The 72,089-nt window shown below is 39.9% G+C and overlaps 1 protein-coding gene across 1 annotated transcript; it reads right to left on the bottom strand.

Annotated features, from left to right (window-relative positions):
- Positions 1-16,820: 16,820 nt before the first annotated feature.
- Positions 16,821-38,629, bottom strand: LOC149298351 (CTTNBP2 N-terminal-like protein). Its single transcript, XM_089487565.1, has 4 exons — positions 38,531-38,629; positions 20,876-21,106; positions 19,360-19,467; positions 16,821-18,281 (listed from the first exon to the last, which is right to left on the bottom strand). The coding sequence occupies exons 1-4, from the start codon at positions 38,627-38,629 to the stop codon at positions 16,821-16,823; spliced, it is 1,899 nt and encodes a 632-aa protein (XP_089343691.1).
- Positions 38,630-72,089: the final 33,460 nt, after the last annotated feature.

Genomic DNA, 72,089 nt, shown 5'->3' with positions numbered 1-72,089 from the left:
GCTATCTGCATAATATGAGTGGGGTGTACATTATACACATAATACATTAAAAACATATGGGTATAGGTTTAGCCATTTTTGACATCATGTAACTTTACATTAACCTTCGAAAAAAAGTCTTTAGCAAATATATAGCCCACACATGGGTATATTATTCACTAATGACCAAATTGAGACAAGAATAGACTGAATATGTACCAGTATTTATTTTCTCATATGTACTCAATAAACATTTTCATTTCACAATTTAGGCTTGCTATTGAGACTCTCTTGCTACTTGGATCCGCTGACATTAACCCCAAGCATAGAGCAGTCTAAACCCTGGGGTTGCAAACTAACTGTGCAACATAGAACATAGGAACCAACGGAATTGAATTGATTGCTCCACATCTTACACTAACCGCCTTCCCTCAAACCTCAGCTAATGCAAACACAGCCAGCTATAGTAATGGGACTCCTAACATAAGCTTGTGGCACAGCATGTGTGAACAGTTATTATAGTTGTATAAAGAAAATATCTTATCTAGAGTTTGGTGTCAATTGTCAACACTGTACATTACCATTCAGCAAGTTCCTCGCTATGAATTCAGTGCAGTATGTCATTCTGCACCGAGGCATTTTTCTGCGGTGAAACTGTATAAGTTGGCAGGCACCTACCTAATCTCCCATTTATATTATTGGAAGCACATGCTATATTGTAATTAACCTTCAACTCAACTCTGGAATGAAAAAGCACAGAAAATAAAATGCTGTAATACATATTTTTAACAGAAAATCTTGGAATAGAAAGTTTGCCAACCAACATAAAACTTGTGGTATCAAGGTGACACAATTCTGCAGCTCCAAAGTACATGATATATTTAATGAAGTATATTCAGAAAGTCTACCAGAAGGACACATCTTTTCTAAGAGCCCATTGGATACGAGGATATATTCAGTGGACAGCGAGAAACTACAGAAGAAATAAGGCAGAATTATGAATTTTATATGAATGATTTGAGGGGGATGTTGCTATATGGGTTTATTAAATTTGGAGGAATTCTTGGCAATTGAGCTGGCAGCCCAAACACCATATGCCCCATAGGCCAAACTGTCTATTCCTTTAAGAACTAATTGTCCACACAAATGCCAGAATACACAGCACTGGGAATTTGGGGCAATAAGTAATCAGTGTTTATTTAAATTTCTGCATCAGATTGTGTTTGGCAGCTCTGCAAACTGACAGGTAAACATAAACGGTAACGGTACACCTTGCAAGACCTGTATGTTTACAGACCTATGGTTTCCTCCTCATGGAAGTATCTGCTGAATGGTCCTTGGCTGATCAGTAGGGCCATCTTTAATTCTAATGGGGCAAACCTGGGTTGGTTGATGCATTTGGAAATTTGTGACCACATAAAACCTTGTTGTTTTATAGAGCAACTCAGTCGTAGTAGACACTATGATGAAATTTTACTAAATGTTGCTGTTACAAACATACATGTATATAAGCAATAGAAATATATGTATGTAAAACAAGGGTTGCAAGTAAGTTGCAAGACACGGTACAGCCATGGGTTGCCAGAAAGCACTTTGGTTGGTTTCACTGTATGTTGAAAATAGGCAGAGCAAATGGTGCCTGTCTGTCATCAGTCTATTTGCCTCTGCACTGTCCCATGGGAGGGTTATCTGGCCTGACACCAGTCAAGCACCCTGAGGCAGGAAGAGATGGAAATACGTGTGTGTTTTCTCATGCTAAGCCCATCGCATGAAGACTTTTCACAACAACACTCTGGGTTTACGTACGTCACGGGCCAAAAGTGTTTACTGCGAAAGTAAGACATTCGATCCAGCGTGTCATCAGCACACTGTTTAAACAAACATCGCATTTTGGCACTGACAGTGGCCTTTGTGGGAAATTGCTGTTACTTTTTAAAGACAATTTAAAAATATTTTCACTCTTCTCAAAAAAATGATTCGGGTGATGTTGATGTGAATCATTTGGTATGTGAGTCTTATGCGTGTTCGTGCGTTCTATGTACATTTCACAAAACTGCGGTCCATTATTCAGAGGTTAAGCTGTTTAAAACTAAAGGTTGTGCTTCATGTGGAATAACTATAAGAAATACAGAACATTGAATTCTTTTTTATGTCATTGGAATTGTTGGAAATCATTGCACAATGCATTTGTAAAACTTTATTTTAATTTAATATTTTGCTTATACCCTCTACCTTTCTGAATTCAAACTAAGTTAAAAAATGAATCAGCAAATGAATGAATTAACCTAACGACTAAAAATATTAACTTTTTTTTTCATTTGTATGGCCATTATATTTTAAGTGCAGCACAATTAGTATACCCCCCCAAGCCTGAAGTGTCATGCTTCCAACCGTGGGTGATGAAAAGGGTGCCAAGTGCCTTAGTAGGCCCACGATGGATCACCAGGTATGCTGAAGGGGACATAGCAAGATACTTTGGACAAAGCTATGCTTCCGACTTTGTGTTAACAGTTTGAGGAAGGCCCTTTTCTATTCCAGCATGACTGTACCCAAGTATACAAAGCAAGGCCCATAAAGACATGGTTGGATGAGTTTGGTGTGAAAAAACTTGACTGGCCCACACAAAACCCTGACCTCAACCCCATTGGGCACCTTTGTTGTGAACTGGAATAGAGATCGCAACGCAGGCCTTCTCGTCCAACACTAGTGCCTGACCTCACAAATGCTCTACTGGATGAATGGGCACGAATTGCCTACATATTATTGCCTATGTATTTAGAATGGTGTCCCTGTTGTCCCAATACTTTTGTCCATATAGTGTGTATACATACACAAGTGATACCAACAAAAAGAAATTACAGTAACGTTAGAAGAATGGGTTACACTCTAGAACTGTCAATTATATTTCTTTCATAGAACTAAAATTGGCATTGCCACGCATTTTAACGCGACAACACACAAGGCAGTTGTGTATATTAAGTGAGTTTTCAAGCTGTTCAGAACTTAAAACACACTTTTGACTTTAATTTCCTTCTCAAGCATCCACTTGAGTGATATTGCAAACACCAAAGTCAGTCTTTATCTCTTGTCCAGCTCAGCCACCTTGCTTGCTCAGAGGTTAGGGGCACTTATCTGTATCCTTGTGTAACACTCCATCATTCATCCCTCTCCCCCTGAAAAGTGACACATATAAGCCCTTCTGGTATCCTGCCTTCCCATAAATGTTACCTTCCTCTGAAATCATTACTTCCCATAGCTGCCCTGGTAATCCTCAGACTAAACAACCTAATGAGGATAGTTTACACTCAGACCTGAACGATAGATGCAGGATGGAGCGATGGCATTGACAGATTTACTGTTAACGATGTCAGCATACCTTTGGGACAGGCTAATAACAAAGTGTTATATCCTTTTATTAATGAAATGATAACAGATTGCAAAGCAATGCAACACGCTTTATTCAGCACTAAAATAAAGCATTTTGGGTAATTTGAACCTTGGGATTCAGGAACTCGTGAAGATGCCCAGGGTGCAGCAGAGCGGTTGGGTGCAGCAGAACAGTTGGGTGCTGAAAATTAAGAATTCATGGTACCATGGTAAAAAAGTATCATGATATTATATTAACCCCTCAACCCATAGGACCTCCCAGATGCCTTCATGCAATTAGATGCCGAGAATTGCACAATATTTGAGGCTTGCGAATGTATATGTGTTACATGCACCAGCCATTTGACATATTTCACCAGTGATTCATTTTAAAAATGCCTTTTCACCTACACAAAATCTAAATTAGTACTTTACTTTGTATGCAAAGACAAACAAGCAGTTTGGTATTTTTTATCATCTCAAAAAGCATCCAAAAATGTAGCCTGTTAGTGCCCTTCTTTGGTATCACATGACTTGAGCCTAAAATTAAGTACTCTTTATGTTGGAAAAAAAAATGCTCTCCCCTTGCCGGCCCAGCAAGCTGTGCCAGCTTTTGCAGCCGAGACCTCAATTACACATTTCAAGTGGCCCCCTTGTGGGCATTTCAAGATGGCTGCATGGATAAGTTAGGTGGTTGGTACCACCCGTGCCCCCACCTGAATCCCTCCCCAAATCAGATCAGGTTTTCTGATTTGGACAACTGAATATTGGCAAGGATATGTTATTGTTATTTGCATTGGGACTTCTGTTTGCAGAGTTTAGGTTTAGCTCAACCCTCACCTTGGCTGGTTTCTCCACTTCTAGACTTGATGGCTTGCAGGGAGTCTGGTATTCAGTTCTTCATCTGGAGTCCACCTGTATTCAAGTGATCGCTCCAAGGATGTGCAATACGCTGTCTGGTTCAAAGAACCTCTTATCCCTTTGTTCTAGAAAAAAAGAAAACTTTATTAGCTTTTTATGTGCGGTCTCCATCATTTAACTGAAGCAGCTTTGCCAACATACACACACACCTATCATTTTAATGGAACAGAAATAACTTGAATGTCTGGAACACTGTTTTACCATTTGCGCTATGGTGGTTAATGGAAAATATAGTTTAACAGCCATAAACGTAACATCTAACGGAACTTTAAATCTGTTTTACAAAAAAATAAATGTATAAATGTTATTTTCTTTCAAAAATATTATAGATATTTCTACTAACTTCCACCAGGGCTGTCACTGTACCAACAAAACCGTTCAGTGAATATGCTGTTAAAAATCTTTTTTCATCACCCCTTGAGGGGTATTGGATAATCATTAAGAAAGCAAAAGGAATATACCACATGTAGTACTTGTAGTATTCTATAACTGCTGAAACACTGCCCCCCAGTGGTTATGTTATAGTATTAAAGTTAATCTGTCCCTTTCCCAGAAAAAACACATTTAACGTACAAATTAAAATAAGCAATAAATATTTATATAAAAGGAGCAGGCATATTAACCTTCTATTACTGTAGATGATTATTACTTCCCTTTAACCTTCCTCTCCCTTTTTGTCAAATTGCTCATTTTTGTAAGCTAAAGGCAAAACAAAAATCACAAGTTCTAAATAATCTTAATAAGTTGATTAAATTATGCTTAAGGTGCTGTTCAACTTAGTCTGCTGAATGTAAAACCTTTTTAAACTTAATCTTTTACGTGCATTATAATCATTATTTCTAATAGTATTATTTCTAATACGACTATAGAAACAGCCTTAGATAGCTCTTACTATTTTTTTCTGATGACACTTCTTCTATTATCAATATATTATAATTACCATTGATTGATTCATATAGCAGCATTGTACCATGGGTAAAAAACATAAAAAAATATTTAATCACATAATAGTTCGGATTTAAATGAACAAAAGATAGGCAGGACTGACGACACGGTGGCCCTGGCACTTTAAGGCTATAACGACCACCTGATGATGTTAGTGCGGCCTACGATGGTATATACACGGCTGTGCGCTTCATATTTATGCTCATGCAGTATGCGGTCGGGCATATCCTTGGCCAGTGGCCCACTTATGGCTAGTCTGGGCCTGAACAAAAATTAAGGGGTTCCTGATGAAATGGGTTTACAACTTTACTTCTCGTTCCTTTGTTCAGAACTTGTTGCTGCCTAATAAAAAAACTATTAAAAGGGTCCATGTATTTCATTCAAAAACACTTAACTCACTTTTTAGTGGACCTGCCCATGATCTACAACTGGATTCCAGTCTTGTTTTTGGTAATCCCATCGTGAAAGAAGGTACATCCCTACTCACCCAAGACCTTATGAGTATGGCCAGAAAACCAGACAGGAACATCCAAAGAAGGGATCCAATGCCTTCAATCTACCAATGTAACTATAATTAATGGTTTTAATAAAACAAAACAATGAAAAAACAAAAAATGCAATGAATGGACACAGCAAAGTGCAAATATTATGGAAATTAAAAATAAAAGTACAGTGTTTGGCCTCTACCATATGATCTGGAGTTGTACAAAATCTTCCCTGTCAACCAAAAGGCCAGGGCTGTTAAAAATGCATTTGAAGACTTCTGTTTATTTCTTGAAGTCTTTTCTAGACTATTATCTCACATATGAGGTAAGATCATTTCTGTTGTGTTTCCTAAACAAACATATGCAATGAATAAACCAGTATATGGCTAGGTTTCCACTTGGGTTTTTGTCCTGCGTTATTTTCTTGATGAAAAACGCCAAGAAAACTGCCACTGCATTTACCTGCGTTTTGGCATTTTTTCTGGAGTTTTTTCTGGCGTTTTAGCCTTTCTGTGGAAATTGCTTTTTTGACCTTAGGCAGTTTTTCCAGCCTTTACACGTTAGAAGTTTCACCCAGCTAAAAGGGATTAGGATAAATGGCAAGTATCTGCCCCCTCCGTATGTCATTTCCTTGGTAGAGTTCTACTTAAACGCCCCGGCGGACCCTTTTGTCTCTTTTCTGTGATTGTGTGGTTATTCCGAATGTCTGCTCCTCTAGGAAGATTAGCCCCAAATGATGGTGCAAATTGTTTGCTGTTGCTTTTGGCACGCAGGATCCAGTCGGGTATGTTTGTTTGTAATGGCATGTTTGTTCCAAATGGTGTAAAATTCAATATGAACTTTGTTTTGTGTGAAACTGTTTGTTTCCAGCCTATTTCTCGTAGGACACACAGATACTGGGTCCATCCTCTGCATTGTAACTGTGGAAAAAAACGCCATAAAAAACGCCAAGGCAAAACCCACATGGCTTTTTCATGGCGTTTTTTCTCTCCCATAGACTTCTATTGGAGAAAAACGCCAAGATTTCCTTGCAAAAAACGCCAGAGTGTCAACATGCTGCGATTTTGAAAAACTGCCACAGAGCCCAAACAAGCAGAAAAACACCACAGAGGACTGAAAAAACGCCAAACAGAAAAACGTCAAGTGGATATGGCATTGTGCGATTTCCTATTGAAGAACAGCTAAAAAAATGCTGTGTGGCTGAATTGGTGTTTTTAGAAAAAAAAACCCAAGTGGAAACCTAGCCTAATGGTGTTCACATATCAAAATAAGCAATATATACCAATATATTAAAACACCACCATACAGTATGTATAAACTAAAGGGAAAAGCATGTTTGCTCAGAATCCACATTTTCCGACTACATGAGCGACTGTTTTGACCCGTTTCCAAGTGTTCTTTGTCTTTGTTAAAAAATTACTTTCTGCTATCCTTCTGGTTGAAATGTGTGATGAATTTCATTGGAACATTTTTAGTATTTATTTTTTTAACATTTTGAACATTAATACTGCATACAAAATTGAATGCACTTTTTTTAATCACATCAAAAACTTTTTTTCACTTTTATTTGAAAAAATATTTTACTCTAAAACAGCTAATGAAATGAGATTCGACTATCTGTCCTCATTTTAGAAATACCCAGTGTTTTTATGTTGTGCTTTTTCTGCAAGTTATTGGGCAAAAAGTACAAGTAGCGTTTTGCTTTTTCAAAACCATTTTTTCCCCAAATCTGGTCAATCCGCCCCATGTGCTATGTTGGGTATCTTTGAAGTCAGGCAATACAAGTTACCCCATTAAACCATATATTGTTGAAAACTAGATACCCCAAGGTATTTCAAATTCTTATATTTTAACCCTTTCCATGCACTAATTCTACTATCATCCTTTGTGTTTGTGTAGTAATTTATTTTGTGTTTTTTGTCTCACAAATTGTACTTCATGTATGGATGTACAACTCCTGGTATATGTCACTGTGAAACAACACCCCAATATATGTTCAGCAACATCTCCCGTGTACAGTGATACTAACCATGCATGGGTTTGTTGGGTTGTTTGGGAGGTAAAATGCCAGATTTTTTAACTTGGTGCTTTGACAAATAGTCCTACTGCCACCATGTCCTATTTGGGACATCTTTGAAGCCGGTTAGTTCAATTTGCCCTATCGAACCATATATTTTTGAAAACTAGATACCCCAGGGTATTTCAAATGCCGGTATTTAAAACCAGCCGTTGTCAAAATTTGTGATGGTATTTTTGTGTTCAGCAACATCTCTTAAGTACAGTGATCCCACCCATGCACGGGTTTGTCTTGGTTTTTGGGAAGTGTGCGTTTAATGCCATGCAGGCACGTCATTGGTCGTTAAGGGGTTAAAGCTGTTGCTGGCCAACCATTATACATCTATGGTTTTTGATGCCACCTTTGTCACAAGTGCTTTTTTGAAATTTCTGCCCTGGTAGATCTGGCCCGCTCCAGTGTAGGTACTATTGTTGTAGCGAAGGCATCTAAGAGTAACAACGGCCATGAAGAGGTAGAACATGCACACTCACACAGCGAGGCAGCCAGTGGCATAACTACCCCTGTGACCCCTTATTCTTGTCTCCTTGTACCGGTTCAAAATTGTTTAGAAAGGGCCCTTCCGACCTGGACCACACTGGGTTGGTTCCAGTTGCAGAACCCCTCTCCAGAGCAAAATTATGTCTTCACTGTTACTTTCTTGGGTCCCGGAGAGCCATGCTCTGTATTATAATAAAGTTACTTCGACAAATACATAATTTAATACAAAAGGAGAACACCAGTGATTTTGTAGGTTTTTGCTGTTTCAATATAAAATGAAAATTATTTAGACAAAATGGAATAAAGAATATTTATTGAATAATGATGGACATATTGCAGAGAACACATGGTATTTTTTAATAGTCTTGTAAATATATATTTACATCTTGGCCATTAAAAAGGCACTTTACATATTTCATCCTATTGAAAACCTTACAAAACCACATTAGAACCAATGCAACACTATTACAGTTTTTTTTACTTTTATTTAAACCATTACCCTAACCTCATGAGTAATATAGAATACCATTTCAAAACTACAGACACATCAGGTCACTGTAGCAAATTCATATACAATAGCCTTTTTTTCTTAATTAAAAGTAGTTATACCAGGGGTGTCCAAGTTTTTTCTGCAGTGGGCCACTTCATCAGAATTGTATATGTCATTTTTCACTGAGAGAAAATATGGCCTTTAATAAAATATGCAGATTAAAATAAAGTAAATGACACAAAACCTTTACCTTAACTAGATCAGTGTTCCTGTTTGAAGGAAGATATTATGGCAGTGAATAGTATACTTTACTGGTTTGGTTATCAGAATTTAAACCGTTTGTCAGTTATACACATGAGTGTTTCCATACTGATAGGGATGTGCAATATATGTTCATTTACAGTTCTATAAAATTCTAGATAATTCAGTTTTAGTAGATGCTTCATAAGAGTGTTCTAGAATGTACTTGCATTATTTTTTTTATAATGGAGTGCAATTCTGCCACACTAGCAGTTCCTATAATTGAGTCATTCACTCAACATAGCCTGGGGATTGGGGGCTTTTACTAATATATATATATATGTAGTAAAAGCATTATTTAAAACTCTCATCTACAGACACCAGACAAGCCAGAAGGCTTGTTTTTCCCCTCAGAAATCTCATGGTGCTGCCACAACCACAAGGGATTCTGGGTAGGCACATGCGAATAAGGTTAACAATTATCACCTTTTGCCTCTATATCCACTTATATATCCTGCCAGATTTTCAGATAAAAGGTGTTGTATCTGGGTTGAGGGCTCAGTTTACCTACTGTTGGACCAAAAAGATTAACCTATAAGCAATGTAAGAAACTGCCTTGACCCTGCAGGACAAAGCACAGCACTGAGCTACACTAAGTAATTATAGCCCTCCTAACATATTATTTGAGTGAGTATATTCAAATATTGTAATTTTCTAATGAGGGACATATAGCTGAGCAAGCCATGTTGATGTCCAACAATGCCCTTTCTCCCCAAAGCAGACTGTAAACCTCACTCTTGTCCACAGGCATCAACACTGCAAGTACCTAGGCTCCATCAAATTAATAAGATGCAAACATGCTTACATTCAGATGTTAAAAGGAACATAACACATGGAAAAAACATTTGTCTCTTCTCGGAACGCTCCTGGGTGGTTCTATAATGTTTCAAGTATGGTATAAGCGTTTCCAATTCCTCTAGTAACTATTAATGTTTCATTCTAGAAATTACGTACTATTTTTTCCCCACTTTGAGGCCAAACCTAAAAAGGTCTCTTGTACTTTCAGATTTAACAACGCATATCAACAACTTATTAATTACGTAATGTCCTTTTGCAATACAGATAGTATTTATTTCCTATAGGTTATTACAGGTATTTAGACAACTCAAGGCAGAGGCAATTGCGGGGATAGAAAAAATATAAAACGAGTTAGAAACTCAAGAACTGATCAATAAAATTGCTTCATTACATTAAATGCAAATAATGATAATTATATAAAACAAATCAAAAGCTTTTTTTATCCAATATATTCAAATCACTCAATAAAACGTTTTCTATACTGCATCAGAGAAATACATGAGTTTTCTGAGACCTTCTAAGAAATATACATTAAAATATCCCAATATTCATATTTATATATATATATATATATATACATACACATTTGTATCTAGGCAATGATTTGGTTTGAGAATGTCCAAGGGAGGTTATATCATATAAACCAGCACACACACAAAAAATAACCCACACCAGCTAAATAAAGCCAGTCCCTCTCCCCTAAGCGTTGTATTAGAATAGTTGAGTGATGATTTAAAGTGCAGAAGAGGGGTCAGCATTATTTAGCAAATGTCCAAGATAGTTAAAGGAGCACTTCAGACCTATTTTAATGTTATTGCATGGACTCCTACATCAGAGCAGGCACTATTGACTAGACTAGACTCTAGACTAGAACAAGACTTCTCCTTATTAAAGCCTACCCAAAGTGCCTCCACCAGAGGACAGGATTCCTCCTCTAAGGAATAGAAATAGGAAGTGTACATGGTGTCTAAAAAATGAAGCTGATACAGTAACAGGGTTGTTTTGGCTCCAATATTTAGTTAAAGGTAGCGACAGGCAAGAAACATGCTAGCAAAGATCAATTTCACCATGGAGCTGCATTGATTTGAGGAACATGGGTCGCCAGTTGGAGGTCCATGCATGGTGCACCTTAAATTAAATACATCCAAGGAGTTTACAAGGGGCCTGAGAATAATGCTTCTTCAAATTTGGCATAGCCAAGTCTGTGTACAAGGACAGACCACATGTCTTTAGGCAGCTCTTCTTCCAGTACTGGGCACCATTATAGAGTTTTATAGGGCATCTTGGTTGTGACAGCACACAAGTTCCCTAGATACTGTGGACTAAGATCACCAAATCCTTATCCAGCCTTTTCCCTAAAATACTGGTTGGTTTTTTTTTTTACTGCTGTCTTTTACGATATTCTTTATTAAAACCTAAGCTATCTATGAGTGTATGCTGGTATTCAGACACACATAGAACAGCACTTAAAAACAGTAACCATTACAAAAATACATCAAGTAAAAGTGCATAAACAGTATACACAAGTATTACAAGTCCCCTGTATAAAAGAAAAGTTTCTAATATTCACAAATATACGCAAATGTTTTCCATACCTTTTACAACCTGAAGATATTTCAAATAACTGGCCATGGGAAGCAATACTGTAATTGCTTACACTAAGTTCAAGAAAGTGCCCTGAAGAGCAAGTGCAACTGGAAAAATGTATTCCCTCTGATATTTTGAAATACTGTTATATGTCAATGTATCGTAACTTATAATATATATCTATATCTATATATAGATATAGATATATATTATATATCCATTCCTTTTAAAAGTTGCCCATATCTATTTAAGGTTGGTTCTAATTTATTTTAGTCTTTGTTTCATCTTAAGGTAGTTTAATTAATAGGGACCACATGTACAACGAAGCATGGTTCTACAGAAATAAGACATATGGATTTTCCTTCTGTACTGTAACAAGACTTTTTTTCTGCTTTTCTTCAAAACAACAAAATAGCCTTAGTTAACATTCTGAAGGCTGTTTTTTTACTTTAATAGAATCCATTTCACAGGTAAACCGTAGGGTCTCTCATCTGTGATTGAATGAACATCTTTTACTCTACACCAGCAGTTACCTATTTTTCCAACAATACGATGCATTTTTGTGTAACACAATTATATGTGACTTGTTTAAGGCTAGGTTTCCACTTGGGTTTTTGTCCTGCGTTTTTTTTCTTGATGAAAAACGCCAAGAAAACTGCCACTGCATTTTCCTGCGTTTTGGCGTTTTTTTCTGGAGTTTTTTCTGGCGTTTTAGCCTTTCTGTGGAAATTGCTTTTTTTGACCTTAGGCAGTTTTTCCAGCCTTTACAAGTTAGCAGTTTCACCCAGCTAAAAGGGATTAGGATAAATGGCAAGTATCTGCCCCCGATGTCATTTACTTGGTAGACCCCTTTGTCTCTTTTCTGTGGTTTGTAAGGCATGCTTTATTCCGAATGTCTGCTCCTCTAGGAAGATTGGCCCCAAATGATGGTGCAAATTGTTTGCTGTTGCTTTTGGCACGCAGGATCCAGTTGATGCGTCGGGTATGTTTGTTTGTAATGGCATGTTTGTTCCAAATGGTGTAAAATTCAATATGAACCAGTCCAGGACTTTGTTTTGTGTGAAACTGTTTGTTTTCAGCCTATTTCTCGTAGGACACACAGATACTGGGTCCATCCTCTGCATTGTAACTGTGGAAAAACGCCATAAAAAACGCCAAGGCAATAAACCCACATGGCTTTTTCATGGCGTTTTTTCTCTCCCATAGACTTCTATTGGAGAAAAACGCCAAGATTTCCTTGAAAAAACGCCAGAGTGTGAACATGCTGCGATTTTGAAAAACTGCCACAGAGCCCAAAAAAGCAGAAAAACGCCAAAGAGGACTGAAAAAATGCCAGACAGAAAAACGCCAAGTGGATATGGCATTCTGCGATTTCCTATTGAAAAACAGCTAACATCTGGCTGCTGCGTTTTTCCACTAAAAAAACGCCAGGTGGCGCTATTGGCGTTTTTATGGGCGTTTTTAGCATAAAAAAACCAAGTGGAAACCTAGCCTAAGTCTTGTGCCAATAGTATGCCAATACTATGGAACCAATAAGACGACTAGTATTTTAGTACTGAAAGCTTGAAAAGTAAAATTCCACTGATTTCTTATCAATTCACCGAGCCCATGTGCTGTGCAGCCAAGAATCCATCAATCAATAGAAACAATCTGCCATGGGTCTTTTTAATAAATTACCGTATGCTTTGTTGGTACAAAATTCAGTACATTGGTGTTTCGGTCCGCATCCGGGACCTTTGCCAAAGGTACCGGTTGTAGACACAAATGCAGATATACGTAATGATTCTATGAATTTAAATATTATTCCAGTACTCCTGCACTCAGGCTTTTACTCCAATTCAATCAATACTGAATATTATATTCATTATTATTTCTTGTGAGTGCGTTTTTTTCCTATATGGACGATGAATTATCACACAGAATGTATACTTTTTAAATGTTTGGTCAACATAGTTTTAGGGCCATAAACAAGAAAAAAATGGTTAAATGCAGAAACATACTGATCATTTAACAATGATAGATACAGACAGGTATTAATACAGAGTATTAACTCAACTGACAACAAGCAATGATTAATAGCTTCCCCAATGCCAAGTCCACACTTGGGATTATTCGATGGATTTAAGATGTGTATGAAAACCATGGTGGTTATGTGGATTTGCTGCAATGCTGCTGCAAAGTGAAACAATTAGCGTGGACATTCCATTGGTTGCTATACTGATTGCTCCAGAATGGCCTTTTAGACATATTTACCAAACAGTAAGGTGCGAGGACCACTCTCCCAGCTATAACCATGCAATATGTGGAGCTTGGACCTTAATCATGCACAGTAAATAAGAAGAATTAAAGCAGAGGACCAACTAGTTGTAATCATTTCATAAGAAATTGATGTTCTTAAGGCATGTGGCTGATTACCACATTACAATACAGTATATACATGTGTTCTTCTTTACAATCCTATGGCATAGGCTATCCTGAATATAAGACAAGACCAAGTACTAATTAAAGTCGGAGTCTTTACATAAAAAATAAATGGGAAGACTAGATGGGTCAAGTGGTTCTTATTCTACTTCTATTTGTCGTAAGTGCCACATTTTGGTTTCCTAAAGAAGATGGACAATGACAATGCAAAGTCTAAAGGCTAGGATTCAGTTTGTAAATATGAAGCACCACTGTGGCGATGCTGTCTTAAAATTCACCTCTTTGTTACCTGCATAGCCCTCTGTTCCACCACTTAAAGAATTAAGAATGAATTACAAGCTAAAGGCAAAATATTGATAGAAGTAATGATTGCTACACAGCATTCCCAGGTAGGCCATAAACACGTGGAAATCAGGGGTCTGGTTTTAAAGAGTAGCTCCCACATGTTTTTTTCTTCTGTATATGTTATATTTACATCGCCAGTGGGGTAGCCAGCCATTTGTACTATGTAGGTGATTTCCCAGGGTGGTTTTACTATGGTATACGCTACTGCTGTGTGTCGCCGTTCTTCCTAGCCAGAGTTCAGACACCAAGGGATTGTACTGGCCTGTGCTGAACGCCAGAAGCACCGTATGTCAAGCCATGGTATGCGATCCAAATCTGGTGATATCTTCTGCTCCTCAAAAGGCTTGCAGGAATCATGGGTAGGAAAGTACTCAAGTTTTTTGTGAGGAACATTAGATACATTTTCCTCATAACCACAGGACAGCAAAACAATATGGTAGGCGATTCCCTTTAAAAACACACATGACAACGTAATGCTCATACTGAATCAACCATAGAAATACGTTTCAGTCACTGACCCTTTTAAATTAGGAATTCAGTTATGCTAAAAGCTGTTACTGTGGGATTACCTGCTGACAATCAATCCATGGATGCCACAAAATTTACAATTTCTGCACATATACTATACCATACACGCTAATCTGGGATTTTCTTTTTGCAAAGAATTAAGGATAATTTAATAAACTATTTTAAGGCACATTAAGGGTGAAGATAAAGGGGCATTCATTCTTTCACCTGTTTCTGCAATAACATGGACCAGAGGATCACTTTATGTGGCTGTAAAAAACATGTATTCTGATTGTTTGCATAATTCTTGTATAGTTTGGAGCACCATATTATTTGTGACGATTCTTTATACCAAGAAATGCTTTGTTTGAGGGTGTCCTGCTGCGTCGTGTGTTTCAGCCTTTCAGAATCTGACTAGGCAAAATGGATTTCTCACGAGAAGCGGTATTTAATTATACAAATTAAAGGAATATTCATATTTAATATAAAAAAAAAAGACGTCCAATTCTCCCTGGTCATTCTAAAATTAAAAAGATAAATGTGTTTTATTTTAATAGGGTGCTAGTCCTGTAAAGTTTTTAAATAAATATTGATCTACTCATTCACTAAAAAAACTGGATTATGTTATCAGTAAACCTGTTCTAGGAAACTCACACATTATTTACTAACAAAACAAACAAAAAAAAGAAATAGAATGAATAAAAAAAGGCATATTCTATAATCCAAATCTAAAGTAGTCCTTTTTGCCTTACTTTAACATAAAGGACATATTCTAAAATGCAAATCCATAGTGGTCTTTTTTTTGCCTTGCTTTAACATAAAGCCACATGATATTACACTAGAACGGGAAATAACTTTTTGTTTATATAACTTTTTGTTATATAACTCAACTCTCTACCTATAAAGATTGTAATGTTTTGGTATTAAAAGAGCACCTTTTGAACACCTTAAACTGGTTTCTCAAACTAAAACACTTGCCATATGTGTAATTGGAAACAATTCAATATATATATGATATATATATGAATATTCAATATTCATCTATGAACTATTATGGCGATCTAGAATTAGTCCCCAGGTTTTCGACCCTGATCATATATCCTGCTTGTCCTGCTTTCCCTGACGCTTGACCCATGGTTAAAATGTGGGTTTACGCAGAATTCAATAAGTAAAGCAGACCGTAGTCTTGTTTGTAAATGGTTAATAAACCATGATCTTCACTCTTTCCCATGTTTTCATTTCGTGTTATAATGCCTACTGTGCTATATAATTTGAGCTAATTAAATGTTGTATGTTGGCTTCACAATATATAGAGCCAGACACACAAAGTGATGCTAACCGTGGCCCGATTTGGTGGCAAAAGTAAATCACAGCAGTACAGTAACCAAAAGGTATTTTTCATGTCCAACCAACGGTTAACAACTCTTCACATTAAACTTGAGCACCAATACCTGTCCACTTTACCACCTAAACTGTACATTATTGTTTATGAACATGCATGGAAAAGTTTTTGTAACAAAAGTTGTCCTAAGTATGTACTCAATTTTACATCAAGCTGATAACGCTACCGACATAATGAAGTCGTCTGAAACTCCTGAGAGCCATGTTTGGCATTCACGTGGTATAACACTTCAACTGAAAGAGTTACATAGAAAATGGTAAACGTTTTTGGAATAACAATGGGATAAATGTTGTTATGTTAATGATTTCATAATGGGCAGCTTCAAAACACAGCGACATAATAACTCGCCACCACATCCAAAACTACATTTATATAATAGCATTTTTTGCACACAACAGTCTGCTAAAAATTAAGCATCATTCGATTTCCATGTCTCATCTGCCTCGAGCATATATTCAACCATTCAATCGCCTGCATATTTACTGCTGTACGTGGAAGGTAGATGTGAGTAGTTTTCCCTTATCAGGATAAACGTTCATTTCCATATCAAAAAGGAAAACACGGTTTGTAAATAAAGGCAAAAGTAAATAAAAAGTAAATTATACAATTTTCTTCTACTATCAAAATAAATAAGTTTGATAATTTTGTATAGAGCATTCAGACACAGGACTAGTCAGTCCAGTGTTTATGTCTCCAAATGTTGGCCACCAATTTGTAGCTCTAGCTGCCAGAAGGCATCATTACATCAATATCTTTCCCATTTGCAAGTATGCTGTTGTTAGAGCAGCAACTATTAGAAACTTCTACTGAACCTCCGAGTGAAGATGGTTGGTTCGGCACCTTGGCTGGTGGGATTGGAGAAGCTGGTGACTGAGCTAGACCTGGCTTCTTTGGAGGAATTGGAGGAGGGTTTCCTCTTTCTACCCTCGATATGGTAGGGGATTTGATCCCAGGAGACACTGGACTTAGAGGACTGGAAACTTTGATAGGATTTGGAGAATGGCTCCCATCGTTCTTTTGGTTAGAAGGACTGGCAAGGGTTCTATAGTCTGTGCCAAATGGAGAACTGTTGGGAGGGACAGATTTGCTTGAGGCCTGCTGACTGGTGAAACGGGAAAGCACCTGGGTGACTGTGTTGCGAGCGAGCTGTTTGGCTGCAGAATTATCTGCTAAGGTTGGAGATAAATCCCTCGAAGGTGGGCTCTGTAGGCCAGAAACATGCTGATCATGCTCAGCCTGAGACTGAAACTTGTGTCGCGCAGCATGGAAGCGTTGGTTGATGCCGACCTGGTATGAAGACTGATATCCGGGGCTCCCTGCTGTTGCCCCAATTAGGCGCCGTGAAAGCACTGGAGAAGAGCATGGAGAGGAGGTTAAAGAAGAGGCTGCTGTACTGCTGGGCGAGGAGGATGCGCCACTGGATGGAAGATGTGTTACCATGTGCAGAGGAGATTCAACCCTGACAGGAGAGCTTCCAGTTTCAGGCAAATTTTCATGACTTCTAGACTTTTCCCTTTGGTTTTCCCCTACATTTAATTTTAAAACATGCTCATTGCTGTGTGTTATACTATGATGTCCATTTACTTTAGAATATGATTGTGGAATTTTAGTTGGGGTTGAGAGAGAAATATTGGCTTTGGCTGGGCCATCCACAACACTTTTTTCATTCTGTACACACTCTGTCTGGCATGAAACCGACAGGACCTCAGGCTTCTCTGTTGAAACACCAGTGGATTTCAGCTCTGAGGTGGGCTTGGCAAGGGATTCTTGTACCTGAGGTGCAGCTTTCAAATCTTTTAAGACATTCTTTAAGGATTCCAACTCCTCTTTTAGGGCTTTGGTTCGATTTTCTTCGCGGTTCAGTTTGGCTCTCAACTGTTCTCTTTCAATATCAAACTCTGATAGCTGTTTTTCCACCTGGGCCTCCATTTGAAGGCTCCGCTTCTTCTCCAATGCCAGGTCCTCCTCCAGCTGGGTCACTTTGGTCTTAACCTTCTCCAGCTTTACATTAACATCTTCAACCTTTTGCCCTTCCTCCACTGCTCGATTGTTAGCTTTTGTGCACTCTTTCATAAGCACAGAAGATAGCTTCTTGTGGCGAGACTTCTCTTCTTCCAGCTGAGCAGAAAGCCGTTTTTGTTCTTTTTCAAGCTTCTTCACTTGGGACTTTTCAAATTCCAACTTCAGGTGAGACAGACATATATGAAAGAGGAGAAAAGAGAAAATATACATAAGGTTGTGTAAAAGAACAACAAGCTTTGGGCAAAATGGTAAACTATACAGGAGAAATGGACATTTTGGTAAGTAATAAGAAGTAACAATGCGATACTAACAAGAAAATCAATGGTTAGAAGAAGCGAGAAAGAGGCATGTTTTTTTATATAAGCTGTTGTGGGTTTACCAGGCACAAAGAACAGCACACCCACCTAAAGGAAGCCTGTGAATCCCTAACACATATTTCAGCAGCATTTCTTTCTGTGAATATTAAGTAAGTTGTCAATACGATGAACACTGCTATGAATTAAGCTAAAGCTATATAACAAGGACATAATACTTAAAACAAAAGTACATTACGTAAAATGCCGGAAGACTGTATACATTACCATGACTAATGTTCAGAGTGGGCTAGCAGTAGGGGAATTACAGTTTCTGCACATCCATTAGGTTACAAAGTGTCTTAAATACAAGCCAGATTTGCAAGGTTATTCCTTTCGGCATTAACGGGGCTAATTAATGTATCAGAAAATTAGATTACTACTACACTGAAGCTTGGGGCAAAATAGATGTAAAATATGGTCTTTTTGTGAGACTTGAGGGCAGAGCTTGTAAATAATAAAAACATTTAGTCTAAAAATATGTGATTGTTTAGTGTACCAGCAGATGGCGCTGCTGCAAACAATAGATTTTGCTTTTAAAAGCAAAGTGCAGTATTTTACAAGCATATTTATTGCCAGTGTTTTTTGTGCCATCACAAATTACTGGAACCGATTCACGGTTGACATGACAGAATGACAATAGTTTTCTAACATACTATGGGCCTCTTAAGACAATAAAAGTTTATTTTTCCTTGAAGATAACTTGGATCTGCGACATTCCAAACCACCATATTCAAACCACCATATGTCTACATATTTCTGCTTTCATTTAGTGTGACAATTAGCAAAGCCCATGATTCTTTATTTTCTGACTTTGCCTTCATTGATATAAGCAAGTACGTTTATCTTTGGTAATTGATGGGTGGTAACTCATCACTTATTACCTGCTGTGCCAGTCTCTCTCTCTCCTTCTCTAGCATGTATGTAACGTCATCGCCATCAGCTGCATCCTGGGCATGCCGCCTCCTTTCCTCCTCAAGGTCCAAAATAACCTGCACGAGAATGCATATAAATGGGCAGGCCGCAAGAACGTAGTTTCACTGTTTGCTTTCTGGCCTTGTATCCCCAAATCAACCATAATTACATAAAAAAATTTCTAGCGAAACGGGAAATCCCAACAAGCTCATGCATGTTATTGGTGACAAAATTTCTAACCTACACTAATTGGTAGTGCACACATTTCTAGCCTCTTTGGTTGACCATATTAAAAAGGTATCACACCCTATCTAGAGGTAATCTTACAATTCTCCAAATGTATTCAAGGACAGTGTAAGGACCACATATGGAATTACTCACCATATTACTGCTTGCTGTAGGGGTACTATTTTATTCTATTGCCTCGTAACTATCATACTGATCTCAAAAGTGAATGTGCCTTAAGGTAAGAGCATCATAAATAAGTCATGTACTGTCATGTAGCCCCAAAGTTGAAGCTCTCCTACCAGTTCTCACGTTAGTGAATAAACCCCATAATGTTTTAAAGGTCCCAGCTTTGAAAGTGTCCTTAACAGAGTTTAACGCCTTTCAATGGGCCAGTCAAGGATCTCATATATCTGTGTGCCTTCCGAATAATGTACAATACACCTCAACACCACTGGAGGGAGCCCCTGTTACATTAACAATGCTAAAACTGCAAGAACTGGAAAAGGGACCTACACTATTTATAAAGAATGCAAACAAGGTATCAAGAACACAAATGAAGGCAAGCTTGTTATTTTAGGATAAAATAAAAACGGAAAGTGTGTGTGTGTGTGTGTGTGTGTGTGTGTGTGTGTGTGTGTGTGTGCTCTATGGCAATTTAAATCAGGATACCTTCTTAACATGTGAGAGGGATTTTCCTTGAAGAAGTCTTTTGTTTAAACATTTTTAAGTGCTTTTTAAATGGTTTTATTTTATTATACATTCTTACATGGTGTTTTTTAAAACAAAGATTGGTTTAAGTGGAGTGCATTTTACCACAGTGGAAGCGCATGTGGTTCATCTAAATTTCTGAGCCACAGGTCACGAAGAACAACAAAGCAGGTAGGTGACATCATACAGTGTTATTACTTTACATTCCTTTGGAATGAGTGAACTGCAGGCAGACAGAGACACAATATCAGCCCAACGTACTAAGAACTCACAAGGGAATTAGAAGATTCTTCTGTATGTGGCAGAACTATACAACAAAAGGAAACATAGCTACTAGAAATCCACTAATGACCACATGCACCGTGATATAGATGCACACAATGGCAAACAAACAAGTGGACAGACTCTTTAGGAGTATGTTTTAGTATCTTGAGTCTATCTAGGAATTTATTTGCTTTTCATTCATCCTGGAAACAAGCCAAGATGAAAGTCCTGCAGAATACCAAGGAGCGCCTGAATGGATTTTGCAAGCCCAAACCACATTTTCACCTTTCTGTGTCTGCATTCTGCTGCCGCCAGCTGAGCCATCATCCGCTCCTGCATGGTCTTGCACTGTTTCATGACTTCTTTCAAGACATACAAAGGGTTGGAACACACTGGGGGCCTCTGCCCGTTCTTCTCATCCTTGAGAGTCTCATAATCTCTCTGCAGAGCAAGCAATGGATCACTGATATTGTACTTCCCATAGCGTTCTTCAATAAAACTCTCTTTATGCTGGGCCTGAGGAAAAAAAAGAGATAGGAAATGAAATGTACTGATACAGACTACTCTTCAGAATATATAAACTGCATATACACGAGATATTTTAATAAAAGATGAGGGTCATTAGTTATCTACCGAAGATATTTCACTGACGCGTACTGTAAACCTCTATAAAGTGGGCTCCTTTCACTGGCAAAATGTGGGCTTAATGAATAATTGAAATCAAATTATAGAAACCTAGAAAGTGACGGCAGATAAGAACCATATGGCCCACCCAGTCTGCCCAACCAAATTGTGTCAACAGCTCTACAATAAAGTGCTCCAGAGCTCTTGTTTTACCAAAAAACATCACTTACCACGTATTTATATTTGTTAAAAGGCACGTTTCCTATTTAATGCGAGCAGGTTTGCGATTTATTTTTTTAGGGTCACAGCAAGGCTTGACAAAGCAAACACAGCTACAAAACGCGTGTCAGCTGCTCATGCGTTCCATTGTTGCAACGGAATCATCAAAAGAAGCTCTGTAATAAGAGTGCACAGGGGAACCGCCACAAAAACACAGAGTGTTTAAAACGGCGAATGATAACCCAAATCCTGCGACGTCAAAAATTGATAGTGACTATCCTACCGTGAGTGATGCAGGAGTCTATGAACAGGAAAAAAGAAATCCTTATCAAGGCAAAAGGACATGCTGTGATAATTTCCTCTGTTTTGTACAAGTCAGTCCCTTGGGAAACACGTCTCCACACCCTGAATCTGTAGTTATAAAGGTATATATTGTATTTATTGTAGTTGGTAGTACACACACACCCTCTTCAAATCTTGTGTGACGTACAGCATGCTGACCTTTGGATGCTTTTCCAGTATATTGTGGGAGTGCCTGCGTTCTTCTCTCTGAATATTCCCCATAAAGGTATACAAGCTGGTTAATTCCACACTACTTTCTAACTTTAAAACTACATGCTTCTAGAATACTGGTGCTAAACCTACCTACAAATTGAAAGATTTGCAGACCCATACACTAAGCTAAGAAACCCCATAAAATTATAGCATATAATCTATAAAAAAAAACAAAAAAAACTGATAATGCATAAAGTTAACCCTTAGAACACCTAAGGCTTCAATTACAGAGTGATTTATAAAGAACAATTACAACGCAAAACATGGTGCAATCACCATAGCCATTCCTGAGAACTTCCAGGCTGTGGGTACCCAGAGCCCCCCCCTTGCAGGATGCGAGTGGCAAGTCCCCTTGGCGTCGGTGGGCAGTGTGTCTCGGGTCCACTCACTGACTGACATCGCAGGACACATGCTATATTTAATGGGGAAGTGGGCCGGGGTGCAGTAACGCCGCTCCTGCGACCTGTTTCCCTTTAGTGACCCAGAAAAGTGCCACTTCACGCGGAGTCTCCATGCGAAACCCACAGAGTTCCCAAGTAAGAAGGAGAACTATAGAGTCACTTAAGGGCGTGTGGTGAGCTAAAAGTTCATTGCAGCCAAGTGAAAGTTGCATTTCATCTACTCATTGTGAAGGAAACTATTAATATGTTAGGAGTCGCTTTCTGCTCTCCCGATGCGTGGCCGGGCAACATTCTGTTCTAGACGCATTAGTCAACTATCTAAAAACACATGCATGAATTTTGTGATTATCAATGCGTCTGATCACCATTTATACACCATCTATAGTGTAAATAAAATCTGTCTGGTTCTGACAAACTTATGAATAGGTGAACACATGCTGTAATCAGGAAAAATGACAAATAAAAGTCTTAAAATTGGACCAAAATGGAAAATAAATCTTCTGGTAGAAGCTGCGAGCATCTCTAGCTATAGTACGTTGTCAGGAAAATTTCACTGGGCACACCAGAGCAAGCAAATACCCAAACTATGGCTTGGGTAATCCATCCCTCAGTCATTCTGGCTACTTCCCGACACATCCATATCCAACCCCGCTCAACCACCCAGCTGAAATAAAAAAATATATAAACTATAAAAAGCAACCATGGTCAACGTGACTTTTTAGGTTTTAATGAGTCACTGCTGGGGAAAATGTAAAAAAAAAATAAAAATGATGTAATAATAAAATGAAGTCTATTGAGTACTCGGGTAGCCTGAGGCCCTTATGATAGCTCTTGTGGCCCACATCCAGACTGTGGACACATAGCTGTAAATGCCTGTTTAAAAGAATACTGGAAGGAACGACTAAAACTTGATCTGAACAGCTAATCAGCATAAGTGAATATACACTGCAGCAGATGTAAAAAAAAAAAAAAGAAAAAAATATTTTATATGTAAGTTTTTAAATATCCAAAAAGGTCAGACAAGGCGGGTCTCGGTCTGGCTCATCCGACGTCAATTGGTTTTGCTCTTTATATTCCTGAAATGTATCATTTTACCTCCTACACATGAAGTGTAATAAAAGGATTAAACCGCAGCTGGGGATTTTGGATAACGGGCAAGTAGACACAATACGAAATCAAGAATAATTAACTATTGCCAACCCTTAAAATGTTTAAAAGGGTGGTGACCCACTGCACAGAGCTGCAGAATAAGATGATGCTTTATATCAATAATAATAAGCGCTACTGTCCTCACAATAGAGGGGCTATAACGAAAATCACATTCAAACAAGACATTTCTGTAGGTTTTTTGTGTGGCCGCACAACACTGCTCCTGTACAGCATTACTACATATCCTCACTTCTCAGGCTTTTGGCCAAGATCAAGTGAGCACCTGTGAGAAAGGAAAAGCTTGGTCCTCTGGCATCATGAAGCCCGAGGGTTGGAGCCCACTGGTTTGATTTGCCATGGTGCTTGGGATGTGTGTGGTGGGGCACATTTTTCACTCACTTTTTTTATCACCTGTCATGCAAAATGGCTATGTTTACTGGGTTAAGAGAAAATTTAGGTTTTTTTCCTTAGGCCACATCCTGCCATAAATGTTGTCTGGTAACCTGGCAAGTTAGTGGAACTTGAAGAGCAATCCAAGCAGGGCATCTTCAAAGGATGTCAGATCTCCTGTTCTGGGTGCCATAAAATCCTACAGGGGAACAGGCACTGAGGTCACACAGAAGTTTAGAACCAAGCTCAACAGGAGTGTCAGGGCTATAGCACTCCGCTTCCCACATGACATCAAATGGGCGTCAAGCAGTTCCACTCCAGTACTAAAGGGATTTCAGGGGTTAATGCGGTGGTTGCCGGGAATATAATCGGGTAACCAGGAATCTTGTGTTAACCCTTTCACTCCCACACTCTGCTCACTGTCTCAGTCGGGCCCATAACCATCAACTGTGACATCACCGCTCACATAATTTGCCCTGTTCTTATGCTGGTGGTGGAGGGGTATTTTTTTTTAAATAACCAGCCCTTGGCTGGGGCTGGAATACGACACTAAATCATACGGCTCACAAGCACTATTTTTAGTTGTTTTGTGCATCTGTGGAATTTTGATTTTGAGCCACAGATAAGGTTGTACACTAAAAAAGACTAAACACTCGCCTCTTTTTGTGAAAGGGGTGTTTTGTGCCTTTTGTCTTTGGGGAAGAGGGGCTGCGGGGGCTATAATTTCCGACTCCTCCTCAGTTTCAGCCATGATGGGAAGGATCTGCATATCCCCCTTGGGGGGTGCAGCCATAGATGGTGATGATTGGGTCCTGGTTCCCACTGTGGCCTTACCATGTGGAGCACCTACTTCAATCTTTTCACAATGGAAATTACAAACAAATAAGTATATATCCTTGGACAGAAGTGCTAAAAGTGCTCGCCCAAAATACATCCTGAATACCAGTTTTGTCAGAACAGAAAAAAATATCTCCATCAGTCAGCGATAATGATTTCAAGAATAATAAGCAGCATAGTGGATAAAGTAAGCAGCAGCACTTCTGCAGACTAAAACACAAATACCACTAATGAACAGAGCGTTCTCAGTCAACAGATATCATATCACATACACCAGCCATACAAACACACTCAGTCACCCAACCCACATGCATGTGGCCACAAGCATACAACACTTTTTTAGCTACACCCTCTCACACATACATACAACCACTTAGACACACAGCAGACGCTTTCCACAATTAACTGTGTCACGAACCTACTGCCATTAAGTGCTCCCAACCCCACTGGGTTCTGGTCTGTTGGACGTTGATAGAAGAGAAATCCAAGACTGTGGATCTCTCTCCCTTTAATACCTTTAACTTGGAATTCAGCTGGCCTTGCTGTTGCACACATAGTATGCTTAACTTTATTCTGTGGGCAGGCTGGTGGCATATGTGGATTCACCCTTGAGAAATCAACTTAGTAAGACAGGGAAAAATTTATTTTTTTAAGAATAAGCACATAGGCAATAATTGCATATTTGCTTGAATATAAGCTCTGAAAAATACCCATTGTCTTATATTCAAGGTTGTCTTAGAGGTTGTCAAATAGAGGTCTGACTATGAGACTAAGATCCAGATCCCTCACAGGGCTGCAGGGGACCTGGATCCTCCTCTCTGGCAGCCCTGCTGCCCAGCACTTCCGCTAGGGCTTCTATGACTGAGCGCCAGTGTGACATGACCTTACTGTCTGAAGCCCCAGTGCCGGGCAGCAGTGGAGGGGGGTATAAGGCATATCTGAGGAGCAGAGTGGCAAGCTGGGGGCAGGTTGGCAAACAAAATGAAATAAAAACAAGGAATGCATTTTTTTTAAATTAAATATGAAAATATATTTTACATGTGAATATTTACTAGTAAAACTTTTTTCCTATAGGGTAGTCCTATATTCAGGCCTTTTCTTTCCCCCCCCTAAATTAATATTCAAATTTGGGGGGGTCATCTAATAATCAGGGTCATCTAATAATCAAGCAAATACGGTATTACAGAAACATTTGTAGTGAAGCTTGATGTGCAGAAGAGGTTAAGAAAAATGTATTCAAATGTACAACATCGCAGAGTTTTTTATTATGATTTTTTTTTTTTTTAAATAATAGTCAACAGAACCAGCTGATCCACATTCCATAGACACTCGGCCTTTGTTACAGCAGGTTTCACCGAGACGTGGAAATGAATTCCGATACCTGAAAGATTACCTGCTAGGTTGCCTCCTGAATGATATCAAAGATTTATTGGGTATTACACACGAATCGATGGCTGTGCATGTTTATGATCATGCCTGCATACGCATTTTAGACTGGATCCTAGCAGGTTAAGATACACCACCCTTTTTCCCCCAGCAGCCCAGGGTACGCATGCTTCTCCATATACAGTACTGTGAAGAAAGTGATCTGATACTTTGCCAATTACGAATATACCAAAGAATTTGAAAACCTGAGCTATTAAACCGGAATGCAGTGGGTGTGTGTGTGTGTCTGGTAGAAAGCTTACACCTGTGATATGTTTTATTAGGCTCTGAGGTTTTCAAAGCTTATGTGACTCTCCATCTTTTTTATGGTGGCCCAGTAAAAGGTATTACTTCTGCTACAGGCTCCATCTTGCCTTTGACAGAGAAACCAATGCAACAGCAAACAGCATAGCATAGTATACCCTCTTTGAATTCTATAGTTTTAGATACCACGACTCAAACAGGGTGTACTTTCGTTTTCATGCGACTGTAGATCTTATAGCAATTATAGGATTTTGTTTTGGCTTTTGGTTTCCATGCTGTGTACATCTGTGAACTATTTGGGATTACCTGCAGCAGCTACGCAGCACTGACCTGGCATAGTTATACATTTGATCAACCGCTGGCAAATAAAGAGCTGTGCGCTAATTCTTCCAGAGCAATTACACACAATAATCAAGAAAATAATCTCTCCTGCTTGGACAAACCAGCGCCTAAAAAGAAATACCATGGAGATCGAACAAATGATCAGTAAGAGCGTCTCTGAAGGTAACATATCTTTATGAAGGAGCAAGTATACCACATCTTGTCTAAATGATTCTAAATGTAGAAAACAGAGGACGGTATTTTACCTTCTGTGTTTATATTCCTGGTGAACTATGGTTTCACCATACATGATGCACTCATATATTATTATTATTATTTATTGAATATATTCCACAACTCCACAGTTAGAGCTTCTGCTCTGAAAAGCAAAGTTTCGTAGGGAGTGCACGTCCCGCAAGCAATGTTTGGGATAGGTGGAAATCTATGTCCCAGGTTGCCAACAGATAAAGAGTAAAACGTTTGGACCCAAGCCAAAGACTGACTCATAGCCCATTAGTTGCACTTCTGCAGCTGCTGAAAGGTACATGTTGGCTACCCAGGGTCTGTACATAATATATGTTCATATTAAGTCAGTAGAACTTTTAGCAATTCTAGATTTTACAAAAAAGTAGGTTTACAATTAAGTAGGGTGGTACCCTCTGTGCACACTCTGAGAACATTGCTTGGTTCTCCATGTCCCTCCACCTGAACCAAAGACTTGTTAGATAGCTATTATGTGTTGGAGAGAGATCTTTTGTGCATTATAAACTACCGTATTTGCTCGATTATAAGACGACCCCCCCCCCAAATCTGAATATTAACTTAGGAAAAAAAGAAAAAGCCTGAATATAAGACGACCCTAAAAGGAAAAAAGTTTTACCAGTAAATGTTAATTCATGTAAACTATTTTTTTAAATAAAAGCTATGATTGAGAAAAATATTTTTTTTGTTTTTATTTCCTTGTATTTTCCAACCTGTCCCCCAGTTACGCACATCTGCCCCCAGGCTTGCCACACCAATATGGCACTGTGGCCCATGATATGCCTTGTAACCCTCTATATGCCACTGTGCCCCATGGTATGCCTTTTGACCCCCTATGTGCCACTCTGCCTCCAGAAATGCCTTATACCCCTATATCCCATTCTGGCATTTAGGGGGTTAAAATGCATATTATGGGGCAGAGTGGCATATAGGGAGGTATAAGGCATTCCAGGAGGCAGAGTGGCATTAAGGGAGTTAAAAGGCATTGTATAGAGCACTCGGCCTCCAGAAATGCCTTATACCCCTATATGCCACTCTGGCACTTAGGGGGTTAAAAGGCATATTATGGGGCAGAGTGGCATATAGGGAGGTATAAGGCATTTCAGGAGGCGGAGTGGCGTTAAGGGGGCATTTAATAGAGCACTCTGCCTCCTGAAATGCCTTATACCTCCCTATATGCCACTCTGCCCCATAATATGTTTTAAAACCCCCTAAATGCCAGAGTGGCATATAGGGGTATAAGGCATTTCTGAAATGCCCTATGCCCCCATTTAACACACGCGCACGCGCACACACACACACTTACCGGTGCTTCCAATTTCCTGCTGTATTGCCGGGGCAGCGGGTTGACGGAAGGAGGTGGAGTTGGCAGCGGGGTTTGTCTGCGTCCGTCGCGGATACCTTCCCCAGCTGTCAGAGATCAGAGCTCTGATCTCTGACAGTCGGGGAAGGTATCCGCGACGGACGCATACAACCCCCGCTGCTAGCCACACCTCCTTTCGGCTGAAGCGGACGTTGTCTACGCACATCGCGTAGACGTCAACCCGCTGCCCCGGCAATACAGCAGGAAGCACCGGTAAGTGTGTGTGTGTGTGGGGGGGGAAGCGGTGCGGGGGGTCTGGATCTTAGTCTCAAAATTAGACCTCTATTTGAGGTCTGATTAGAAGACGACCCTGATTAGAAGACAAGGGGTATTTTTCAGAGCATTTGCTCTGAAAAAAACCTTGTCTTATAATCGAGCAAATACGGTATATACTATTATCAAGGTGTGTTCATTGATCCAGTAAAACAGTTATCACTACTAAGTTTAAGAGTGTAGGCATAAAGGATACCAGATAATATAATTATGGCCAGGTGGGCACGTGCAGCCTCTACATTACACAGATACCCTATTTGTATTTATTTACGTTAGCATGGGAACTGGTGAACCCGCTGAGGTCACAGGATCGCCAATGAGTTCCAGATGGAGATTGTTGTCTTAATAAATATCATATGGATCCAACTATTTAAAGCTTTACTAAAAGACAGTCGACAGATAAATACCTTAAAAGTAGTTGTCCGTTTCCTTCTCATTTTACCATAAAGTTAACGGAAACAGTAGTTTAAAGATGTTGTATTTGATTTTTGCATTGTAACAGACATATTAAAAACACCTAGTGAGGGCAATATTCACTAAAGAGGGAGTTTGCTTGTTAGTTATATACTCTAACCCCCTCATATTACTAATCTCAGTGAGCTTCTCTTGCTCAAAGGGCTAAGCGAACCCTGTATAATGAATAGTTTAATCAGTGAGGACGGTTTTTAATCTTCCACATTACCTTTGCATTACGTAGGGCCAAATAAGACTTTCTTGCAGGAGAAACCAGGTTTGCCTTTAACAATACATAGTGGCATCTAGGGCTGAAACAACTAATCGATAAAATCGATAATAATCTATAATGAAAATCGTTGTCAACGATTTTCATTATCGATTAGTCGAATCGATTTTTATCGATTTTATCCTTATATAATCCGACCTCAAACAGAGATCGGATTATAACACTAGAATCCAGATCCCCCGCAACGCTGCAGGGGACCTGGATTCCCCTCACTGTCGGCCGGTCTCTCACTTCCGTCTCTCTCCCCCCTCCCATACATCACTCTGCCTCTCTCCCGACTCCCTGGTATTTTGTGAGCCTCCGTTGCTGACAGGCACTTTCACTGCAGCTTCATAGAAGCCTCAGCGTAAGTGAAGGTGAGTAACGGAGGCTGTCTGTGCGCACCGTGCAGACCCCCACCGGCTGACAGAGAATCGAGGTCTCTTGCAGAGGATCATCCTCTCTGTCAGCTGGTGGGGTCTGCATCGCACAGACAGCCTCCGTTACTGCCCTTCACTTACACTGCAGCTTCATCGAGGCCTCAGCATAAGTGCATGTCAGCAACGGAGGTTCACAAAATACCAGGGAGTCGGGAGAGAGGCAGAGTGGTGTACGGGAGGGGGGGGGGAGTCAGTGGGGTGTATGGGAGCCACCCTCCCATACACCACTCTGGCTCCTCCCCCTCCCATACGCCACTCTGCCTCTCTACCCGGCTCCCTTGTGTCTTGTGAACCTCCGTTGCTGACAGGAGGCAGAGTGGAGTATGGGAGGGGGGGGAAGGAGGCAGAGTGGAGTATGGGAGGGGGAGGAGGCAGAGTGGTGTATGGGAGGGGGGAGGAGGCAGAGTGGTGCATGGGTGAGTTATAGTGGTGTATGGGGGGGTATAATGAATTTCAGGGAGGCCGAATGGCATATCTGGGGGAGTTAGAGTGGTGTATAGGGGAGGTAGAGTGGTGTATGGGGGGTATAATGAATTTCAGAGTGGCATATCTGGGGGAGGCAGAGTGTGAATCAGGGAGAATTTCAGGGTGGTGCAGGGCATTTAGGGGGAGCGGAGTGGCATATCAGGGTGCACAGTGGCATATAGGGAGGTATAAGGCATAAATGGGGGCGAGTGGCATATTGGAAGTTATAAGGCATATCAGGGGGCATAAGACATATCTGGGGGTAAAAGGTGTATCAGGGGGTTCAGTTGGATATCACTGGCATATCAGGAGTATAAGGCATATCGGGGGCACAGTGGCATTTCAGGGGCACAGTGGAATCTCTGGCATATAAGAGGTATAAGGCATATATGGGGCAGAGTGGCAAGCTGGTGGTCAGATGTGCATAACTGGGGGCAGTTTGGTAAAAAAAAGAAAATATAAACAAGGCTTTTTTCTCAGTTTTTATTAAATATGAAAAATAGTTAACATATGAATTAATATTTACTAATAACTTTGTACACTGTGTTTGGGTTCTTGTAGCTTTTATTATGTCAGTAAAATAAGAAGGTGAATAGCGAGAGGCCATTGCAATAAAGAGATGACAGTGTAAATTGTACGTTTTTTATTACATTATTTTAAATAAAAAAAAATTGCATTTTTTATCCGATTAATCGAAAAAATAAAATCGGCCAACTAATTGATTATTAAAATAATCATTAGTTGCAGCCCTAGTGGCATCATTTAGTAAAAATTTTGATCTATCTAGCAAATGCCCTCTTCAGTGAATAGACCCCATAGTCCAGGATCTCTGCAAGACAAGACATTATTAGGTTTCACCATGCTCACATTAAAGAGGACCTTTGGTATAGGGAGCTTCTCCAGTATTGTAAAGGCTCACAAATAGAAGACAATTGAAGATACGAGTTGGCAAAACTGAACGGTCAATCCCAAGAAGTTTATACGATAAGCAGTGAAGCCTTCTTGCAAGCATATATTAAACTCAACAGTGTCGCTATCTATATTGCTGTGTTTTTTTGAAGTATGAAATGTAAATAAGTCCCATTACACAAATATATATACTCTTGGCAGTCAATGAACTATTGCGTAAGACTGTGCATTGCCTTGGCTTTGGTGTCAGCCACTCCCTACACAGCCTATATTCCCAACATTTTCTTAACGATATGTACTGGAAAGATGCTTTTGTTCCTTAAATAAGAACTGGGAAGGAAATGCTGGACCTGGAAATGGGAGCAGCACAAGTTGCTGTGTTTTAAACAATAACAGGAAATTGCTGCAGAGATGACAAACGAGAAAGTCCCTTGAAGATCGAGAATACCGAGGGCTACACTAAAGTGAAAGCGGGGAGATATGCAAGACTGTACTGGTACTTTATTCATCAGATTTATTGGTGGTATCTTCTAATAGTTTTACCAATAAACAACATTGTGTATATTATATACCATGTGAGTCATTCAGGCTGTCATAATCATTCACAATTGCCCTGACAATTCCCACTTTAGTGAATAAAGCCCACAGTTTTACGTAGGCTGCTTGTTCACCAAGCAGCACCACTAAGTAAAGGTGTGTATATGATCAGATGATCCCATAAAAAACCCATATGCATCTGTGTCATTAACAAGCTACCCTGCCCAGACAGAGACACTGCAGTAACACGTATAAAGTGATTCTGGCCCAAAGTGTGAAAAGGGGTCTTAGTGCCATAGCAACCTTTCAGTTTGCTGCTGTGGTGATAAGACTTGAAACATAACCCCGCAATATACTTACCTTCTGATGGAATGCTGAAAATAATATTGCAAACTAGACTAAAATGTTTAACAGCAAATAGCTATATTAGGAAAATGACTTGTTATTATATATTAGATTTGTGCAAATGCACCGTTTGGAGGGATTTTTCTCTCAATGTCTCCCTACCCTCTCCACCAGTTGCGTCCGTACCCCTGTCTCTTTTTTCTGCAGCTCCGCTTCTTGTCTTGCCTCTTCTTGTTTTTCTGTCCTCATCCGCTTCTCCCCAGTATCATCTCTGTTAACCAGGACTCCCGGAGCGCTTCCCCCATGGCTCCGCCCTTTTGCAGAAGTATTTCAACAGGCCAGAGCAGCATTTCCGCACCTCTCTCTACATTATTCTGGCCTCTCAAGGTACTTCCACAAAAGGGGTGGAGCCATGTGGACAGCCTGTACCAATCCAATCGGGGGTGGGGGCTGAAGCGCTCCTCAAGGCCTGGTTAAACGGAGCTGATACAGGGGAGAAGCGGTCAAAGAAAGAATACAGAAGAAAATTCATGCAAATTTTGATGCACAAGTTTATTATGTCATGATTTTATATACTGTAAAAAAAAAAAAAAAAAACATGATCTGCTGTACGTCTCATTCCAAGTATTTTAAATATTTTAGGTGCTCTACTGAACTAGTCAAACATAATAAGGTTTTGTTCATGCAATTACTGGGCTTGTCTTCCTTAAAGTAAAGAGGTCACAAAATCAACAGGAAAAAAAAAGTGTCATGCATATGGCATGAAAAGCTATTCTGATATCTGATCACTTGCCTAATGTGAGAATTTCAGGCTTTTAAAATAATAAAAGCGAAATAAGAACTTAAAATCAGCACGGATAAGACAGGTCCCTCAGAATACAACTATGAATGTATACTTGATTAACCGTTTATACCGTCTATGGGTTTATACATCTCACATACTGCAGGGCTGTACTTTACTTTTGCTGATCAGCAATATGTGCTAATTATGTGTGCCCTGCAAAAAACACGGCCAATGTGTTCAATGTGGATGGTAGAGAGGTGAACGTACTCACTTTAAGCAAGTAGAATTCCTTTACTTCATGTGTTGTTCTAGTGTATCAGATCTAAAGTGTGTCTAATTCAGAGTAGAACAGGAGGAATCACCATTCTTTACTGGAAAGATATTGCTGACCTCTTGTCCTTTGTCTCTGTCTATGTTAAGGGATCATAATTCCTAGGACAGAATTATGTTAATGCCACAGAGTGCGGATAATCATTTTATGTCTTTTGCCAAATGCAATCAATTGATCCCCATGCTTACTGGGGAGGTCCTGCTACTCATCCAAGGTTGGTTCAAGGGCTCACTTAATTCTCAGTGCTTCAGCTACAAGTGGATTTGAACACAATATTGGCTGCAATGAAGCTTATGTCAGAAATAAGTGATAACTGTCCCATAGCCATATAATCGACTACCCAAAAATAGAGCCATCACAGGTTTATAGGGATTCCTAGATATTTGGTACCACTTAAAAGTAAATAAAAAAAGAAATCAAGAAAACATGGAAATATGCAATCATGAGCATGCAAGCTGCTGGTATAAAAAGCCCAGAATCTGGCAGTCCTTTAAAAAATAACTGGATGGGGAATAATAATGTGTCAACAACAAACTATCCGATTAGGATAATTTTTCCTTTTTTGCATTGCAGAACGTTACTGCAATGAAAGCATAAATAGTTAGGGTTAATGGGAATATAAAGAAAACGAGCCTGACCCTGCAGTATTTGGGGTGGGCTTTCAGCCAGCACTGCGTGAAAGGAGTTCTGTGCCTGTAAATGTCATTGCAGCCTGTACAAGAGAGGCCTTTATGATATAACTCGTAGTAAACAGGAAGGGAGGCTGAGAGATGGGGGCCTGGGAGAGTTCACCCAGATCTACAAAAAAAAGTATCAAATATTCAGATATTACTCTGGCTGTGTGTGCAAGGGGTGCAGGGTGAGACCCCATTTTAACTCTGGGTACCAGTTAAAGGGCACTCAGTTCTCTCTGACCCACAAGAAGTTTATATATAAAGGAGTGAGTCCAACTTGTAAATCATTTTGTAGACATCTTGTACTTTTTCATACTATTGCTTTCTGTTTTTCACAAGGTGTATGTATTTTTCAGAAAATGAATATCTCCTGCAGAGAATTCTTGACAGACATTTTTGACAGTCAAAATTCTACAAAAAATAAAAAAATGACATTGGCAATTCACAGTGGTATCCGGGATGCCATGTCCGCCGTGTCATATAATGCGTGGCTTTCCCCACACAAGCAACACACTGAGCGGATTCTTTATGGCAATACCATGAAGTCCTTCCTACATAGACTCTTATTATTCAGAGTCCAGCTGGATGATTAACAATGAGTATTGTATTCTATACCACAAGGCAGTATGATAATGAGTCAAGAGTGTTTGTTTAGTAGATTTGGTTAAGATAATAGAGCTTGAACACATACAATGACTAGTATGCCACTGCCTCAAAACAAAAAAACGTCCTAAAAAAATAAATTCTAACTTTCTCTTCTATCAACTGGTCTTTTAGCCTTCTTATTAATTGTCCCATTTGCGTATTACTTCCCGATCCCACCCCTTTCACTTAATACTGTCTCTACATCTTGTATCTCATCATATATCTGTCCAGTATCCTCTAGCTAATCAGCTCTGGTGACCAAGGGCCTGCTTTGGTTTTCCACTTAATCGCCTCTATTTACCATTGTTTTCATTCTCTCGGGATACACTCTCTATTCCTTTATATTTTTTTTTGGTATCTTATCTATTCAGATGGGCTATGCAACATTCCCTTCTCTACAATCTATGTAAATACTATTAGCCTTTACACATCCGTCCATTATCTCAAATACCTGCCTGTGTCAATTTGCCTCTGTGCATCTCCCTTTGATAACAATATAGTTGTACTGGGAAATAGGACTTATCGTATGGGGAAACCTAAATGTGTGATAAATATTTTTTACAAAAGGTTGATTTGATCTAGCACTGCTGCACTTATATGCTAATCACTGCATTTCTGTAAGAAGCGCGTCTGTTTTCTAGATGAGCATATTTTCCTAAAGTTCTTCCTGATTCTATTCTTCGCTCAATTAAAGGAAAACTGTAGCTCTTAGACTTGTGGAAGAGGATAAAAAGAGATTCGGATAAAACATTCCTCCAGTCGGGGGACAGGGTGTGCCCGGACACTCCGCCCTCTAGCGGAAGTTCACTGGGAGGCCAGGTTCATGGGGAAGTGAATGAAGAAAGAAGACACGAGGAGCAGCGGACGAAGAAAAAAGACAGAATAAGAAGATGCAAAAGAAGTTGGGGCCCCCGCCTCCTTTCATGAGATTCGTACGTAAAATTTAATTTCATACAAATCCGAATGTGCAAGTCTATTTCACAGCTTTTACCGCAATTACGTTATCAAAACTATCCAATAGTTTTTTTTACTAAGCAATATTGATGTAGAAATATTTGACTTAAAAGTTAAAGGTTATTTTACCTCAGGGGGACTAAGATGTGTAGAAAAAGGTGGCAGAACCAAGCATTTATGTTTTCCTTCTTGAGGTTCATTTCGGTTCTACTCACTCCAACATTACAAAGGCAGTCCGAATTAGTTGCAAGCAATGGAAAACCATGAAGTAACAAAGGCGGCAATAACTTAATAAGGAGGAAAAACTTTGCAATCCTGAGAACAGCGAGTTAAAGGTTCAATTCAGTCATAATGGGCACTTTAATACATATAAGTGGATGCCTCCACTGTATGGAACTGCATAATGTAGGATTCGGGAAAACAGGCAGATCTTTTAAGTAATGTTTTTCAAATCCAATCCAATATAATGGTATGAGAAGCATATATGTGCTTTGCTGTGCTGTAATGTAATGGTAATAAACAAAGGAACATAATGTAATGTAATGTATGCAGCCAATCAGTGGCAAGAAAGCACCAGGAATATTTAAAAAAGCCCACACAGGTATCATGTGCATTATCATGCATCTGATGGCTGGAGTGTGCCTGGAACATTAGCAATATTTTTGTTGCGCTTAATATTTCCCATTACTCTCCGCTTGGAGCTGTATTACAGTTTTAAGGCTTTTTGCCAGTTCTCAGTCCAATGTTTTGTTTCCATAGTAGTTTAAAGATGTTGTTATTGCTCATGTGGGGATAAATAGTGGACATGCTGAAATTGCTTAAATAATGTGCTTTTGGGAAACGAAGCACATTTATTTCTTTTTCACAAGCTCCAAATCATTCATTTGCTTGACTATTATAGCCTTTAGCTTCAACAAACATCAATGGTAATTTTACAGATACGCTGCAGTCATTACTAATAATTAAACTATTTCTGATTGAAAGAACTTGATTAGGAAACTCAGGGATCAGCACAACTTCAACTACTTGCTTAAGTGCGTCCTTTATTTTCTATATTCACAGCGCAAGTCTAAAATACCCAATGCCATAACTATACCGTGTGCTACCCTATTCCCTGCCATTTTATACTACCTGATAGATCTGCGGGAAGTGCTGGCAATTACTTGGCCCCTGAACTAAATAAAAATAAGGCTACATTTTATGTCATGAACAGTACTCTGAATGACACTTCTAATACTGTATATAGTGATGATATACTGTCTGTAGCAAACAATACAATAATCACTCTTCATAATGAAAGTCTAACGAGGGACGGACTTTATTAGCACTGCCACAAAGAATCAGCTCAGTGTTGTGATTGTTCTAAGGAAGTCCTGCAGATAAAGTATGTTTATTAGAACAAAATGAGACTAAACCAGGTTTTTGTCAATGCTGACCTACATTGTATTTTATACTCAAGTTGAAAGTGTCAGGGGACTTCCGATTTAAAGGGACAGTTTAATCCCCCCCCCCTCCCCCGATGAAGAAAGTGTATTATCAGCATGACAGAAAGGGAGAAAAATTGGTTAAGCTTCTGCGGAAGTATGAGGGGGTCTTATTAAACCCCCTGGAAATCTCTAAAGAGCTGGCGCTAGAGGTGGCTGGTAGTATGTATACCATGCATGCACAAAGCATGGTAAACAGTAAATGCATTCAGCTGAACACAACTTCTGGAAACTGGGGGGCTAGGGGAATATGCAAATGCATATAGGGGATTCTAAAGAACTCCTACACAAAATTGATGGGGGGGGTACGAATGGGAAGGTGATGCAGCAATCATTCACACTAAAGTGGAAGATGGCTGGAGTGTCCCTTTAAGTATTAATGTGAACCCCCCAAGTTCATTATGTATGTGAATTTAAAGTAGGCAAGGTCCAGGTTTTGGATGGAAAAGTGAGACAAGGAGGCCTCAGTTTTGCTGAACAGGACTTTGTGGCTTTTACTAGTCAGTCTGTCATTGCTGCTGCCGGCCACAGCTCCAGGTGCCGATGAAATCACTGCCTAGAACACTAAACACTTCCTATTATGCGGCGGGCTCAGCCTCCAGCGTCCCCATCCACCTCCTGGTTTGGTTAACGCAGCCCTTACAAACTGGAAGCACATTAACTCTTTCGTTAAAAGAGAGTTATCCCCTTAATCAAGCAATAAATGTGAAGATAAACTTAAGAATTATAAGGAGCAAGCTAAAAAAAAAACACAACAAAACAACAACATAATTTTTCACATAATGTCTCATATGCGTACATATGCTATATATAGACTTACTTTCCGAATAATACTTTTTACGCTTAGTAACTCCGGGGCCTCAAACATAAACATATCAGAGATAATCACAGCTTGTTTCAAATAAAGCCATTCCTATCTTGCATGGTTATACTGATTTAATTTAAATCTAGGTGCATTTACCGATGAGTTAATAGTTTTTTTGTGGCCAAACAGCGAGGCAGTCTCCCTCGCATTAAGCGATGGAAGTCCGTCCAACGTGGAGCAGCTGCAGGAATAGCTGGGTCAATACTGACTTCAGAAACCCTGTGGCTGATCGCCATTGAAGACAAAAACAAACTCAATTTCTAAAAAGTGGATTTAAATATTTACCGCGTTGAGTCCTTATTAAGGCATTTCAATAGGCCCTAAGGTTTATTCTTGGCACTCAAGACCTTCTGTGCTCTGCGAAACAGCTCAGAATTTGGCAGCAGTTCTAAATATTGCCCAAATTGGGTAGTCAAATCCAAGCATAGTATTCAGGGAACACGTGGAGAAGTCAGTGTTAACAGACAGAGCTGTAGGTCCATCCCTTAGCTTGTTAGCCCCTTTAAAGCAACAGGCATCACACTGATGTGGAATCTATAATAGCTTTCAGATGAGACATGGACACAAAAAAGGCAGGATTTGAAATGAAGAGACACTCCAGTTAAAAATGGGACATCTAGTCTCTAGAAGATCTAGTAGATTTATAATTTGGGGTATTGCGTCATTAATCAAGTTAACAATCTCATTGTAAAAACAGGACATACCTTTATTGCCTCAATGACAAGATCCCTCGCTTCCAGTTCCCCTTCTAAGATGCTCAGCAGCGTCAGCAATTCTGGTTTGCTGAGTTTTTCCAGATTCATTGTGTCCCCCCCTAGAAAAAAGGAAGCAGACATGATGAGATACGAAGCATAAAACTACAGTCACAACATGGACCACACAGTAACATGTAGAACTCTTTTCATTTACGATCTCCACGTAAAGGCAGCTTGACTCCATTAGATTTCTAAAAATCCCTGCAAGTCTGACACATCCCCAGCCAAATGTCATCTGAGATGTATTTCCTCCTATATAAAGTATGGTTATTAACTATACATTACACAGGGCCAGTTCAGTTCTTCTTCTAAGGAACCCTCAACCTGGATTGGCCCTATACATTGCATATTTAAGTCAATAAGGTAAGATGCAGAATCTCGTTGTAGTTATAGAACACCTTCAGCCGTAGACAGAATGGTTTGTGCATAAAACTGGGATGCAGGTGAGATGAAACGTGATCGGTTTTTCCTTAGACACATGGATTAATAAAATCTGCTTTGTTCCTGCATTTGGATTTTATGGAGATGTGTTCGTATTTTAAGCGTGGGTGTTGCTCTCGGCTGTCAGTCAGAGATCAGACAAAAAGATTACATTTAATTATGCCTGATGTATAAACGCGTATTTATTAAATGTCTGTCAGAGAGGGACATCAGAAAGAGTAAAGATTTATGAGCTTGTTTACCTGCGCTAAAGCAAGTCGCTACCAGGTTTCAGGGTTGGGACGCATGGAAACAGATGGCAGAATCCTACTTTGCCCTCATAGAAGCATGTTTTACTTATTTATTCCTTTGGATAGTTTTACCGACATTTCTTGAAATAATTTACTGTGATTACGTTCACTTTTCTCCCATCACCCCCAGTCTTTCACCTTCTAACCTGGACTTTAACTCTTATGACATATGCAAACGTGTTGCTCCATGCAGGTGACAACCTTATAAAACCGCATACACTATATATCTTTCACAAGTCATTCATAGATGCCCAGTTTATAACATAAGATGCATTAGATCACATTATACAATAATACAAATGTAAAACATTATATATATATATATATATATATATATAAAATACGTTTAAATATTTTACCCATTATGCCCCCATATATCCCAATTCAAGTAATATAAATAACTAAAACTAAATATTTTTTCAAAGAAGCCCTGAACCCCTTTAGTAAATTTAGCCAAAATATATTGTTTTATATAGATGTAGATTGCACGTGAAGTCTGTGTAGCTGACAGCCAGCTCTGGAAACAACAGGGCGAGGTAAAATAAAATCAAACAGACTCTATTGACGTCCTTGGACAAGAGCAAAATCACAGTATTACAGAGGATCCCGCAGGAGTAAGGTCCACGCTTGCTACCATGTTTTCAGTAGTTGGTAATGTACCCCAAAGCAGGGTGCTATGTAAGGGGATAAAAATGGACTGAGTAGGAAGCAATATTTTTTGTCCACCCACAGGTATCCACAGAGGATTTTGCTTAGTGAACCTGCAGGTCAATCGGGAAGTCATGTGAAGCCATGAGAAATCTGGTGGCCTGAAATGTAACAGGTGAATGAGGGCAAAACTGAATAAAAGCAAATACCTCAAGCTGGCCTCTTCCTACACACATAATCGCTTAACCACTTCTCTATCTATAATGTGGAATCCAACTTTTTTCTGATACCCACAACAGCATACCTAGATATGAATAAAGCCAGATACAGATTCAGTTGTGTTATCCCATCCTACACACTAAAAATGCATAAGACATTGGAGCAAAATGACATAGAGGAAATAAATGATTGAAATAAATAAAAGCCAGAGAAAGAGGGTGCAATCACTGTATTCCACTGTGAAATAACCTGAAAATATCGCCTTTCTGTCCATTTCCCTTAGGATTCTACGTTAAATTATTAATACTCTACATCTGTCTAGGTTTCAAAAAAAAAAAAAGCAGCAAAGCCTAAAGAATAAACCTAGTGTAGGTTTGAAATGGATCACAGAATTGATGACTATTTTTGTGTATGAGTGGAAGAAGTAATAATCAATAATTCAAGTTCTTGTTGTCTTAAAAATGAGTAATCTGGCTGTAGAAATATCAGAGATTTTAATAGCTATAGAACATCTTCTGTTATTGAACTGCTCTGAAAGATCAATCATATGCCTGGGGAGGACTTCATCCACATTTAAACATAATGGCACAGGATCAGAAGGAGGACATGGCCATGTTTATTTGAATTAACTGAAGGATTATTGTGTAACGGCAACAGTGTCTGTCTAGAGGAGGGTGCAAAATTGGGTAAAGTCCAGTAATGTGAAGAGTGAGATGCCCTATGATGGTTCCGCTAAACAGAAAACATAGAAAGCAATGCTGAGGAGACTAGGGCTGCAACTAACGATTATTTTCATAATCGATTAGTTGGCCGATTATTTTTTCGATTAATCGATTAATCGGATAAAAAAAATGAATGTAAATTTTTCACTAATTTAAAATAATGTAATAAACAAATTATATTAAATACAAACAGCATAATAAAAAAACTTTGATAAAATGCATTTCTTGCCTTTATTTCGCAACCAGCCCCCCCCAATTTATGCACGTTTGAGCCCAGGCTTGCACGCTGCCTCCGAGACATGCCACGCTGCCTCCCACATATGCCACTCCACGCTGCCCCCCACATATACCACTCCACTCTGCCTCCCACATATGCCACTCCACTCTGCCTCCCACATATACCACTCCACGCTGCCCCCCACATATACCATGCTACTCCACGCTGCCCCCCACATATACCATGCCACTCCACGCTGCCTCCCACATATGCCACTCCACGCTGCCTCCCACATATGCCACTCCACGCTGCCTCCCACATATGCCACTCCACGTTGCCTCCCACATATGCCACTCCACGCTGCCTCCCACATATGCCACTCTGCCTCCCACATATGCCACTCCACTCTGCCTCTCACATATGCCACTCCACGCTGCCTCCCACATATGCCACTCCACGCTGCCTCCCACATATGCCACGCTGCCTCCCACATATGCCACTCTGCCTCCCACATATGCCACTCCACTCTGCCTCCCACATATGCCACTACACTCTGCCTCCCAAATATACCACTCCACGCTGCCTCCCACATATGCCACTCCACGCTGCCTCCCACATATGCCACTCCACGCTGCCTCCCACATATGCCACTCCACGCTGCCTCCCACATATGCCACTCCACGCTGCCTCCCACATATGCCACGCCACGCTGCCTCCCACATATGCCACTCCACGCTGCCTCCCACATATGCCACTCCACTCTGCCTCCCACATATGCCACTCCACGCTGCCTCCCACATATGTCACTCCACTCTACCCCCACATATGCCACTGTGCCTGATACACCTTATACCCCGATACACCACTCCATCCTCCCCAGACATGCCACACTGCCTCCCAGACATGCCACACTGCCCTCCCCACATATGCCACTCCACTCTACCCCCAGATAAGCCACTCCACTCTACCCCCAGATATGCCACTGTGGCCCCAGATCTGCCTTATACACCCTGATACACCACTCTGTCCTCCCCAGACATGCCACACTGCCCTCCCCACATATGCCTTATATACCCTATATGCCTTATACCCCCAGATATGTCACTCCGTCCTCCCCAGATATGCCTTATACCCCCCAGATATCTCATAGTCCCCTCATAGAGTCACAGACCATACTTTTATAAATAAGTACTGGGTTAATCTTCACTGCCCCCAGGATTTAGATTCCCCTTAGTTTGCCCCCCTTTATCTCTAACTGCACCTTAAGTTAACTTTAATAAATTAATAAAATTAACCCTCAGTCCTCATCATTAAATTAACCCTAAACACCCCATTAACCATAACTGCCCTGGTTTGTGTGTTTGCGTGTCGGCGTGGCAGAGCCTGTCCTGGTGTGTGTTTGATTATCTGTTTCCTGGCACTTTACTTACTGTAGGGATAAATAGAACTTTGTAATTTTTATTTATCCAGAGATAAAACGCCTTCCTGACTTTCTAGTCACTTCAAAAGGACAAAACTCCAGAAATCAGTGTGAGGAAAAGTGAAGGTATCATGTTATTTACTCTATTTCAATCTGAATATATTATGAAAAAGGAAACTTAAATTGGTTCTTCGGAGTTTGTGAAACACAATTGCTGATTTCATTATAGAGGGGGCTGTACACCACACATACGGGGGGGGGACTATAAACCACACATACGGGGGGCAGCACTTCACACTTCGCCCCAGGCAGCACAATGTCTTGGGCCGGCCCTGACTCCATGACGTGTTTTCAGTAATTTGAGACCAAAAAGATGTAAAGGTCTCAGCTTTAAATTCCCAGAACATGTAAATAGCCCATTGTGTTTAATGCGGTCGTATTTAGGAACACGTTAAATATTCATACACTGCTGGCTAGTAGTGAGCTGGCTCTAATAACTACTGACAGTAGTCAATTAGCAAGCGGAGCTCTAATCAATTTTACTGTGGATAGTTTCCGAGGATTAGAGTCATGGATTTGCAGATCAGCTTAAATCCATTGGCACGGGCTACTTATGCAACTCTGCCATCAGCTCTGAAGACCCACGCTGAATTTTAAAAAATCTGACAGCAAAAGAAAAGCAGATCTGGCACGTGCCCCTTTTTTTGGCATACACGAGGAACACTGCCAAAAAAAACCGTATTAATTCATCCCCTAATTGTCAAGTTACTTTGCTTAAAATACCCTATTTGCTCGATTATAAGACGACCCCCCAAAATCTGAATATTAACTTAGGAAACAAAGGAAAAGCCTGAATATAAGACGACCCCAAAGGAAAAAAGTTTTACCAGTAAATGTTAATTCATGTAAACTATTTTTTTTAATAAAAGCTATGATTGAGAAAAATATTTTTTTTGTTTTTATTTCTTGTATTTTCCAACCTGTCCCCCAGTTACGCACATCTGCCCCCAGGCTTGCCACTCCAATATGGCACTGTGGCCCATGATATGCCTTTTAACCCTCTATATGCCACTGTGCCCCATGGTATGCCTTTTGACCCCCTATGTGCCACTCTGCGTCCAGAAATGCCTTATACCCCTATATCCCATTCTGGCATTTAGGGGGTTAAAATGCATATTATGGGGCAGAGTGGCATATAGGGAGGTATAAGGCATTTCAGGAGGCAGAGTGGCATTAAGGGAGTTAAAAGGCATTGTACAGAGCACTCTGCCTCCAGAAATGCCTTATACCACTATATGCCACTCTGCCATTTAGGGGGTTAAAAGGCATATTATGGGGCAGAGTGGCATATAGGGAGGTATAAGGCATTTCAGGAGGCAGAGTGCTCTATTAAATGCCCCCTTAACGCCACTCCAGAAATGCCCTATGCCCCCATTTAACACACACACACACCCTATACCCCCATTTAACTAACTAACACACACACACACACACACTCTCCCCCCCCCCTTCCCCCGCTCTCCCCCATCTCTTACCGGTGCTTCCAGCCGGGGCAGCGGGTTGACGTCGCCTTCTGCTGCAGCCAGAAGGAGGTGTGGCTAGCAGCGGGGGTTTGTATGCGTCCGTCGCGTATACTTTCCCCGGCTGTCAGAGATCAGAGTTCCCCGCACCGGTGCGGGGAACTCTGATCTCTGACAGTCGGGGAAGGTCTATGCGACGGACGCAGACAACCCCCGCTGCTAGCCACACCTCCTTCCGGCTGCAGCGGACGTTGTCTACGCGGATCGCGTAGACGTCAACCCGCTGCCCCGGCAACACAGCAGGAAGCACCGGTAAGTGTGTGTATGATGGGGGGGGGGGGGAGTTGGGTGAGACAGGAGGATCCAGGTCCCCTGCAGCGGTGCGGGGGATCTGGATCTTAGTCTCCTAATCAGACCTCTATTTGAGGTCTGATTAGAAGACGACCCCGATTAGAAGACGAGGGGTATTTTTCAGAGCATTTGCTCTGAAAAAAACCTCGTCTTATAATCAAGCAAATACGGTAATCTTCCCCCTGCTAGGAAGCCTACAAAATGTGATATCTACTGTCAAGGACAACGTAGGGCATATAAGATTACAAAATTACTGAACGGTACAGTTTTCTCTATAAAATGGACTGTGTGAATTGAATATTTTTAAATACAGCACCCCTTTATTACTGTGGATATGGCTAGGTAGCCATCACACACAAAAAAAAAAAAAAAAAAAGAAGTCTAATACTGTCAAAGAAATCCAAAACCTGAAGAAGATCCGAGGTCCTGAAAGCCTATGTACGTCTTTTTTTCTACGTTGGCCCAATAAAAAGGGATTAAGGTCCAGTCGCCATATTAAAAGAAATGACGTTTTTTTGTCTTTATTATTATACCATATAATGTAGCAGATGGTACTCTGTGTATTAGCTGCCTTTAACACTATTTAGGTGCAAGTGCCAGTATTTTTATGACATGGCAGCATTGTCAGCTACGCTGGCTTAGCCATGGTGTTGGCAAGTGTATGGGCTAGTAGTAATGTCACCCTTCCAGAAGCTTAGCAACAGCAGAGAAAAATCTGTATAAAGTTAGGGCAAGCGATTTATGCTGGCAAAGAAATGTCTAAAAACATAGGTCCAAACCAAATATTATATATATTTAGTGTCATTATTCTAACACCTCAGGTTTAGAGCCAGTGCCCATCATGAATTCATATTATTATGGCATTATAAAAAATATGCAAAAACGGGTTTTATACTAAGAGTTTGCTATTATTCTGACATCTGTGGAGTTTTCATTTGCCCTACATAATCAAAAAAATTTGAGTAAAAATTATTGTTGCTTTGTGCATTCATATTTCAGCAAAGCATGTATTAAAGTATTGTGTGGTATGGAGTTAACATTGTCTTAACAGCTCTGGGGTTTTGGTCGATCGCCTAATTTCTGAACTTGCTGACAAGCTGCTGGGAACACATGTACTGACGTTATGTAGTAGCGGTCTTAATCCATTAAAGTTAATGAGGCTAGACTGAGTTTACGCTGAAAGCCTGTCTGGAAATACTACGTCCGGTCAGACTGCACTCAACGTGTCAATATATTTTGTTCCATCAACCGGGCTGAGGTTGGCTTACTTTTTGCGCCATATTCTTAAGTTATCGGCTGCAGCTTGCTCAAAATCACTGATGTTTTAAGAAAGACCTTGTATGAAGAGCAATTCTGGTGTGCGTTGGAAACAAGTCGAACAGCTACCTAGATCCATTGACTTCTTATGACGGCACCACTTTAAACGTATGTGTCACGTCCTACCCAGGCTGCGGAGCTGCATATCTCGCTCTCGCTCCAGTTTCCCTGTTTTGCTTCAATCCATTCCTGGATTTCCTTTTGCTCTGTTCTGATCTTCCATTCCTTGCTTCTGCTTCAGCTCTGTTTCCTTTATAAGGTGTGCCCCACCCGTGTGTTCTGTTTGTCTCAGTCTGCAGTCTAAAGGGATGTCTCAGTGCTATGTGTTCGGCTTACATGTTTGGTTTGTTTCGTACCTCTGTAATCAGGGATTAGCGTTAGTCCACGCCGTCATCGGAGTACTTTGGCGTAGTGGGGGGCTAAGCATACTATGGCCATATGATGTGACGGAATCTCCAATAGTTATCAATAGTCCTAGGCTAGTTTCTGTATTTATGCGTGTCAGTCTGATGTGACCTGTCTTGTATCCCCGGCAGCGGGGTGTCCTGTCCTGTCCTGTATCCCCGGCAGCGGGGTGTCCTGTCTTGTTCCTTGTTGTGCCCTGTAACATGTATATCTTGTCTGGTTATGTTTCATGCCTGGTCTCCCTTGTCCCTTGCTTGTTATGTAACTCCTGCACACAATCTTTGGGCGTGCTGGGTCAATTCAGTCGCCCGTATGGACCCAGTTTCCTGACAGTATGTAGCCCCATCTTCTCCATGAGTAGTAGTGCTGTCATTAGACAAATGGTCTTGGTGTCATGCTTGGGGAATTCTGCAGAATCTCCCAATTTACATTTCCCCACTTTTCCTCATTATCTATAACGTATTGGCAAATAAAATCTATTGATTGACTACACCTTTAAGTTTATTTTACTTTTAGCAAGGTTATGTCTGGACAGGTGAAAAAAAAGAGACATTTCCGAGCATTGAATGAAGAGTCGTCAAGCTACGTCGGGAAAGGCAGCTGCACACTAAGGGAGTACTTTCCTAACAAATATGAGCAGATTGTAATGATGCTCAACAAAGATAACAAAAAGCAAGAGGGAATAGTTTTTTAACGTGACATATTTCTGCCGTTATGTTTCCCCTTTTAATTAAGTTGTGCTTGCTTTGCAGGGAGCAGAGCTCATTCCTCCGCCAATAAAATAACGGAATGGATTGCACCGGGGATAAACATTTCACAAGATTGCCAAAGGCTGTTTGCATAACCTGTAAATAAAGTTAGAAAAGCACAAAAAGGATGAGAAATGTGTTTATCGGAAGCCTGCTGCTCCGTCCTCACTGGACATTATTGTTTATTTTCACCGAAACATATTTTTTAAAATTATAGTTTTTCTTGGATGAAATCTTGTGCTACCCTGCGGTTTGCTCTTTCCTTCAACGCAAGAATACATCTTATAATGTTATGATTAGAAACATACAATGTGACAGCAGATCGATCTTAGAACCAGGATAGTTTTATGCCCATCCCATGCATGTTTAAACTCCCTTACTATATTATTTATCATTATCTGCCACCAACTGATGCCATAAATATTTTACTGGCGTGGAGCGAGCCAGAATTTCCAAGCCAGTGCATCAGCTGGGCTACATTCGATCTACGTATAAAGTCCAACTAAAGAAGGCGACTTTTTAGTTAGCTTGGCTTTGCCATTGTGTATGAACAATTCTTCAAGTCCATGCTGGCTCACCCAGCTTTACTACGTCTACTGACTACAGGCAAAGCTGCTCTAATACCTGCATTTACCAACAATGTTTTGTCGATGACTTGCTTCCCAACGCTGCAGACGCTTCAACGATTTCGCAATAACTGTGAAAGGTGCCATTCCACTTAGACAAAGATTAGGATCTTGCGTATGTTAAGCGAATAAATCTGAAATCTTATTCATTTCTATAACGGTTTTAATCCCCCCCCCCCATAAGATTTAATGTCATCAGTGCCATTTATTTTCACCCGACAAGAAAAGGAGTTAGCCAAAAGGTATACATGATCAAAGCATCATTTCTGGGAAAGGTATGGGCATTTAAGAGTGGTATAGATCTGTCTACTGCTGCATTTAGTTGCAAGAGTGTTAAAAGTCAGCAGACTAGGCGGAACAGCACCTTGAGGAAATATTGCCAATTTTTCAGTATACTAAGTGTTTTGAAATGATAACCTCTCCAAATAAGTTATTTGTTGAAAATGTACTTTGTGGACATGCTGACAGTATACACATTCAGTAAATGATCCCAGAAAAAGGCGACATGTCGGCCCTTGTCTTACTATCGTGTTTTTTTAATCGTAGTCACATTCATAAACATAAAATCAAAAAGCTTGTCAAAAGGTCACTGGAGAAGCAGGTAGGTTTGCCTCTATATGCTAATTTGCAAGGAATGCCAACCACAGAAAGCCATGTTATCCATTGCCATGAAAGAGTACAAATCGTTCAGCCGATGTCATGGTAGGTGTGAAAAATTAAATAAAACACACGGGAAAATAAAGACTGCAACTAATTAGACGCATCCCCCCTCCCTCCACACACACAGGAGTTGAATGTCATCCATCAAGCTGGACATTATATATTGAGAGGTCACTCCCAGCTCTCTTAATAAGCTTCTCCATTACCTCCTCCTTCAATTTTCCAGCTGGAGCTTGCTGTAGGCACACAATCCACCGAGCTCTTTGGAAAACAGAGTTTACAGCTGGAGGCTATGAAAATAAAATGGAATTGCACCCCCCTCCCCAACCTGTTCAGCTGGAGAGTGTTTAATGTTTCATAGTCTACGAGGGCAGGAAAGATAAATGAACACGGGTGTCAGGTGTGCTCTTTGGGTACAACTCAACAGACACACGCACAAGAACAAATGACAAGTACAATGGTTTTATTCACTAAAATCCCATGTCCTATATTACGAAGATTGAAGTACATTTTTACCAGTTTGAGACAATTTTACATTTTTTTTTTATTAATTTTTTTTGTTATTGGTTTTGCCACCTAAAAACTATTTTTTCAGGAGGCCACCTAAAATTTTTCCAATACTGCTCCACCAAACATAATTTTCCTAATAAAATGGCGGCCCTCAAACTATTTCTCTCACTCCGCGGGAAGTGAGGAATCCTCTAAACGCCGAAGCATCTGAGTGAAGTGTTTGGCTTCTGAATAAAAATTTAAGATAACAGCAATTAAAATTACGAGCATCTCTGCTTCCCAGCCAATTTAAACAGGGTCTGTTGCTGAACAAACTCTGGGATTAGCGCTCCGATACTTTAAATACCAGATTTTTAAATGACTTAGTTATGCCCTGATGGAAACAGTTCTGAACCGGTTAACTCTTATGGGAGCGAAAGCCAACATACAGCGTGAATGCTGCAAATTATCGACTCCATCTCTCACAGGTTTTAACTTTATGCAAACATTTTGCCTCCTGTTACATAAAAAGACAAAACTTTCCAGAAGATGTAGTTTTAATTAACCGTAGAGATTGGCAGCACTTCTCAATGTTGTTGTAGCTCCAACATTCAACAGGTCTACAGATGTAAATGATCTGGTGGCCACTTTGATTTTGCACAAAGAAACCAGGACACTATAAACGCAACACATTCTTCTTAGCTAAATATGCCACTGACTGCATTTAATTCTATGCACGACCTACTGAAAAGGATTTAATATGAGCGTGGGTTTTGTTTACTGAAGGAGGGTGTGAGAACAATTAAAAAGTTGATTTAATCAAGAAGTTTTCTAGGACAAGGGTGATACAAAACTAAAAATGTTTGTCAAAACTAACATTGCCATATTAATTAAACAAATGAACAGTAATTAAGCGTGAACATTTCATTAGAATTAGACAGACGCCAGGCTTAGTTTCCCATTAGTAAAACAGGAAAGGTCTGCTGTCAGCCAATGAAAATATGGTGGTTCCAAAGGCTTAATAAAGCAAGTAGCGATTTACGTTAAAGAGCAACAGTTACAAAAAGCACCGGAACGTAGATAAATATATGAATAATTGTCAAGGTCTTAAAATCTCTGGATGAGGCTTTACTACAGATGAAAGCGGTTGCATTGACTTCATACAAGCGGAGATTGTCTCAGAGCAGGAGAAACAGCATCATCTAAAGAACAATGCCCTGAAGTTCTCTTCCTTCTCCTCATCCACCCTTAGGGCAGTGAAAACTTAATGGAAGTCATACTAAGGCATATTCAGAAGACAGGACGTAATGCAATAATTTTATTTATTCAATGTATGTTGGAATAGCACACTTTTTTGCATGTGGCTACCTTTGTTTATTTCAATAGGAGTTATACTGAGCATGTGCAAGAAGCAAATTTTGGTATGCTCTCTTCCACGAATAGAGGCTTCTGTGGGGAGGAATTAAATTAGACAATAGAACTCCAATAAATAAGGGAATTGCATCCAATTAAATGCACTGAACTCCAATACGCATTTAACATGAAAACGGGCTGGATCGCTGCTTTAAGATACATTTCCTCAAAGTGTGCACATAAGGTAAGTCTTTATTACCTATATATTGCTTATTTAAATATGTTAATAAAGTTATATGGGTTTATTTAGTGCATAGAAAAATAAAATGGAAAAAGCGACAAATCTACCAAGTTTACTACGAGCTCAAAAAGGACAAAGAATTTGTTTTTGTTCCTCAACATCTTTCTGTAAACAGCAAATCGTTCCGATGAGTGATCAGAGTCTATTCATTTAGAAATGTACTGTATAGTATGGAGAGTATCACTTTTTAAAGAGACTCTAAACGTCTGTCCAACACTGGTCGCTTAACTTCATCATTACTAATTCCAAACACATGTTGATACGGGGGCAGAGACTCAGAGGGAACATTCTATAGCCCGTGTGCTGTAACCTCTATCTTATTAGAGAGACAGCCTCTCTTGGCTTGCTTCCTTTTCAAAAGTCTGAGTTTCGGTTCAGCAGCAGAAAGAGAACATTGCATCAGAGCTCTGGATTTTACAAGCATCATAGTAATGTCAGCCTCTCCACACCTACATCCACCCTACTGTGATTCACAGAGGTAGAATACACCTATCCAGGCACGTGGCAGATTAGTATTCCTATATGCAAACATCCTTGTCTTGATTAGAACGATAGATCAATTGATCTACGGCTCACCTGTACGGTGTCCATATGAGTAGCGCCACAAATCAAGTATTGGCTACTAGAGCATAATGATGAGCAAAGCGTCGATTTGCCAGCGTCCCATGCACATGGCATTATGGGATTAGGAGAGATTGAGCAAGTTTACATGAACCAATGTGTGCACAGACAGACAGTCTGGCATACTAGTGTTAAGTGAGCATCCACATTCTGAGTTAAGTGTTATTATCATCAGAAAGGTATGTGCACCCTGACAAAGCAAAAGGAACCACAGGACCAAAAAGCAATGCCTTTAAAAGTCTGCAGCGGCAGAGGAGACGTTTCCCTACTCAAATTACACAGTAAATGTGTCAACGGGCGTGCTTTCACAGTAACATTTTACATACAATACCATACAGCCATATTATAAGCATTGTCTTTCAGGGAAGGTTTGCCTCGTATAGCTCACAAGTAAATTTTGGGGCAACCAGAGTTTATTTTATTACAATAGAGTTTATTCACTAACGTTAGCAGGGCAGTTTGCAGGAGAGTTGGAATTTTTACTGGCCACGTCTAAGGCATAATTTAATCAGTGTTTAGTTCAGCACGCAAGAGGAACCCATTGGGACTTGCCCTTGATGGTGCACAGTACTATCACGGAGGTGACATGCTTAAATCACCAGATTTAACAAATAAACCCCAAGCCAGAACTTGGGACAAGCTCCGTGCCGATTTCACCAGTGCTAAAGCCTAAAGCGAATGCATATGGGACGCAAAAGACACACAGGATACCTGGACGCAGAAAAGCTTCCCATACATTGTGCATTGTTTGTCTTTAGGAAGTTGGTTGGGGGACTCCATACTCCTCCTACCCTGAAGCCCCGATTTAAGAGGTTACATTACTGAAAAAAAGAGGAGGTTCATATAGTAGGGAGAATAATGCAGCTGTAAGCAAACAGGCCATGTATGGCTGAGCTCCAGTGAAGCCAAGGAAGGATCAAGGGAATTTTCCACAAGTTGCATTCATAGCTTCTCTTCCCATGGGGCTAAGTAATTACTTGTAATTGCCGAGGTGTAACTTGACTCATTTGGAAAGTTTCCTTGTTAGGCAAGCTTACAGACAGACCTATTGAAAAGGTCTGGTAAATTAAGAATAGTGACATTCACAGGACTACTCTACACCCTAAAATCTTTGCTTCGTGTGGTTTATTTTGCGATTTTGTAAACGTTCTCGATCAGAGCTTTGCTCTGAACTGCAATAGGGTTCTTATTACCGTGTAATAGGGTAACAACCTATTTACTAAGAGCATTTGCTTTTTTACAGCACGAATCACAGGGTCACCAGCCTTTATTAAATAAATCGCTATTAAACTCAGCAAGCAGGAATGTATAATAAGTGAAGAGAACACTATAACATTGTATACGATGATGATGCTTCGTGTGATGGAAATAAAGTCTAGTGTTGTGTTCCCCTTTCACAAACGTATTCCAATCACAATATAAAAATAGAGGAAATGTGACTGTGGACATCTTGAAAATCAAAACCACTAATTCCGTACATGGAAGTCCCCTATTTCACAGCTATGTCCCATTAATTAAAAAAAAGCGATCATTAGGCCTGTTTTATGTCTTCAGTTTTAATGCCGTACTCCACATATTCTACTGAATGTGTCACTTTCATAACTACTTGCAGTTGTACAAATCATTCATAGTACTGTGTCATTCATAAACCACTGCTAAACATATTTACATAACTTAAATGTAAACATTTGAATGATATTTTGTTGTCGGGGACAGAAAGATCTTCTTAAATGTCCCGCAGCACTTTTAATGCGAGTGTAATTGATGCGTTTGGAACAACACCTTCATTTTTTCCCCATTTCCTTTAAGCAACTAGCCTTCACAATATGACTATAATTGCAGTGTCACCTTAAAGGGTAGGCATCTGTTGAGGGACAACTCTAGTAGTGCACAGATAAGACGAGGCTAGCTGAGCCCTGCCATTGGCTGGTGTGTAATTCAGCAACAGATGGACGCCAACAAGTTACCCAACACTATTCCATGTAGACAAGGGATGTATAAATCTGATCCGTCTCCTTCATTCTTACTATTTCAACCGATGCTCCTTCTACCAATATAGCAAAAACAGGAACATAATCCTGGACCTCATGTGCCATTAAAGGCACAGGAAACCTTGATGGTTAGGTTGGCCAGATATCGGATGGATGGGGATATCCTCTCAACTATGACATCTGTTCACCGTTCATTGTGTTTCCTTTGAACCAGTCCTTCTTTAAGAAATTTAAATTGTACAAAATATATCTACTGTAGTCAGTGTAATTATATAAATGCCCTGTAAACAATTTCTTCCTATGGATATCAATAGCATAGTAATACGGATACAATAGTAACATGGGATGTATAGGAAGAATGTATACTAATGCATAGGTGCCTACTGTTCCTACGAGGATAAATCATTTGTGTTGAGTGTGGCCCAAAGCTACTCCGCATCCACAGAGCCAGTTTCTGTCGTGACATTACTCAAATAATAATTAAAAGAAAATACAGAAGATTTTACTTAAAAAATCTGATCAGCCTAGTTTACCTATGATGACATTAATAAAAAGTATGGCACAGCGATTAGGGGCAAAACATATCCACATTATACTCCTAACTTGCCCTACCTAAACCTGTATTGTATTCATTTTACTACTGCCATATTTAAGAGGTTACAATTAATATGAAGTAGTCCCTTTAATGGATGAGATGTTCTGTACATCAGAGTAACATGTAATTAAGCAATGAGGTTTTATTTGTAATCTCTGCTTGTATACCTTTGCGCAAAGCCTGGGCGGGCATGATATTTATTACCTTTCTTCTCTGGATAAGGAGTTATGCGGACTGTAACTCCCTTGACGACATCTTGGAATTTTTAAGACGTGTCGAAGATTGTCAGAGAAGTGGAACAAACATTAACAGGGTATCAAACTTCATATAACATTCACGTCCTGCATGTCTTGGCACCGAGAGTCTTAAGGGAGTGTGCATATAAGCCTCTAACGTGACAAGGAACCTCTGCATCATACCTCTGACATGGGGTGTGACACTCACAATGGGTTAATAAGGATCTTTTATCAATGGTGTATTTAAAGGGAAAGTCTTTTTTTATATTGCTTTATACAGTATACGGTAAAAGAAACATTGAATTTTACAGTACATAAGAACCATTTTTCTGATGCAAAGACTCAGACCTTAATCAGTCTTTTGTCTCGACTTAGATTCAGGATAGCTTTATGCCTATCCCATGCCAATTTAAATTCTGTTACTCTGTTAACTTCTACCACATCTCCTGGAAACCTGTTCCATGTATGTCACACCTTCTCAGTAAAGTTAAACTTATTACATATCGGCCTCTGACATCTAGCTTTAGATTATGATGTCTTGTCCTAACATTTCTCTTCCTTTGAAACAAATTTGTCTCCTGTAGTTTGTTTAATCTCTTATGATCACCCATCCTCCATTTTTCTCCTCTAAGCTATAATATATATAACGAGAATGTAGCATACTTAAGAGAAATGAATTTTGTACCACATTGCTGAAATAAACATCAAGTATGTACAATACTAGAGGCCCCAACGGACTGGTGATTCTTCACGGCAATGTCAATAAATGTATTCCCCCACAGACCTTAATTTCCTCAGTTCCCCCTGGGTGATTAGGACCAAGACCTTCTGTTGTTTACACATGGAGCCAAGAGTGTTCGTCTAGGAGATTATTAGTCCAGGAATGGGCCACAATACATACAAAAACGCTATCACAGATACATGTAAAACATAACATCACATTATGTGACACAATCGAAAACTCTTTAAATGGAAGGTTCAGGGAAAGCATATTTAAGTCCTTACAAAGTACTTTAAAAGCGACACACCAGCCACCGCATATATGTTTTTATTTCTAAGCATTCATATCCCTTCAATGTTTAAAGTAAAGTATTAAAGGATATGAATAAATCCTGTGTATGGGTTCTCTTGGAAATGGGAATGGCATCAATCGGAGGTCTGGTGTTAGCGTGAAAGACGACACAAAGGGGTAATGGTCCTCCTCGAAATAAAGGCTATATTCAGTGTCTGTATACATAATGGAAATTTCAACCCTATGACTCTCGGTCGATACAGAATTGAAGGGAAAATAAACAGCCTGAGCTCCATTCATGCCTAAATATAGCACAATGCCATGCGGTTTCAATCAAATGTCCAAAACCTCGTACACATTTACTACATCTAGGAAACTATGTCAGTGGACATTGGCTATATTGTGATGCTGCTGGAAGATTAAAATATTTAATCAATCAAGTCCATTATTTCTTGATGCTTCGTTGGTTTTCTGATTCTGGTAGACTATTTTACAAAGCGATGCACAAGTATTCACATACTGCCATGTAAACATACCATTAAACGTCCGCATTAACATTAGAAGTGAAACATATTTAGCTTTTATGCAAATCTTTTGAACATGAAGTAATATTGTGACACCATACAGTCCCGGGAAGATGTTCTGTGCATAGTTTTTTTTAATCTTGTATCTGGAACAGGTGCCGGCAATAAAAACCCCTGGAGCCTGAGTGTTTTGGGGAGAGGCAGCACCCCTGTGCTTCCAGGATAAGGAAGGGCCCTGAAGAAGATCCCTCAGCATAGTCTGGCAAATACAGATGTGTAAGAGTTTTAGGCAGTTGTGGAAAAATGTTGCAAAGCAAGAATGTTTTCAAAAATAGACATGTTAATAGTTAATGCAAAGTGAGTGAGCAAAGGACCAATTTAAATAATTTCCAGATTTTGTGTGACCATCCTTTGTCTTCAAAAACAGCATCAATTCGTCCTGCACGCAGTTTTTGAAGGAACTTGGCAGGTAGGTTGTTCCAGACAGCTTGGAGAACTAACTGCAGTTCTTCTGTGGATTTAGGCAGCCTCAGTTGTTTCTCTGCCCCAGACAGATTAGGGCTCTGTGGGGGCCATACCATCACTTCCAGGAGACTTTGTTCTCCTTTAGGCTGAAGACAGTTCTTAGTGAATAAATTTGGGGGTCAATAAGATGCCTCCCTGATGGGATTGCATGGTGGAGAAGCATCAGCCTGTACTTCTCAGCATTGATTAATTGACCATTAATTTAGACCAAATCAACAACTCCACTTGCAGAAATGGAGCCCCAAACTTGCAAGGGACATCCACCATACTTTACTGTTGCCTGCAAACACTCATTCTTGTATCGCTCTAGCCTTCTGCTACAGGCAGAAATTTCAGTCATTAGTCCAGAGCACCTGTGGCCATTTTCCACACTCTGGTTACTGTTTTTAGTGAATAGTTAATTGGCTTGGTCTTGTTTCTTTGTCAGAGGTTTGGCTTTTTGGCTGCAAGTCTTCCATGAAGAACACTTCTGACCAGACTTCTCTGGACAGTCGATGGGTGTACCAGGGTCCCACTGTTTTCTGCCAATGGTTAGCTGATGGCACCGCTGGACATCTTCTGATTGCGAAGGGAAGTTAGCGTGGTTTGTCCTTCATCTGCTGCCATAAGTTTCCTTGGCCGACTACTACATATAAAGTCCTCGACAATGCCCATTTCTTTGTTTAAGAGAGCTTGAACAGAACATGGGAAAAATCCTGTCTGACTTGAAGTCTTGTTGCTGTGGCATGGAGTATGACTTTTAACATTAAACTGTCTTCAGCAACCTTGTTAGTGAGTTTGGCTGTTCCTTACTCAGTTTTATTCCTCCTACACAGGTGAGTCTGATTCAGTTAATGATTGCGTTTCAATTTACAGGTTAAATTGATGACCATTTGGTAATCCCTGACCAGTCTGTGGCTCTTGTATCCCTATTACAGATTGATTTGGTGAGCTCAATAACAAAAACTAACCCAGAAAAATATGAAGTTTTTTTCCAAATACTTTTCCTAGACTTGATATTAGGAAATATTCTCACCTAAATAAACTGTGCAAGGCTTTAAAAAAAAATAATAAAAAAAAAATCCATGTTGTAACCCAGTGGTATTTAAATGATTTAACCCCGTACAAGATGCTCAGTAATTATTTTCATTCATATCAAGCTAAATCTATACAAAGAAGGCACTATTACATGTAGCCTAAACACAGACACCTTGATATATACACACGTTGGCTGGCATGTGTACAATAACGAACATTGTAGTTCTAGACAAAATCTCATATATGCTTGCTACCTGAAAATGTGACTCTGAGACTTTGTTTCAGGAACACTAACCATGGCTTAATCATTATCATGTGACACTATGATACATATTAGTTTGGTGCAATTACCATAGCTTGCTATAAATAGTCTGTCAATTCAGAATACAGTGTTCCTGTTCCTATACAGCTACAGATGGCCTCTTCTGGAACAAGACGACGGCACAGAGAGTGACAGGCGCCCACTCGTTCCTGATGGAATGTAGTGATTGTAGAAATAGATTGAAACCTTGCCTGAAAATACATTACATGTAAATACGGGCAAACCAGGGAGAGAACACAGGCAATCCATTATTAGTCTATGTCACCTTCGTAGCCTTAAGCTTAAATGGAAATGCCCACCGAATGTTTTTTGCTACTAGGATCACATTAAAAATAGTGCTAATCATAGTGACTTATGGTAAACAAAAGTGACTCGGTCTTAATTACCCTGAAGCTGACACTCTGACTAATGAAAGTCTATGGAGGAAAGGACTTCATTGAATAACCCTGACCTCACTTGATCAGCTCGGTGTGGAGTTTCAGCAGGGAAAGAAAACACCCAACACATCACGACTGCCTATAGGTATTCACATAAAGGAAGCTTAGCAGAATAAAATCAGTGCTACGCTACGACATTATATATAGCACTCAAGTAAAAATCATTTTCCCCTTTAACTAAATTCAAATTAGGCGCAGTTTTTTTACCGCTGTAAAAAATAAATAAATATTTTAACCTTAGATTCAGCATAGCCTCATGTCTATCCCATACATGGGTAAATTCTGTTACGGTATTCACCTCTACCACTGGAAGAGTTGTCCAATTTATCTACCAGTGATACTGGCTACCGCTAACAGGGGTGAGAGTCCAGGCTGTCAATAGACAGCGCAACGGCAAGAAGATGTCCCTGACATACAGGTACGTCCTGAGGGGCATCTAGCCTCGCCTTTTATGGAGGGTTTTGGGTATAGGGTAAAAACAAACAAGGAAGAGGTCAGAAGACTTTAAAAAGTTAAATTAGATACATAAGAGTAATTTAGGGAATGTGGCTTTACAGGACATATTCCATGACTTTGTAACTATTGAACCCTGTAAGTCATTTAGTAGACGAGTAATGCATTTTATTCACACAATTCAATTTATAAGCACATGCCTTGATGTTTGAATAGACATTATTGTGACTTTTAGGGCTGCAAAACACTGTGATACACCCATACCCAGCAAACGTTCTTAGTTCCTTGGAAAGTGAGACACGCTCTGGCTTCGTAAGAGGGGCACGTGGGAAATGTATGCTTGTTCTGCGGCATGGAGTCACTTTCAGTATAGATGCAGGGTAGTGCACTGCAGAAGAGCAACCTTCCCCTTAGTCACCAAAACTCATCCTGTACTCTTTTTGCATTAAATATCTAAACAAGAACACAGGGGGATAAATCAGCAGTTTGTATAAACACTACCGTTGGCGAGAGTGAAAGCTTCATGCTGAGAGGCATAAAACACCTGCATGCCTCCCAGTGAAAAAAGGAGTACAGCTCTAATAACAAATAATGGAGCTTAAACCAGGGTCCTCCTTGTGAGTAACTCTACAATGGGATCTAAACATGGTATGTTCTCAGGTTTCCTGTGCACCACGGTTCCAATATAAAGGGATCTATTCACTAAAGGAAAAATTGGCTTCACTATACATTAGGAAGGTCCTGCATAATGTATAGTGAAATCAGATTTCTTTGTGTCCCCTCAGCCATTGTATTATACATTATTCAGGCCCAGCTCGGTCTTTCTCGCTGGAGAAGCGTGCGAGCGTTTGGCCTTCATAATAAATAGTGAAGTGAGGGAACTGAAACCACTCTTCTACAAATTCCTCCTTAAGTGACTAGACCTCAAAGTCTGACAGAGAAAGTATATAGTAGCAAGAATTGATGTTACTGGGGTCCAGTTCTCATCACTGACGTTCAGAAGTGTTATATCAGGCTGACAACCAGTTCCTTTTAGCACCAAGGTCTTAAAAACGCCTATCTCCGCAAAGCTAGAGATTGACGTGTGCTTCTATTCCCAACATTCATTAGGACCCGAGCGTGCTTAGGACAATGGTGAACAAATAGGGTGACCTATGCCTAAAATGACTCTTTAACATGTGATGGCCCTAAAGCAGGCACCTTGTTTTGAAAAATAGCAGACAGTATTATTGATCATACTGGCCTGATTGTGGGGCACTGGCATTGAGTATAATCACAATTGACAATTATACAGCATACCGTAGGAATTCAGTGTCGGGAGTACTTGGAGCTATTAAGATATTTTTTCTCAATAACTTCCATGGTAAAGTCATAACTTTTCATGTTGTTAATGCTTCTTCTAGCACCATATAGACAAATAACAGGGTAAAGGAACTACATATAATCCATCACAACCAATGTGCACAGACAAAACAAATATGTTTTCAATAATAACATTACTTTATTCACTGCCCTGGGATATTCATTTAAAAACGTGACCACTACCCGTGGCTTCCTGACATGGACTTGGACATCACGAAACAGAAGACTTTGTTGCATCCTGATGCCAGTTATCCTCCACTCATCTTAAAAGGGGTTGTATCAATTTGCATGTTTGATAACTATATCTGACCTGAACACATTTTTTATTTATTTAGTTTTTTTATTGCATAACCACAAAGGGATGATCAAGTATAATACATGTTAAAGCTGCTGACATAATCTCCTAAACATATGAAAAAAAGAAAGACAAAAAAACATAAAAAAATGCTCTGAGAAATAACAAGACCATGTAAGCCCAACACTGGATGACAATATTAGAAGCAGCTTAAGGAGGCAAATCAAGTGGTAGGGTCATCTAAGACTCAGTATAGAATAACTCTGATGCAAAGTGCTATTACATGGGGTAACTGCACATTTTTTTAAAATCATTTTTCATTAAAATTGCTCTTCATAAATAAATGTTCTTTTAATTCACTAATTTATGATTTACATTCGGACAGCAGAACTAAGAGCCATTGAGCCTTCTTAGTGCTCTACTAGAAAGAAAAAAAAAAGCATGTGGATTTTTTTTTAATCTATACATTCAGATTCCAGACATAGTTTTGACTCCTATAGACAGCTCTTGCGCCAGGTTTTACCATACTTTTCTGTGCATTAATAGGGATGACTCCCCAAACCCTCCCACAAACTATACTTTAATTGAGCCCGTATACGTATACCTAAGAGGATTCACAGCTGAAATCAGACTCATGGTTCGGACTACTCTATGGCTTGTCCATACTCTCAGGGTCACTGAAGGTCAAAGCTCCATCCTCTAAACGTCATTTCCACCACTAAATTCTATGTTACGTCACCAACAGCGAGGGGATGACGTGATTGAAAACTTTGTATATGTCTCGTAAATACGTATGGCTGGGAGTCACCAGTGGAGCCTATGCAGAGTTATTGGTTATTTAGAGGTTTAATATTTTATGTGTCAGCTCACTCACAAAGTCATTAAGAGTGTGAACATGTTGCTTTTGGTGGCTTCGCTCGCCATCAGGAACATCCTTAATAGCAATCCTCAAAGGAGGCCAAATGTGAAAAAGAAGGTGCTAGCCTTTTCCGATTTCAGTAAACCTTATTAGGATGCGCTCATAATATATATTTTATATATTATAAACTATATATAATGTTTGAATTGTTCCCTGACGCACACAGACACAAGTATACAGGTCACTGTAAATATTTCCGTGGTGTCAAATGATGTCAAACAATGCATGCTGTGCAATCGCCACCAAATACTTGCTTACTTTTGTGTATATTTCAAAACAGAATGCGAGTCACAATTCAGTTCCTCGGAATTTAGTCTCCCCTTTTGCCGTATAGTTTGCCATAAAAAGCAAAAATGCCGAACTATATGAACTCCTTTATAGACAAGAATCCAACTAAAGGCAGAGTGATCTTTCCACATGTACGTATTATTAGATGGCTCTGTCCACATACATGCATACATACATACATAGAGTGACATGCAAACATAGAATAGAAAAAAAACTCAGACCTTTATCTGCCTTTGGTCCTGTCTTCTATTCAGGATACCACCCTGCCAGTAAATGAAAACTTCCTTACATTACATCTAAGCCCACAAATGAAGGGTCTATAAAGAGAGGGAGGATGACTGGCACATTGCACCTTATCGATATTTCCTTATCCATCAACGATGGACCTTTACCGAGCTCTATACACACTGAGACAAGGCTGGCTATTTAACAGGGTTACCATTACAGGGATACAGGATCCCGCACTCCCCTGGTACATTCCACCTCCCCCTCAGTATCAATATACAAATATCAAGAGCAGCCTACAGAGAGGCCAGTCAGCCAACCACAGGTCACTCAGGACCCACTCAACCTGGGCTTTCCACTCACTCACATCCCACTCAGGACCCACGCAATAACTGTGAATAGAATTCTGTCTTTTTGTCCTACTTACGCTTCTCCTTCTTTGTTGCAGAACAGGACACAGCCGGGCAATCTGCACTGAGGTTTCCTCCCAGCTCCGTACAATCAGTACAGCCCTCGGCAATTCCGAGCATCATGTAAACAGCTCGCCGATTGGCTGTCCCCGGCCTCTCCAAGTGATTGGACCATTCAGACACGGCTGGGATAGGCCGTACTCACTCCTCTCTGCTAAGGCTCACTAAGCCCTTTCTCTGTCATTCTGTGGGATGGAGGCGGCTGACAGGCAGAGGGGAACAATAGAAGATTTTAACTTAACCTCTCCCTCCCCCCTCTTCCTCACCACTGTGTAGCTTTAAAGCCACTCGCTGAAGCAAAAAGTGACAATTTACGGATTAGAAATAATAACCCCCAACGTTTGCGAAATAATTATTATGGGATATGCTAACTTGGGATAGGTTTTGTCACATTTTCCCTCCAAAAGTTCTTCTGTGGTGTTATAAATGCTGTGTGCACCGTATAATGACTCAACATCAACGTAAGATGCAGAGAAGAGCTAAATGTAGTATTTTACTCAATTATCAAAAAAATAAAAGGAAAAATAAGTGCAAAGTTATATTAAACATGTGTCCTGTCTCATGCTTCCAACTGGGTTGAAGTGAAAAGGCCAGTAAAGGGTGCGCTAAACTAGCCACTGACTAAAATGAAATATGTCTTATTAGTTTAATATGTCGAAAGAGTAATAATACTTGGAATAATGGGTTTCCATTCAGAAAAATACAGACTGGGGCTGTGGCAGATTCTTATTTTTATTTTATGTTATTTTTAAGTCTGTATTTGGTACACTGACTTGTAAAGTACGGTAATTTGTTCTTATTAAAACAGCTTTTTTTTTAAAAATATAATAAAAGTAATAATTTGCCATTAGCATAAAAGCGATTCTAGTACAAAACTTAAAATCTGGTCTTGTATCCCTAGAATTTGGTTGCTATTTCAAAACTTTGCACCAAGATCACGCCAACCCAGCATGTTTCGGACTTCATGCTCCACAAAGCAAAACCTTGAGATAACTAATTTATTTTAACAAAGAACTAAAATATGACTGAGCTAAGGCGCTCACAGTGTTGTAGACAGATCCTCTGAACTTCATCTGGAAATGCAAATCTCACTCATGCTAACTCATTTAGCATCAGGTGCCAAGAGATCAAGCTGACTTCAGTTGGCAAGAAGGGCAGTGTTGGACACAAGATCGCTAAAATTAGTGAATTTCCAAGGAAATTATTATTTATTGTCGGAGGATTGCAGCCTTCTTAGTGATGGTGAATAGCTCCCTCTGTCTCTAAAGCTACCCTTCTCTTCTGTTTCTCTTCCCTCCCACCTCTCTCTCTCTTTAACCTTCCCTTCACCTCGAAAAATTGACAAAATGACAGTAGAATAATAGAATATTTTCCTTTCTGATGTTAACCTGGAAAAGAATGTACAGCTTAGGAAGCTCTTCAGATACCGATGAAATACAGTTACCATCGGGGTTAAGTGGTGTCAAACCTGGGGACGTGCAGCCTCACATAATGTTTTTGTACTCTCATAGCACGCAGCCGCATGTACCCAGCTGTACACCACACATTCTGCCGGAGCGGAATTAAAGTATAGGGCACTATCAACCAGTTGCCCACTAGCCGTTTGCTTGGTGAGCGAGGTGCCAGTTTGGGCCTGGTTACCAAAATTCCCAGAGTTTCTCAGAGCTGTATAAGAATCAGTGACCGAGAGCTACCTGTTGTCTTGTAAACTAGAGGACGTGACCTCCAGGAGACACCGCTACTTCTGCCACCGGTCACTAGTGGAGTCAATCACAAAAATGTTTTTTTTCCTCTGTTCTTTTTTTCTGGAGTCAGCAAGGGATGGGTAGGAATTGGCTATTAATTTCATCTTTGTATAACTCCTATTTGGCAGCTACTTAGTGAGTAAGGCTAATATAGTAGTAGTTGGTTGGGAGAGTGACTGTTGACCTCACATTGTTACTATTGAAAACCCCTAGAGCATGGTACCTCCATTGCTATAACTGATTGCAGTTGGTGGGGACACAACTGGCTAGAGCCCTGTGCAGGACTGTTTTTTTAACCCTGCTACTTTTCTGACCATTACTACCCACTCCCGCAACGTGTCTGTTCCACTCCCGCCCCCTCCCGCAACATATGTGTCCAATCCCGCCCACCCCCTTACCTGAACTGCAGATTTCCCGCTCACTCCTGCAAGGCTGCCTTCGTGTTGCTCCCACACAGCGTCTCTTCTCTTGTTCCTCCCAGGAACTCAGCGGAGTTACGTGAAGTGCGAGCAACGCGAAGGCAGTCTTGCAAGAGTGCGCAAGATTACTGGGACCCGCAGGTACATTGACTACCCGCAACACCCGAAAAAAAAGCACGCACCTGCTTCCCGATGCAGTCCTCTACGACTGACCATGAAAAGATTAGAGCTGTACAAAATATGATAATAATGTTACAACTTTATCCCCTTCGTGACAATGGCTGATTTAATTTTTTGTACCCTTCGTGACTTCTACCGTGCTCATGTTTAGCTGTAATTTACTTCTTTCTCATTTACTGTACCTACACAAGATATATTTTGTGACAGGAAGGGCTTTCTTAACCCCATGTGCTATTTGGGACATCTGTGCAGCCAACCAATGCAAATGTACCCACATTAAACCATATATTTTTGAAAACTAGACACCTCAGGTTATTTCAAATGCTAGTATATTACCACCAGCCTTTGTCAAACTTTGTGGTAGTAATATGTTTGTGTTTAATTCACACACAAACACTTCCTGAGTACAGTGATACTCCCATGCATAGATTTGTTGGTTTGTTTAGGGACTAAAAGGCCACATTTGGGAAGTGTGCATTTTTCAAAAAAGTGCGGCCTATATTCGGGCAAATACGGTATATATATTAATATTGTTATTGCAAGTGTGGTTATTTTTTTTTAAGGGGGGGGTCATTTTCGGTTCGGTTTCGGCAAAGTGAATCCTGAATTTTCGGTTTCGGTCCAGAATTTTATTTCGGTGCATACCAGTGTTTTACTTTGTTACTGTCATCCACAAGGAGCGGACTAGAACAGGATTGAAAACAAGCCGGGGTCGGGGTGCCAGAAATCAGGGAACAACGAAGAACCAGCCGAGGTCAGGAATCCAGAGGTTAGAAAAAACAAGGTAAAGCTGAGGTCAAACACTGGAGAGCGGAATAGAAGGCGCACTGAGGAATAGGCACTATGTAGCATAGGCACGACCATCAGAGGGAAATGTCTGATGTATACTGAGAGTTTATATATGAAAGGAAGTGAGTGGGTAGCAATTAGGGTTTTTGGCGCCAAAATATTCACTTCTTGTTCAGGGATCACAGTGTCCATGTTGTGTGTGGCATGACCGTAATAGAAACCTGCATTCTCATGACTCGCCACCAGAGTGTGGATGGAGGTCTTCTTTTCCTCCGTGGCTGCTGGCTGACGGAGAGGGGGTCTCCCTCTCCTCCAGGTTGGCTGCTGGCTGACGGAGGGGGTCTCTCGCTCCACCATGGAGGGTGCTGACTGACGGAGAGGGGTCTCCCTCTACTCTGTGGCAGCTGATGGACAGAGAATGTGTGTAAAGATATAGCACTAATTTTAGGACTTGCTCATAAAAATAAACATTATGTATATATATATATATATATATATACACACTCACTGGCCACTGTATTAGGTACACCTTGCTAGTACTGGGTTGGACGCCCTTTTGCCTTCAGAACTGCCATCGGTGTATATACCATCTACTGTTTGTCAGGATGTAATACTGTATCATCCTCTAGATTGCAAGCTTGCGAGCAGGGCCCTCTCAACCGAATGTATCAGTTTGTCTTAGTCTGTCAATTCTTGTCTTGTCATATCCCTTGAATTTATGTATTGTATTAAGTGCTGCATAAACTGTTGGCGCTATATAAATAAAAGATAATAATAATAATCATGAATCTCCTCTGGCAGGACATGGAGGACGCAAAAACCCCATTGATTTAGTCAAAAGGAAATTTTTGGTGGCCTGTCATGTATTCAGACTTAGACCAGTACTTCCACACTTGTAACATATGTTCACAGTACAACCTCCTGGATTATTCCAACCACTATGTATAACTTCTGGCCCATAACCTGACTTGACAATGGATTTTATCATAAATCTACCTCCTTCCAAGTGGTACGCAACCATTATGGTGGTTGCTGACAGTTTTTCCAAGATGACCTTACTGAAAAGTTACCTGCAAAAGCTACCACATATTTTCCAGCTCCATGAGCTTCCAGAAACCATAGTAGGATAATCTTCTGATTGCTGAATTTGCCAACAATGACCCCAAAAATATTTCTAACATTTCCAAATCAATTGAAGTCCCCTGCCTAATATGCCACCATTGTTTTTTTTTATTTATTATACAGTGCATGCATTGCACAGTCCCCTGTCTTACCTAATTTTAATGATTTATTGTTTTTTGTTGTCAAAACACTAGATTTGCTGGTAGCGTAAACTTTGAACTTAAACGTTACTCAGGAACAGTGTTTCAAGAACTAAAACACACTGCATACATAGCACATTACCCTGCCCAATCTGTCACTAATAGTTACTGATTTATTGTTTTATGTTGCAGGTTTTGCTGGTAGTATACAGTAAGTGTGTTACTAAGGCACAAAATGGGAAAATATTTTAAGAATTGGCCTAAATACATTTTTTCACTGAAAAACAACCCATGAATAAATAAATGAATCATTACCTGCCCAGGTAAATCGATAAAACGAACAATAGTTGTAAAGCTTCTCCCCACTAAATGTTCTGCACTACACAGCTTGATGTATGGGAGACAGATGAACTTCAATCTCAGATGAATCTAACACTGTCACTGACTGACACTGTCTCACACTCCTGACTCCCATCAGTCTGTGTCTGTTACTGACAAGTTAAAATGAAGTAAGCAAACATATATGTCTATGCTTGTGCTTTCCCCTTGTAAATGCCGATTGGCCAGAGTAAAAAAGTAAGGAAAAAAAACTGCAGGCTATTGGATACAGCCATAACCATCAATAAGACCCCCCATTTTATGAGCTCCTACCTATTTGTCATTTATAGGTACTCTCCAACACACTACCCTTTCTCACTTTGCCTGATGGGTTGTAATGGTGCCAAAATGTAACCATGTATCCAACAAATGAATGGAAATTTTGTAGATTTTCGTGTTCGTTTTCGTTCGGGGCCCTCCTCGTAATCTGAGATTTGTATGAACCAACAAATTGTTAAAATTTAATATATACACAAATATATATTTTCAGGCCAAATTAAGGTGTCCCAAAGCATCCCATTACATGATATAAAGGTAAAATACAACACCTCCAATTAGTTGCCATTATTTCCCCATAAGTTCCAAACAAAATTGTAAAAGTAGAAAAATGATTTTTTTAAAAGCTTCAATGCCCCTTAATAAATGTATCCAACAGATGTAATTCTAGATACAGTTTACTCACACAGCCCATGTAGTTCACGGTACACGTTATAATGAAATTTAAGCACACAAATGAAGTCAGTGATCGGATATTCATTTATTTTTTTTGTGTTGTGTCTGTGTTAAGAAGCTGTTGATTGGTCTGCATTCTGCATACATGCCCCAGGCTTGCTCTCGACCACGTCCATGTTTGGCACTGAAAGGGTCAAACATGCAAGGGGCAAGTGTATGGTTATCTTGTATCTAAGACAATACCAAGGACTAAGTAAGGTTTGATTCTACACCAGGAAAATGGGCAGACAGGGTTTCTGTGTCTCTATAACGAAACATCTTATATTATGTAGGGAGCTGCTGACACCTTGTGGTGATGGGAAGCCAGTACATTTGCTAGTATAGTATATACAGTATCTCACAAAAGTGAGTATACCCTCAAATTTTTGTAAATATTTTATCTTTTCATGTGACAACAGTGAAGAAATGACACGCTGCTACAATGTAAAGTAGTGAGTGTACAGCCTGTATAACATTGTACATTTGCTGTCCCCTCAAAATAAGTCAACACACAGCCATTAATGTCTAAACCTTGGCAACAAGACAAGCAGACTAAGGACATGGATTACTGGAACCATGTCCTGTGGTTCAGATGGTGTCAAGCGTGTGTGGTGGCAACCAGGTGAGGAGTACAAAGGCAAGTGTGTCTTGCCTACAGTCAAGCATAGTGGTGGTCTGGGCCTTCATGAGTGCTGCAGGCACTGGGGAGCTACAGTTCATTGCGGGAACCATGAATGCCAACATGTACTGTGACATACTGAAGCAGAGCATGATCCCCTCAAGAGACTGGGCCGCAGGGCAGTATTCCAACATGATAACGACCCCAAACACACCTCCAAGACGACCACTGCCTTGCTAAGCAAGCTGAGGGTAAAGATAATGGACTGGCCAAGCATGTCTCCAGACCTAAACCCCATTGAGCATCTGTGGGGCATCCTCAAACAGAAGGTGGGGGACCACAAGGTCTCTTACATCCACCAGCTCTATGATGTTGTCATGGAGGAGTGGAAGAGGACTCCAGAGGCAACCTGTGAAGCTCTGGTGATCTCCATGCCCAAGAGGGTTAAGGCAGTTCTGGGAAATAATGATGGCCACACAAAATATTGACACTTTGGGCCCAATTTGGACATTTCCACTTAGGAGTGTCATCACTTTTGTTGCCAAGATTTAGACATTAATGGCTGTGTGTTGAGTTATTTTGAGGGGACAGCAAATTTACACTGTTATACAGGCTGTACACTCACTACTTTACATTGTAGCAGAGTGTCATTTCCTCAGTGTTGTCACATGAAAAGATATAATCAAATATTTACAAAAATGTGAGGGTGTACTCACTTTTGTGAGATACTGTACATACATTGGAACATCCAGGCTCTAGCTACCCAAAGTCAATTAATGAGCAAATGACCCTTCTGTGTGCCATAAGTCTCAATTGGTTGGCTACAGAGATCTTTCTTAAAACAGACCATTAATACAGCAGACATCTGTGCACAACATCATATGTTTAAACATAAGTCAATGCACAGCAAAGGAGAACACATGGTAGGGGTGGCTGGAGGTGCTGCTCTGGGTCTGGGCCAAAGAAGTAACAATTCCAAAAATATATCACGGGACAGGGGGGGTGAAGGAAAGGTTCCTTAGAAATAGCAAGGTTTATGTTGTCATGCCATCATCATATAAATCTGTTACTGTCCAATGCCACATATGAGTATAGTACAGGGGTGTCCAAGTTTTTTCTGCAGTGGGCCACTTCATCAGAAGTGCGAGGGCCGCACTCATTTTTCACTGCATAAAATATGCAGATTAAATAAAGAAATGACACAACACCTTTACTTTTCCTCTCACTGATTTCTGGGCCTAGAAAGTTTTGTGAGAACAAATTCAGGATTCTGGATAAGTAAAAATGAAATAGAAAATTCAGGGTTCACTTAGCCGAACGACCCCCCAACCTTTAAAAATAATAAAAAATCCCACACTTTTAATAAAAGTAAGTTACACACCAAAATTGTAAAAAAAAATTAATAACAATGTTTATATATATATATATATATATATACATTAATTATGATCTGGCGTACCCAGATTCCAGCATGTACTGGTTGGCTGGGCATGATAGGAGTGTGATTGCTGTCAACAATCATATATAAATTAATATTGTTACTGTATTTTTTTGTCCAATTTTGGTGTGTTAACAACACTTTTATTAAAAGTAAGTAGCACACCACAATTGGACAAAAAAATTCAACAATATGACTTATCTGCTGAGTTCCGCTTCCTCTATGGAGTACAAAAGACCCTCCCACAGGTAAGCAGCATCCTGGTTGCCGAGGTCCCGCAGGCCGCATGTTGGACGCCCCTGGTATAGTATATAAGTAAAGCCACTACGTGCATATGATACAGAGAAACATCATTTTATCATTCCTTTTTAAAATCTCATCTGAATGAAGTTAATGCAGACAGAGCCTAAAGCAGTGTTCTAAAGGCTGTTAAAATCCAGAAGTGCTTTATATGCTAATGATATATTTTTTTCACCTAATCAGACTAAAGGATCATCTGACTTTTGAAGTTTTAGGGACAAAATATCTTCCCTTCAGGCATCTTGTAATTGAAATGGGAGCAGCTGTTTGTCAAGCCGTGGTTAGCATGAAATTGTTTCAGAGAAATTACCAAATCTTTAGATTTGTGTGTTGGATCACTTATCTCATAGATCACATCATAGATATGTTATCTATTATCTATCATCCATCTATTGTCTCTCTATCATGTTTGTAGTTAAGCATAAATATTGCACCCATGTAGCTCACACAGGTACTATTAAAACGGTGCAATAATATAATGACCTAAACAAAAATACAAATACAAACTTCTAGATGAAGTGTAAGCAGAAAGTGGGTTTACCAGTGTGAAAATGGTGAGGTGTGGGTAGAAGTCAACAGAGTTTCTTCTTACTCAACCGTTGTAGAACAGTCTTAAAAATGTGACCAGTATGCCTTTCAGTTTGCTAAGAAAATTAATCAACATCATATGTGACCACTAATGTGGCTTCCAATCAGCAACCTTTCCTTCATCCCTCACATTCAGTCCCTCCCCAGATCCTGCAGCTTGCACCTAAAAAACATCTCTTGCATCCGCCCATTCCTCACCCAAGAATCCACAAACACTCTGGTTCATTCACGTATCATTTCCCGTCTTGACTACTGCAACACTCTTCTGGTTGGAGACTCTCTCCTCTACAACCTGTCCTAAATACGGCTGCTAGGCTTATCTTCCTTGGACGCTGCTCCTCTTCTGCTTCCCCACTCGGTGAAATCCTCCACTGGCTCCCAATTCCCTTTAGAATTAAATTTAAAATACTGGTACTAACATATAAGGGCCTCAATAACACTGCTCCTCCATACATTTCTGCCCTCATAAGCAAATACTCTCCTACTCGATCCTTACGTTCTTCCCATGGGCTAAGGCTCTCCTCCTCACTTATCACCTCTTCCTTTTCCCGTCTACAAGATTTCACTCTGACTGCCCCATATCTCTGGAATCTACTTCCACTGAACCTTCAGCATTCACCATCCCTCCCAACATTCAAGAAACATCTCAAAACAAACTTCTTCAGAGAAGCATACCATCTTAGCTGCTAGAACTTCCTTGTCATTGATACAACCACCACGCTACCTCTCACCCTTTCTCTGTGCCTTATGTTTGTCACCCCATTCCCTCAAGATTGTAAGCTTGCGAGCAGGGCTCTCTCCGCCTAATGTATCAGTTTGTCTTAGTCTGTCAATTCTCGTCTTGTCATACCCCTTGAATTTATGTATTGTATTAAGCGCTGCATAGATTGTTGGCGCTATATAAATAAAAGATAATAATAACAACAATACAGCAAAGATACATGGGGCTAGATTCTATGCTAGAGGATCATGGATTAAAATGCGTAATTGACACTCTGTAAAAGCAATATCATGAAATGTTAATAAAATGAAACTTTAGCAGAAATGAAACACAGGCTATGTAATCAGATTGCTGGTAAATATAAAGACAACAATATCATATTGTAAAGAAAACGAAACATCTTGTTTTTATAAGGCTAAACCTCTCTATGTTGTAAAAAAACATGTAATCTTTGTTCTCATCTCAAAGAGGTTGTGCAATGAATCCACTTCACTATAAATGAAGAATGACTCCTTTTACCTTTCCAGGTTGTTCCAATCCTGATGAAGCATGTTAAAGTGCTTCTATTTCTAGCTATCAATTTTGAAAAATCCTTGAGGTGTTTGAAATCTTCATCTACCACATTGTCTATAATTCTTCAAAAGTGTGCTTTTTAGGTATATGACGGATGTCACATACCGTTAAAAGTAGTAAGCATTGCTTATTTTATGTAGTTTAACTTTAAAATCCCTTATTTTAATCATCCCATGTTTCCTATTGTGACATGAAAAAAATGTTTGTTGTGTGTAGTATGGATTGTTACATTCCAATTTCATAGCTAATGTACTGTGTCAAATCTACATCAAACAGAGGCATGCTGCATAAAATGTACTTCTAGAATGTACCTTGAAGAAAGCCTATGATATCTTTCTCACAAGGGTTCCTGTATGAAGTTGATATTAATGCAGGCAGTCAACTTGAATACTTGAACAGTATGATAGTGTTTTTGTATCGAGTAAAAAGTACACTTGTGCATTTGGATTCACACTTATTTTAATGAAATCTGTAAATTTTTATTAAAACCAAAAGGAAACCCAATGAAACAAATGAAAACAAAGCACAGAGCTCCGAATTTTGTGTGCATTTCTTTGGTTTATTAAATCTCACTCTCTCACTAACGCTCTCTTACGCTGTCTCTCAGTGTGTCCCTACCTTCTCTTCCAACAGACTCCATGTCCCTATCTCTTTTTCTGCAGCTCTGCTCTTCTTGTAGTTCTGTCTTCTGTATTCTTTCTTAGTCGTCTTCTTCCCGCTATCTGCTTTGTTGACTTGGCCTTGCGGTTCGCTTGTGCAAAATGG

Source organism: Sceloporus occidentalis, unplaced genomic scaffold, assembly GCF_023333645.1.
Source record: "Sceloporus occidentalis isolate IW3139 unplaced genomic scaffold, rSceOcc1.0.p SCAF_33, whole genome shotgun sequence".
Lineage (NCBI taxonomy): Eukaryota > Metazoa > Chordata > Lepidosauria > Squamata > Phrynosomatidae > Sceloporus > Sceloporus occidentalis.
The sequence above is the reverse complement of the archived record's forward strand: the minus strand, read 5'-3'. Positions and strand labels throughout refer to the sequence as shown.

Excerpts from the sequence above, each read along its gene's own strand:
- LOC149298351 (XM_089487565.1), bottom strand. The coding sequence starts at position 38,629 with ATGAATCTGGAAAAACTCAGCAAACCAGAATTGCTGACGCTGCTGAGC. Across the intron at positions 21,107-38,530 it reads TTGTCATTGAGGCAATAAAG|GCCCAGCATAAAGAGAGTTT; the intron begins GTATGTCCTGTT and ends TTTTTTCCTCAG. Across the intron at positions 19,468-20,875 it reads CAGAATGCAGACACAGAAAG|GTTATTTTGGACCTTGAGGA; the intron begins GTGAAAATGTGG and ends ATTCTCGTGCAG.